Genomic DNA, 72,089 nt, shown 5'->3' on the forward strand with positions numbered 1-72,089 from the left:
GTTTAAAATAATCCCTGCCAAGTGGAACCCATTGCCAGGGCATTGACCAGAGCAGAGTGCAGGGCAGTTCGCTCTGCGGAGTCTTAAGGGGCTCTTAAAGGTCTGGTGGCCGGTGCTGCAGCTGGCTTGGTGGTGGGCGGGGGAAATCAAGACTTTATGAAAAGGAGGATGAAGATGTAGGCAATGAGCAGCTCTGTACTTGCCAGTGGCAAGGCGATTCTCCTCAGACTTTCACCTCACTCTACGGGAAGCATCAAGATGGGGTCCAGGCACTCTACACGTAGGCGCCCTCCTAGGACCGCTGTCCCAGAAAGCGGGGGCTGGGGCTGATCCCCTCCGCGGGAGGATGGCACCGAGGCTGGGTGATGGGGTGTGTGGCCGCCTTCGGAGCACGCGGTACGTGATCTCCGAGCCAGGAGAGGAAGAGCAAAGTCTGCAAGAAAAGCAGTTGCTGGGGTGCCTTCTCTGAGAAATCCTTTGGGCGGTCTCAGAAATCGAGCTGGGTTCTGGATAGTTTCTGGAAAAAGCTCTCCAAACGCTGTCTGTCCCCGCCCCTCAAATCCCGCACCCCAGTCTTTACCCCTCCTTACCATCCTGTTACCTCCCTTTGGGGGCTGTTAAAAGGGCCCTTGGGGGCTGTCCAAGTCTTCCCGATGGCCCGGGCGGGACGCGGGAGCAGGCACCCCGGCCGCGGGGCTTGGCTCCCACCTCTACCCAGGGGCTCCCCCTCCTCGCCTCCCCGCCCCTTGGACCCCTCCCAGCCACTGCAGGCGGGAGTGGAGGGGGATAGCGGAAGGGGAGGACGGAGTCACGAGGCGGGGAGCCCGAGGTCCAGGGCGAGGCGCCGGGGAATCCCAGCCGGAGCAAGCCCGGGAGGTGCGGGCGCGAGTGGGAAGAGGAGGGCGGCGCACGGAGGGAGGTGAGCCGAGCGGAGCCAGGAGCCGAGGAGGCCCCGCCCCTGCCTCTCCTAGCCCGCTCCTTGTCGCCTCCGAACCCGCTCACTTTGCCTGTCGCCTCTGGACGGCGGCGGGGCGGTTGCCAGAGCTGCGGCTGGAGGGAGCGCCGGGCACTGGGAGCCATCCCGCACCGGCCTCTCCTCTCGGCGACCGTGCTCCTCAGGGGGTCAGCGCCCCCGCCTTGAAAAGGGCACCCAGGCCTCGTTGGGGGCATCCCCCGGGCGCCAGAGGCAGCGGTGCTGATAGCTTCATTCTTAGCCAGTGGGGCGCAGAGCTGGTGCCGGAGGGGATCCCCCGACCACCTGCAGGTACCGCGGCGCGGAGGAATCGTCTCTAGGAGTGACGCTGGGCTGCGGAGGAAGCTAGAACCGAGGGATCCCCGCGCCAGCGAAGGGCAGGAGCGGAGCCCCGAGGCAGAGCCGGCCAGACATCCCGCGGGCCCCGACGGCGCGCTCCGGGGTCGGCCAACGTCAGGCAGATCCCGCGCGGCGGCCGGGGAACGGCGGCGGCGCCCTCGGTCTACGGGGCCTCGGGGCGGCCAGCCATGACCTTCGGGCGCAGTGGGGCGGCCTCGGTGGTGCTGAACGTGGGAGGCGCCCGGTACTCGCTGTCCCGGGAGCTGCTGAAGGACTTCCCACTGCGCCGGGTGAGCCGGCTGCACGGCTGCCGCTCGGAGCGCGACGTGCTCGAGGTGTGCGACGACTACGACCGCGAGCGCAACGAGTACTTCTTCGACAGGCACTCGGAGGCCTTTGGATTCATCCTGCTCTATGTGCGCGGCCACGGCAAGCTGCGCTTCGCGCCGCGGATGTGCGAGCTCTCCTTCTACAACGAGATGATCTACTGGGGCCTGGAGGGCGCACACCTCGAATACTGCTGCCAGCGGCGCCTCGACGACCGCATGTCCGACACCTACACCTTCTACTCTGCGGACGAGCCGGGCGCGCAGGGCCGCGACGAGGCGCGACCCGGCAGTGCCGAGGCGGCCCCTTCCAAGCGCTGGCTGGAGCGCATGCGGCGGACGTTCGAGGAGCCCACGTCCTCCCTGGCCGCGCAGATCCTGGCTAGCGTGTCGGTGGTGTTCGTGATCGTGTCCATGGTGGTGCTGTGCGCTAGCACACTGCCTGATTGGCGCGCCGCGGCAGCCGACAACCGCAGCCTGGATGACCGGAGCAGGTACTCTGACGGCCCTGGGAGGGAACCCTCCGGGTAGGACGCACTGCTTCTTTGCCCGTCGCGTCCGTCCTGTCCCGTCTATCCGTACCGTCCGTCGGTCCCGTCTATGTCAGCATGCCTCTGGGCGGCCGAGCCACCCTGGGTTTCGAGCCCAGCGAGGCCCCAGGAGCGGCCAGCTAAGGGGACGGGTTGGCGCTCACTCCCCACCCCTCTTTCCCAGGCACAAACTAGCTCTGGTCCATACAGTAGACGCCTTTCTTGTGGGCGAATCGCCGAGCAAGGGGAGGGGCAGATATAGACAAGCCTCCCTCCCATCGTTGTAGATTACTTTTGAGCAATTAGCAACTGGTTAATTAGATTTCTTTAAACTTTTTATTGTTAGTATTCAACAATTTAAAATTGAGCTAAGAGCTCAGTTATTTGAATTATTTGCCAATTTTTGGTGGTGGTTGAAAAGATGAAGTCTTGTTATCGTGAATGTGATCTGCTGCGTATACACTGCTATACAATCTATACACTTTACATAACAGGTACTTTAATGGAATCGTTATATTATAAAGGAGATTAACTTAACGATAAACTCTAAATAATGGATGTCTGTGCCCTTTGCTCTCCTCCTTTCCTACAATGTATGGAGTTAACAAAACACCTCTCCACCGTTTAGCACCAAAGAGTCACAGTGTGACATTCATAGGGATCTTCGGTATGTGGAGGAAAAAAACTTTTACTTTGGGAGAGGAGAAAAATCGAAACTGCCCTAAATGCAGAAATAGTATTTGAGTAGTTAATATTTTTTTCACTTTACTAGGCCGAATGGAAAATATTTGAATCTTTCCTTAGATCATTCTTACCTTTTACTAGTGATAATATACTTCTGTTTTTAGTACTAGTGAGTTTATTTTGCATGTTTGGTGAGAGGAATACGCAGAGGAAAGTTGGATTTTCAAGGGAGACAGCCTGTTTGGGCGCAAACGCAAAATGGCATATTTTGTTTCACTTTTGGTGCTGTTTTAAGATTCCCCTTTCATTCATTTTTTTAAATTAGGTTGTGCCTGGTAATCTTTTCCTGATAAGCATGTGCAAGTTTCTGATGGTGCTAGGTGACTTGATACTGCTGTGGATTATTTCCACATAATAGTCTTCCTTTGGAGACTAAAGATTTTTAAATAAATCTAAGTAAATGAAATTGTCTAGTACCACAGAGTCCATTACTGATATGCCATCTTGGCATGAAATCCAAAATACATTCTTTGAAAGGAAATTCATTAGGAAACTCATTTTGTTTAGTGTATTAGGTTCTAACTGAGTTTTCAATTTACAGATAAGAATTACTTATTTGGTACTCCAACAATACAATGAAATTAATTTATATACCTAAATATACAAATGCCCTTGATTATTTTAGAGGGGCATAGGAAAAGGAGCCATGAATGATTGGCCTTGAAGTGATTCACTAGTAATTGTAGCATGCTAAGATTACTGTAGGTTCAAAATACTCGTACATTAGCAAAGGAAACAGGAGAATTGAGTTGCTAGTACAAATACTGCGGGGACTGGCTAAATCAGTATATAAGCAAAAACAATAAACCTGAATAATAATTTTGGGGGGATGGAGGGAATTTGGGGAGAAAGGGGGCAGTCTGGAGATCATCAATATAAAACATTTGGAAGGAAATGAGAGACATGAATAATAATTTTAGGGAGAGAGAGAAATAAATGAAAAGGGAAGAGACAGATGCAAAAGAAGTGAAGGAAGAAGGTAAGAGTAATGCTTAATTTGTGTATGTGTAGTTTATGTATGTATGTAGTTATTCGAGTCAGAGCTGTTTCCTAGATACACAGATATTTCAGGCAAAAGCATCTTTTTCTTGGCTTAATGGCCCAGTTTTAAGCCTCACTCTGAGGGTAGGTATATGAGAACAGCATCTGCAGTCCCAAACAGATAAACTGAAGGATGACAATGATTGATGACAATGATGTCCATTACAAAGGAAGCCTCCCACAGACCTCCTGGAACCAAGAGGGCCCCTAAGCTGGCACTATGAGTATAAACTCGCAGTCTCTGCTTGCTTATAGTTTCTGAAATTAGTCTTTCTGAACATTTGACCATATTTAGCTTTTAAGATTCTTTCTACCACGATCTGCCTTTCTTGATTTAGTCCATTGCAATTTGCAAACATTTTTTGAATATCTGCTGTGTTCAAGGCACTGTTGGTGTTCCAACTATTGTAACTTTTATTTGTAAAGAAAAGGAGTCAAGCTGGTGATGGAGGAATCGGACACAATTGATCGACAATTGAGTTGCGTTGTTCTGGGAAGGCCTTCAACGTGGGGCAGGATGGAAACAAGCCATCTATGGAAACTTGTAGGGGTTGTACACTGCTCAACACAAAGAGGGGGTATCATTTATATGAACTACAGTGTTTGCAACATATACAACCATGTGTGCCCCATCTGGGAACAAAATAAGGAGAATTTTCCAGGTAAAAGAAACAGCATAGGCACAGGCTTGAAATTTGTATATTGTGTTTAGGGGATATGAGTCCAGTGACAGAGTGAGAGATGGACAGAGAGCAGATATTAGTACACCTGAATGAGTGGGAGAATCATTTTATTTTGCAAGGAATGGTTAGCTGTTGGTGGGTTTGAGGTGAGTGGGTTATAAATATAATGACGTGAGTTGTATATTGTGAATCGGAGGTGGGGGGATTGGAAACAAGAGGATGAGTTTGGAGATCTTTCCAGAGGGAGGAAATGAGAGTTTGGATTGCTTTGAGGTGGTGAGAATGGAGAAGTAATGACAACTTGGGGAAATGTTAGAAAGAATCAAAACAATCCAGGGCATTGGAAAGATACAGGCTCAGGGACTGAGTAAGTAGACTTCCAGGAGCTAAGAGCACTTCTACCACCTGCAAGCTCCATTTTTCCAGGCTGGCCTGCTGACTTGTTCGAAAACTACCTAGATGTCCCTTAGTGTGCATTCCCTTGCCTATGGAAACTGGATCATCCATCAAGCCCAACTCAGATTCTATTTCTCTTTTGAAGCCTTTCCTGATTACCCTAGTAAATGTGATTTTCTTCCTGAATTTCTTGAGGGATTGCTTACTTGTGCTACTTATTTGGCATCTATAATATCCTTCCTAGCACGGTAGTTATTTTTTCATATAAACATGTCTTAGCTTCTAAATTAGATGACTTGAAAAGCCCTAGAAGGCAGCTAAATTCTTATACTATTTATTATGATAGCTTTTAGAAAAAAAAAAATTAATCTGGCAAAATAAATATCTACTGTTTATATTACATTTCAAAATATAACCTTCCAGGAATATATCTTCTCTTGCAGAGATTGAAGAGCTGTGTGGGTTAAGGCGGTGGACTTAAGGTGGTGGAACTATTAATTGAGGATGGGATCCTGTGCTAGAATAAGGAAAAAGTCCATTAAATCAAGGAACAATTATTTATCACCTACTTACTGTGTAAAAGGAATAAAGATAAGAATATAATTTCTTTCATCTGAAATCTATGTAACTTTACTAACAATGGTCACCCCAATAAACTTTAATTGAAAACAAAACAAAAAACAAAAACAAACAAAATAATATAATTTCTTTTCATTAACTTCTGAAATTTTGGAATGGCACACAATCTGAACTTTGGAAGAAATCTTGAGAGGTTTTCCAAATCAATAATTTGAAAATATTTTGTGTGAATATGATCTTTTAAGTTAATTTGTTTTAGATGGGTAAACATCATGTAGGTAATACTTTAAAGTCCAAAAGCTATAAAAGCAAGCCTTCTCCATTCCCCAGTCATTCAGTTTTTTCCCGTAGGTGTAACCAAAGTTATAGTTTTCTGTGTCATTTCAGAGACTTTTTGTACATGTACAAGCATATCATATATATTTACAAAAAACAGTGTGATAACGCTATCCTGAAACTTGTTTTCTTAACTAACCAACATGTCATGGAGATTGTTCCATATGAGTCTTCAAGAGCTCCCAGAAATTAGGGGACATTTATACAATATTTCATTGTATGGATGCCCCCTAATTTCTGGACATTTACATTGTTTTTTGTCTGTAGAATATGCTTAGTATGCATTATTTTGCTATTATGAAAGTATATCCATAGGATAAATTCCTGAAAGTTAAGTCAAAGGGCAGACGTACTTTTAATTTTCGTAGATAATTCCAAATTACTCTCCAAAAAGATTATAACAGTTTATACTCCCACCAGCAATGTGTGAGAGAGCATGCTGATTCATAATCTGTGAATTATTCATAAAGTGTTAATTGTAATTTTGATCTTTACCATGCTGAAAGGTAAAAAATGATATCTAGTAGCTTTAATTTATTATTGCCTTATTTTGAGCAAAATTGTGCATCTTTACATATATATAGGAGTCATTTATCTTTCTCTTTGGTGAGCAATTTATACCTTTTGCTCAATTTGTCAATGACTTTCAGTTTGAAGATTTAAAAATATTAAGAAATTAGCCCTTTGTTTATGAAATGGATTAAAATATTTTGTACTCTAATTTAGGACGCCGCTGAAAGAAAACCACAATTACCTAGAACATAGTGTACTTTTAATATCTCCTTATTGAGAAAAAATACATAATGATTAAAAACTAATTGTGAATTCTGACCATTTATCAACCATTTTTTGATTCTTGTGACTGCCAGGCTCTATAGATACAGAGGTACATAAGACGGTTTCTGCTCTCATGGAGCTAGTGAACTAACTAATGGTGGTAGTAGGAGGAAGGGACAGACAGTAACGTCAGCAAATACATAGGAATTTCAAATAGTTCAAGAAAATCAAACAGGGTATAGAGGGCAGCAGGGGTGTTTCTTTGTATAGGATGTGAGAAGGTGATGTGTAAGTTGAGACCTGAATGATGAGACAGAGCCAGTCTTGGAAGAGGGAGGGAAGAAGGTTCTGGACAGAGGGGAATGGTTGATGCAGAGGCGCTGAGGTGGCCGAGCTTGGCTTATCTACAGAACAGAAGAAAGTCCGATGTGGGCTAGCGTTTAGTCCAAAGGTGAGAGATGGGCAGATGAGGTTCGAGGGAGGCAGGGCCTGCGTGCCCTGGGAATGAGTTTGGCTTTTATTCCGAGTGTGACAGTGAAGCCTTTGGAAGCAGAAGAAACATACTGGATGTGTTTTAAAAACACCACTGACTGTTGGGTAAAGAATGGACTGACGGGACCACAGTAGAGGTGTCAAGACCTGGCAGATGAGAGAATGTGGGGCTTCATCTAGGGGAGTAGCCATGGAGATAGTGAGAAGTGATTGGATTTGGGTAAAAATACGGATTTTTATTATGTTACTAATGATGATTCATCTGCCAGTACTAGGCCAGTGTGTGACGCACTATTTATTGAGTGAAGTGGTGCTAGGGCCCACAGACATTGGGGTCCCTCTTGTTTTCACTGCCTTGGCCCACATGTAGTGAGCTGGGAATCCAGTTTTTTTGCTGCAGGGTCTGCTTCTCATTTGGAGGTATTGTGAGGAGAAGGCTCTGAAAGAGGGATCTCTGAGGGGCAGTGGAAGAGGGATCATGTACCATTTTCCTTTCTGTACAACCCAAACCATCTCATTGAGAGGACTGCCCCTTCTGTTAAACATCTTTGGTGAAGACATTCATTCACAACCTTTCGTAATGAACAGTTCTGGTAACTAATCTTAGAATGATGATATGATGTTCTTAATGTTATATCTGATTGATTAGACAAACTAAAGATTTTTCCGGCAGTTTGCCTTCCAGTAACATCTGAGCATCATTTCAACACTGCCAAGGGGATTAGTGTTCTTTTGGTATTTTTAACATACCGATGTAGTCATCTTTTAAAATTACTAACCATTGCTGGCTGTTTCATAAAAACATGTTCTTTGCTAGTCAAAACTTGGAGAAAGAGGGTGAGGTATGAAATAGTTGTCCCTTAGACTTTTTGGTCCCTTTCGCCTCTGAATTTCTGTGCCCTCAGTCAGTCTCAGCAGCAGTGTTCTCTTTTGAGTTGTACATCTCGTTGGCATGCAAAGTCGTGCTGCAGTTTTAATCTGTTCTTTAGAAATTATTTCTAACAGTTGTTTCATGTTGGAACTTTGATCTTTAATTTGTATTGCTTTGTGTTGTGGTGAGAGTTCGAGGAGATGGAAAGATGTTTAAATTTCTTGAAGTGTTATTTTAAGCCCAAGTTTAAAAAAATGAAATAATCGCAATGAAACACCAGGTGATGGAAACTTAAAACTCAATTGTATTATTTCTATTGCCTTTTGGGTCAGTATTATATAAATCCAATAGGTTTTTAAGTAATTTAAAAAATAAAAGGCAATCTTTGAAAGTGAAGATGGAAGTCTCAGTGATTTTACTGAGCAGATAAGGTGGATATTTTCAGAAGCCAGTAATTAATAGATCTCTGATAGGACAGAACATAACCCAGAACCTCAGTTAAATTCTGTTCTTTCATAATGGACTGTTTCTTTTAGTATGTGCATAGGGTTTTTCTACCTGCTGCCAATTTTAGAATCCAGTGGAAACTTTCTTTTGTCAATACCTTTCCTTTAACCAAGTGCTTTTCCCCCCTCCCTTAAAGCAAGTCATCTTTAACATTTTTTAAAAATATATTTTTAAATGAAAACTTTGCTCATTGGAAAAAAGTATGGTTTTAAGTATTATGAAGTGAAGAGTAAACATGCCCCTTTCTCTTCAATCCCATTACCCAGTTTTTGAGTATTCTTCCAGAAATTTTCTGGTCTAAACATAAACACACTCACACATATATGCATAGATAATTACATATACACATTGTATAGATTTAAACAATTTATAAGTGAGATCATTCTCTAATCTTATTTAGCAATTTGCTTTTTTCAGTTAACATCTTGGCACTCTTTCTATATCAGTGTGTATAAATTTTCCTTATTTTAAAAGTCTGTGTAGTATTCCATTGTATGGATAGGCCTCAGTTCGTTCAACAAGTATCTGTTCAGTTAACATTAATAGATGTAATAGTCAATAATTAATGACTACTTAATATATGGTGGTCACTTGTTAAGTTTATACAGATATTTTGTCACCTAAGTCTCATAACAATCCTGTGAGGCAGTACTGTTATTATCCCCATTTTGTGATTGAGATTTAGATATTAGGTTAAATAGTAGGTCCAAACTCATGTAACTGGGTAAGTGGTGACACCTGGCATTTGATTCCCACATCCCTGCTCTACTCTGCTGTGGAATAGTTAGTTTGACTCTAGTTTTTTTTTTTTTTTTAAAGATTTGATTGCGGGGAGGGGAACAGGACTTTATTGGGGAACAGTGTGTACTTCCAGGCTTTTTTTTCCAAGTCAAGTTGTTGTCCTTTCAGTCTTAGTTGTGGAGGGTGCAGCTCAGCTCCAGGTCCAGTTGCCATTTTCAGTTGCAGGGAGCACAGTCCACCATCCCTTGCGGGAGTCGAACCGACAGCCTTGTGGTTGAGAGCCCACTGGCCCATGTGGGAATCGAACCGGCAGCCTTCGGAGTTAGGAGCATGGAGCTCTAACCACCTGAGCCACCGGGCCGGCCCTAGTTTTTGAAAAATGCAAGCAGGGGTGCAGAGCACAATCTTTTTCATATGTATTTGCAAATTGGTTTGAGTGTATATGTTGGATAAATTCCAAAGTGAAAATAGCTGGGTCAAAGGATTGTGTTTAAAAATTGTTTTTGCTAGATATTGCCAAATTTCTGTGTAAAATGCGAACGAAATTCAGCAGTACTCTTTATTAATAATAGCCATTATAATAATGCAAAAATAATGACTAAAATAGTATTACTAATATTTTAATAACAAACATTTGGAATTAACCTCTTTTTAAAAACTGTAACAGCTTTATTGAGGTATGATTCACATATCATAGAACTCACCTTTTAAAGTATACAATTCAGTGACTTTTAGTGTATTCACGGAGTTGTACAACCATCACCATCCAACTGTTTTAAGCATTATTGTTTGGTGGTATGTTTGAAGGAGTATAAAATGTGTTAGAAAACTGGAGTCCATCAGTGGTTAAGAAAGGGACCCAGGCGTTTTGGCTGAGCAAATGAATCAGACAAAGCATTTGTGGTTGAATTAATCCATTTGCGAACTGATGGATTCTGTTGGAGTGTTTGAAATAGATACGTATATTTTACATGATTTTCTTAGCCTGCAAATAGCAATGACTCCTCAGCTTTTGCCTGTACTGGCAGAGGGAAGTATGTAATTGAGATAGTCCTTGGACTTTCTCAGGCAAAAAATGTCAAAAGGAAAAGGCTATGGTGGAAAGGACTCAGGAAACTACCCTGGGCAGTTAATTCACTGCCCTCCTCTGGGCCTGTACGCGCATTTAAGTGGGATATCACACAGAAGGTGAATGAAAGAATGAAGACCAAGCCTTCAATAAGAAGCTAAACTGTTTCAGCTCTTTATCGTTCCCTGTCTTAGACCTCTTTTCACTTTATCTTTTCTTGAGGCTGCTTGTGAGCATGTCGTAACTCCCTTTGAGTGTAGAAGTGCTTTGAGAACAGAAATTCTGTGCTTCACAACATGTATCTGAACACCTTGCACATGGGTAGACACTCAATATATGATTTAGATGAATTATAAATGTGAAATAACCATACAACTACAGCAGCATTTTCATTTTTGATAGGAGACTGTGTATTTATAAATTGTCTTCAACCTATGAGCAGGTTATATATTTCAAGAAATCAGTTTGGTTATGGCTCCCCAGTCATTTATCCATTATATTCAACAAACATGTATTGAACAACTACTAAGTAGCTGGAACTGTTCTAGGTGCTGGGAATATGGCAGTACAAAACAGAGTCCCTGCCCTTAAGAACCATCCATTCTAATAAATAAATGTATAACACATGGTGATAAGTGCTATGAAGAAATAAAGGGTTTTACCGAGTAAGAATCAGCCATGGTCAGGAAAGCCCTCTCTGATAAGATGATGGACGTCTGAGCTAGGACTGGGAAGGATGCAGGAAGCGAGCCGTAAGATATCTGGGTGAGAGAGTTCCAAGCATAGAGGACAGTAAGTGCAACCCCTTGCGGTGGGTGTGCCCTTGGTCTGCTGGAGGAACAGCAAGGAAGCAGAGCATTAGGGAATTGGTGAAGGTGGGGGAATGTAGATCGTGTACAGCCTTGGAGATGCACCACCTAAAAGGATTTTTTTTTTTTAAAGATTTTTTATTGGGGAAGGGGAACAGGACTTTATTGGGAACAGTGTGTACTTCCAGGACTTTTTCCCAAGTCATTTGTCCTTTCAATCTTAGCTGTGGAGGGTACCATTCAGGAGTCGAGGCGTTGAACTGGCAACGTTGTGGTTGAGAGCCCACTGGCCCATGTGGGAACCGAACCGGCAGCCTTCGGAGTTCGGAGCACAGCGCTCCAACCACCTGAGCCACCAGGCCGGCCCCTAAAAGGATTTATTTTTGATAGTTGTTTTTTTGAAAAGAGAAAATGGTAAGGACTTTGTATTTGCATGTGGGTTTTTAGCAGAAGACATAATTTGACTTAATTTTAAAAGATCACTCTGGCCCCACTGCAGAGCGCAGGCTCTAGGGGGAAAAGGTGGAGCCAGTGAGGTCAGGTGGGACCACCATTTCACCTCGAAGCTCTCAGGGGCTGCCTTAGTCCTAGGTCCACGCCATGTTGGTTCAGGTTGTGATGACAGGGTTTCTTTTTTTCATTTCCTGGGTGAAGATATTATTGTAATCAGCCAAGTTTGCCTATGACATCGTTCTGTGGAAAGAGTCTCTCCTTGTCCCCCACTCTCTCTGTGGCCGGACTGGTGGTGGTCTGGAGAAGGGGTGGGGAAACTGCAGACAACTCAGACCCACTCCATGTTTTTGTGCAGCTCCTGAGCTATGAATGGTTTTCACATTTTTAAAAAGTGAAAAATAACCAAAAGAAGAATACTGGTTTATGACTCATGAAAATTATCTGACATTCAAATTTTAGTGTCCACAGTAGAGTTTTATTGGAGCATAGCCAGGCTCATTCATTTACATATTGTCTATGGCAGCTCTCCTGAGACTTCACCTGAGTTGAACAACGGGGGTGCCAAAAATACGTATACACATGACTTGTATTCATCTTTTGTTATTGGTATATATTGAGTATTACAATTTTAATACAGTTTTTTTCCTTTTTTAAAATGTGTATACATTTTTTTTGGCCCCCTCTGTAGTAGCAACAGAGACTATATGGCCTGCAAAGCTTAACACATTGACTGTTCGGCCCTTTACAGAATAAGTTTGCCAACCCCTGGTCTACAGTAGCCTGTCACAGGGCCTGGGCCTGCCCAGCTGTGCTTCTTCAGGCACATTCCTTCTCTAAGCCTGAGTTTCCCCATTTGTAAAGTAAGGATATGTTTGGAGAACTGGAGATGGAGGATACGATTGCTGATTCTTGTCTTCTGGACAAGACACCTGATACCAAATGCTGCCCTTGCATCTCAGTGAGGCCCACCCTGACTCATAGAGTGTTCTGTTTTCCCAAAGAACTTTCCCTCACCAGAGCTTATTATTCAATCATAGGCGTTCTGGTAGAGTGGGGGCTTTTATTGGTATTTATGGTTGGTGTGGGAAAACAAGTTAGGGACTGTCTGTATTGATTTCAGATTAGATTTAGATTTACCAGTTTACTCTTAATTGGTAAATGTGGGAGGTGGCTGGGGAAAGGATGGATGATCAAAACTGGGATTCACAAGATAGGTCTTATTAAGTCAGGGGCTGCAGTTTTGTAACATATTAAAAGTTTTATAAGAAATAAAATGGGAAGTACATTCCAATAAAGGATGTGAGTCATATTTATAAATATACGGAGTAACTCAGTCGGTCTTGAGGCATAACCAAGACAGCCCTTGCCCTGGTCCAGAAGCTTCCTGTGCACTGGGAGGAAGAGCCAGTCATTGATGATGAAGGAGGTAAGATGGTGCCACTGCAGAAAGGAGCACAGGTATGGGACAAAGCTAGGGAAGCCTGGGGTGTCATGGAATGGCTTTTGGGGTAGCCTCATTTTAAGTCTACACTGCATTCTCGGAATGCCAGGCACAAGAACACGGTGGAAGTGGCAGTGGTACCACATATTGTGTTAGTAGGAGTTGTATTCTCCACCACCACATACTCACAGTTAAAATAAAAAGGTGCACCTGAGAATGCCCTTGACAAAGCAGTCAGAATTATGAATTTTTATCACACCTTGATCCTTAAGTATATATTTTAAAATATTCTATGTGGTGAAATGGGGAGTTGCAGAAAGCGCTCTGCTGCACCCTGAAACTTTACTGGCTGCCTGGAGGGAAAGCACTGGTGCAATTGGATGAGTTGCAAGCTGACCTAGCGGCTTTTTTCATGAAACACCATTTTTATTTGAAAGAAGAATAATAAACTGTGGTTATTCAGACTTGATATAGCAGACATTTTCTTATAAATGAATTAGGTGAGTCTGTCACTTCAAGGAAAACACGGACAGTATTTGTTGCCAGTGATAAAATTAGAGCTTTCAAGTAACAATTAGACATTCAGAAAACTTGAATCTGCCAGTGCATGCTTGCCAGCTTCCCAATACTTAACAACTTTTCTGATGAGATTGGTGGTGATATTAATAAATGTGATTTGTAAAATATCATAGAATGAAATGTGTTAACATTAGAAGATCTGCATCATTCAGTAACTGAATAATACCTGATGTTACAAAACTATGGGTGGGCAAAAAGATCCACTCTAAGTGTCAGAGGGACCAGTGGGTTTTAATGTAACCAACTACCAAAAGTTCAGTGATACGATTTCAGTTTCCACATTGCAGCTCACCTTTAAGAAACTATCACTTTTTGAGTTTTGGTGTAATATCAAAGAAGTACATCCACATTTATCAGAAAAAAGGTATTAGAGTACTCTTCCCTTACCTATTTTGTGAGGCTAACTTCTCTTCATATACTTTAAAACAACAGCACGACACATTTTATGTGGAAACGGGATAATTCAGCTGTCCTATATGAAGCCAGACATTAATGAAATTTGCAGAAAGGTGAAAGAATGTCAGTTTGCTTGCTCTTTTTTTTTTTTTGGAAAATATGCATATTTTCCTAAAAATACGTCATTTATATGTAATAGATTTTTTGTTTTAAATTGAATGAATGAATGAATATTTTTTAAATTCCTAGTTTTAATATCTAATATGGTAAATATTGATAGAGATAACCTACATAAAACAAAAAGCTCTTTAGGGTCCTCAGTAGCATTTAAGTGTAAAGGAGTCCTGAGACCAAAAAGTTTGAGAATCACCATTTTAAAGGTGCCAGTTTCCAAGCCCTCAACTTCAGTATGTACACTTTCATAAACCCGGTCTAGTTGAGAACATGCCTGTGGTAAAGGCGTCGTTCTTCTTTCAAAATCCCTTCTTCCGTTTTACAAAGAGCACTCCTCTTACCTTCCTGAAGCCTATTAAGGTGCATTGTCTTAGGGTATAAAAACCTATGGATGCTAATGAGACAGATGACTCAAAATATTTTTCTTTTAATAATCTTGCCTCTGCCATGCTCTGAAAAAGAATCATTTGACAGCAAAACAAAGAGGACATTGGTAGGAAATACTGAGAGAATCAGTAAGATCCAGAAGTACCTTAGTTCATCCAGGCCGCAGACTCCTGGCAATGCTCAATCATCTTTTCATGCTTTTCTCAAAAAATTACAATCCAATACCACTTTATTATTTTTTTCTTTTTTAAAATACCAATCTTCTTTTTCTTTAAATTCTCTCTCTCTCTCCCTGTCTCTCTTTCTCCTCCCTCCCTCCTTCTTTTTCCCTGTATGTGGTAGAATTGAAAAGTGAGAAGGTTGTCATAGGGAAATGTACTGATACATCGTTTGAACTGAAAAAATAAATCAACCTATTCCTTAAGAAAGTACGTCTGCTTTGAATGATTAGTTTGACAGTGAGGATTGACTTTCCAAATTTAGTTACATGGTGGGCATTTCCCGTAAGCTGAATAAGCTAGGTGTACAATTCCAAGGTTTTGATGAAAACATATGTAAAGCACATGATAAGATACAAATATTTAATACAAATGTTGTATTGACAAAGATGTACTGAAATATTTTAATATTCCAACCCTCTAATAGTACCAGATTTAGAATTGGTGCTTCAAAATATAGAAGAGTAAGCACTGTGTTTAGCAGTCACTGGATAGGGATCTAAGTGTTTTCTTACTCACTACTTCCTAGGTAGTGAGAAAGTGAATGACTCTAGTGATGGGCAATTAATCCTACCGCAAGTTAGGTGATTATCACTTTTTGCTTGTAACAAATTTCAAGAACATAATTGATTTCACTGCAGATAAATCATTAGAAATAATATTTCCCAATTTTTAATTTTATAAATATCAAACCTTGATGAGAAGGTGTTCTTTTTGCAAGAAAAATACAACGAACAGAACTTTCACCCAGGTTCACCTGTTGTGAAGATTTTGCCTCATTTGTTCTACCGTCTATCTTTCATAATATCATTATTATAATATTATTAATTTGTTCTATTTATCTATCTGTGATTATTATTACCCTGCTGAAAAATCTGAGAGTTGCAAACATCTTGACCCTTCATCCCTATGTACTTAAACACTTAACCTTCTAAAACGAGGACATTTTCCCATCTAACGATAACAGTGATCACACTCGGTGTTGTTTACCATTAATGTTTTTGAAGACTATAGGCCAGTTGTTTTGTAGATGTCCCTTAATTTGAACTTGTCCAATGGTTTCATCATAATTATATTCGAGTCAGACCTTCTCTATAGAAGTACTACATGGGTATAAAAATAATTTTTTTTTTTTTGTCCATCTGGAGATTGTAATATATTTATTTGAAAACCAGTTTCTGTGAAAGAGTGCTCCAAATAGTCATACATCTTTTCTTCACCCAAAAACTTGACGACACGGTTCTTCAGGTCAGCGCCGATGCAGTGATACATGCAGTGAACAGCAGGTCTCAACAGGAATTTCCTCACAGCATTTGCAATATGAGCCTGGACAGTCTTCTTCAGATGAACGATGAGACCCTCTGGTTCTGAATCATCACTGTACTCAAATGGTTCTGGGGGTTCTCGCTCTTGTTCCTCCTCCTTGGTTTTCGGGCCGTGGGCTGCCACAGGTTCCACCAGCTCTTCCATGTCTTCACTGGTCTCCTTCGGAATGATGATGCCTCCCGTGGAGGGTTGTTTGAAAGGCTGGTATCTATACGTTTCTGGCATGGTCGGAACCTTAAACTGGGCAGACGTACCTCGGGCTGGGTTATGCAATAACTGGCTCAGATTCTTTTTTCTCCTCCTTTTCTTCCTTTTCCTCTGCCTTATCTACTTCCATTTTCTCCTCCTCTTTTTTCCTTTTCCTTTTTCTTTCTTTTTAGCCTTGGCAGCAATAGATAACACAGCTATGGAAATTTTTTCCTTCTCTTTTTCTTTTGGTACTTCCAGAGGGGTAGGGTATGCAAATACGGAGAGTTTACAGTTTTGTTCTCATTTTTGTTTCATTGTGTTCTTTTTATTATTATTTTTTAAATTGTCATTATTTTCTTGATTCTTCTATCTTTTCACCTCTCCCCACCAGTTCTGTTGCTAAATCAAGCAAAATTTTCTTTAATGAACACAACTTCAGGAAAATTTTTTAACTCATTGATTGTGTCATATGTTTTGGCACATCAAAAGTTCATCTGGGGCTTTGGAGTCACTGCCACACCTCTTCCCAGAGTGGTCGTACCATTCCGTACCCCACTCCCAATGTGTAAGGAGTTCAGTTGCTTCACATCCTTACCAATATTTGGTGTTACCGATCTTGTTATTCTGTTGGATGTGTAGTAATATCTTACTATGACTTTAATTTTCATTTCCCTGATGATGGGAGTGTTGATCATCTTTTTCATGTGCTTCTTGACCTTTTATGTATTTTATTATGTGAAGTGTTTGTCAAATACTTAGCCTATTTTTAAAATTGGGCTTTTTGTCTTTATTATTGAGTTTTAGGAGTTCTTTATACATCCCAGATGTCAGCCCTTTGTCCGATAAATGTCTTGTGACTATTTTCCTCTAAGTCTCGGCTTACCTATTTATTTTCGCTGTACTGAAGTTTTAAATTTTGATGATGTCTAATTTATCAATATTTTCTTTCATGATGACTGCTTTTTGTGTCCTGCATAAGAAAGTGTGCCCACTGCCAGGTCACAGCGATGATTCCTATGTTTTCTTCTAAAATCTTTATGGTTTTAGCTTTTACCTTTGGGACTATACTCCATCTCATTAACTTTTGTGTGGTATAAAGGCAGGAGTGGCCACATCTGGAGCCTTGTGTGACGTGATCATGAATTCAGCTTTTATCTGATGACAGTTGGGAGTCAGTAACTTATTACTGGGAGCGGAATATTGCTGCTTTTAGTGCTTTGACTGCTCTGTATTCTACAACTGTAGGAAAAACACTTACCTTGTTTGAAAAGACCTTACATCTGGATATTTTAGAATAGCCCTATAATTCATTAAATCCTTTGTTTTTATGTGTATTTTGGAAACATTATTTGGGAAGAAGTGTCATTTATGTTGTGATGTTTGCATGTGAGTATCTGGTACATGGTAATTAAGCAGAAATAACTCAAGTTGAGCCCTGGGCATTAGAAAAACAGCAAATAATGATATTCGCACGAAATACCTCATTTAAAAAAATATCGCTCTTTTAAAATTAATTTTCTGAGTGACTCTTTGGGTAAAAACTATTTTGACATCAAAATAAAAAAATGCTATTAAAGAAAAAAGAATTGGTATCGGTTTTTATAAGATGATCTTGTCTTAAAAGGAGAATGGTCTCTTGATATCCCTTCTATTTTCTAGTTCCTTAATTCTTTTACTAACAATATACCAATTAAATAAAAAGGGAGTAGAACCCATCTGGAGAATGGTCTCTTGATATCCCTTCTATTTTCTAGTTCCTTAATTCTTTTACTAACAATATACCAATTAAATAAAAAGGGAGTAGAACCCATCTGGTAGTTATATGTGGAATGGGAACAGATTAATTATCATGACGAGATCAATTTTCTAGTAGCATTATTTAGATGCAGTTGTGTCTATTTGGGGTGATTGTGAAGGTGCTGGGAGAGATTATTGCACCTGCAGGATGAAGGGGCCACCTGGAATGGAGAATACAGGCGGCCTGGGAGGACAGGTGCCGAGGGGTCTGAGTTTCTGTTGCTCTTATCTCTGGGAAGTTTTTTAGTAACAAGAACCAGAGCCACAGATTTTGGGACTCTCCACTCGTATGTGTATGTCCACCTAGTGCACGGTAGTCTTCTAAAAACACGTTCCTTAGCATCTGGTGAAGGGAAACTATCCTGGTGACCTGACTTTGAGAGCCTCAGGTGAATCACACACAGAAACAACGGATGGTTTCTTCACAGAGGCAGCCCAGAGCCGATTAGAGGGGAATGAAATGAACGCTGAAGCATGGTGCTGATGAAATTCTTTATATAATTTCGCTCTGAAAAGATGATTTCTGTCTTTTTAGCTATTAAGAAAAGAAAATGGTTCAGAGTGGCCATCTCTTGTAATAAGGTTTTTCTGGGTGGTTTTCCTTTCTTCACTTGCCTTTTGGTTTAGGGACAGCCTCGGGGGCTTTGCCCGGTTCCCTCGGACCCTTATATCTCTCTGGGAGGTCTGGGGTGGTGATGAATGTCTGCTAGGTGTCTGCTATGTCCTTGTAGCTATGACTCCCTGTACCCCTAATAGCCAGCCAGTGGCAGGGTCTTTTTGAAGCCTTCTGGCAACTATCCCCCATCATTTCATTTCCATCATCTCCCACCAGTTTGGGCCTTCCATTTCTCTTGCCTGCGTCCTAGTCTCCTGACTGTGTGCGCCCTCCGGTCATCCCATAAACTCCTGCCTGATGGCTATTCCCACAGTACACTTGGCTTCTTTCCAGCTTGTGGGCCTGGCAATATGCCTGGCACATAGTAACCTCTTAAGAAATGCTTATTGGAAAAAAAAGAAAAAGAAATGCTTATTGAATTAATGAATCCACCTGTTGCCAAATCTTTAGTGGTTCCCTTTCCCTTTAAAACTGAAAGTTGACTTTCAAGACGCATCAGCTTTGCCATAAGGCTTCAGTGTACATACACAGTCACACGGGGTGGCCTGCGGGGTCTCTGCTCCCACTCCCCACATAAGAACGCAGGATATGGTGAGGCCAAAAAGGAACACCCACGGAGCCATAGATGGGGGAGTTATACCACTATATTCTTGTTGGCGACTGGGTTGGAGACACAGGAAGCAGGAGCCACACTGTCCTCAACCCGCCGTCCTAGCTGCAATCTGCCCTTGCTAGCTCAGCCACCATCTTCTTGCTAGCCCCATTTGCTGCTAGCATAGCCACCGCAGTTATATTAGTGGCCGATGGCTCACTGGTTACAGCTGACGGCCAACTAGCCACAGCTGATGGCCATCCAATCACAGTTGATGGCCATTTACTACCTGAGCCAGCACCTTTGCAGGTGAGGCCGAGAGCCTGGAAACTGCACTCCTGGCTCTGTCCCCACACACACCCAACCCTGATTCTTGCAATCACCCCCTCACCCCACTGCACTCCTCATTTTATTTCCAAGCCAGGCTCCATGTTCTCTGAGCACCACGAGGCTTTGCTGCCTCCATGCCTTTTCTGACCTGGACCCTGTTCACCTTTTCCCCACTATCACTGCTTGATTTCTGGCCTTTATTTTGCTTTTTAGTGTTTTAGTAGTTCCTTAATCAGACATTCTGTTTTCAGTCTCTCCCCCCGCAGAAAGGTTCATGCTGCAGACCCAGGACCCCAGCTAGACTGCTGACTGAGCCTGGAGCTTGTTTCCTCATCTATAAAATAAGGATAATACAACAGTAATAATAAACCTGTGGGCCCTGAAAAGTAGTAATACTATATACTTAAAAGTTATTTTAAAAAATCACATAGTAAATACTTGACTACATTCTAATTATGAAAAAAAATCAACCACAGATGCTTATAGTAAGAAAAAAAAAAGGATTCCTACGTTTATAATCCTCTATCTGCCAATCTCCCTCTTTCTTCTGGGATAACCACTGAACAGTTTGATAACTTGGCTTCTTTTCTGGATACATATGTACCTATAAATAGGACATGGTATATATATTTAAAGTGCCAGCCTCATAGCAGTCATTTCAATAAATGGTACCCACGATCATCATCAAACTTCAGGCTCCAATTTACCTTTCCATCTTTATCACCTGCTACCTCCCGTAGATTTTCCTTTTTTTTTTTTTTTACTTTTTATAATATATATATATTTAAAGATTTTATTGGGGAAGGGGAACAGGACTTTATTGGGGAACAGTCTGTACTTCCAGGACTTTTTTTTCCAAGTCAAGTTGTTGTCCTTTCAATCTTAGTTGTGGAGGGTGCCGTTCAGCTTCATGTTGTTGTCCTTTCAATCTTAGTTGTGGAGGGCGCAGCTCAGCTCCAGGTCCAGTTGCCGTTGCTAGTTTCAAGGGGCATAGCCCACCATCCCTTGCGGGACTTGAGGAGTTGAACTGGCAACCTTGTGGTTGAGAGCCCACTGGCCCATGTGGGAATAGAACTGGCAGTTTTCGGAGTTAGGAGCATGGAGCTCCAACCGCCTAAGCCACCGGACGGGCCCCCTTTTTTTACTTTTTAAATGTAATTGCTTCACTTCTCCAAATTTCCCCAGCACTTTCCTGCCTTTGCTTTTGCTGGTCTTTCCATAATAATTAAATTGCCGCTTTCTCAAAGAAGCTTTCCATCATCCCCTGATGAAGGAAAACTTATCTTCTTCTGAACTTAATGTACATTGATTACAACATTTGTCACTGTCTACATTTTACAGTTCAGTTTATATGGATAGGGATGTGGTAGAAGAGGGGATATCTTTCACTAAGTTGTGAACTTTTAAAAGCTAAGTTGCAATTTTTGTTCTAAATTTTTTATTTTGAAATAACTCATGAAAAGTTGCAAAAAAGAATATAGTGAGTTCCAGTGTACCCTTCTTCCAGCTTCCCCCAATGATAACATCTTACATAACTATAGTTAAGTTCTATTTTTCGTTCATCTGTCTAGATCTCCTGGTTGCTCTGTAGAGCCTGGCACGCAGAAGGTCCTCATAAGCCTTATTGCTTGATGAATGAATGAATGTTCTCCGTGAGCTTAGGACCACATCCAAGTTAATAGATTGTCTTCGCATCCTTCCTCCAGTATTGGCTAGAACTGACCAGTCTCATGAGACCCAGACTGAAGCCAAGGACATTACCTGCCTCCGTTTGTGAACACTTGGTTGACCCATTGGGCAGGAAGGATGAGAAAGCGTTCTGGAATACATGCCCACATCCCTGAGATTTCAAAATAATACTTGAACAGGGAAGTGGAATTGGCTGTAGGCTGATGGTTGATGGGCCTGGGGACTTGCAGGTTTGTGATACCATTCTGTCTTCTTTGGTATGTTGAATGGTCTTAATTCTCCATCTCAGCAATTAAAAAAAAAATACTGCCACGTTGACAAAACATCATAACCACTTCTTTTTTAGGTTTTAGAACCCATCTCTACTCAGTCACATGAGCAGGGCAGATACCCAAAATATCTGTGAGGTATGCCTGTACTTTAGGTTCTACCCGAAATGCACTTAATTCATGTATTTGGGGGTGAAAATGGAATTGATTATGCCAGAAGGAATCAAAGAAGGTAAGGATTATTTGTAGTAATTGCTTGTGAGTTTTCGGGGAAACACACTCTGATCTTTGATGGAGATTGATATGCAGTGAGTAGCCCCCCTGTCTTAGCAGAGCAAATATTGTGGTCCTTCGATGTGTAAGTCAAGAACTTGGTTGTTTCTTTGTAGAGGGTCATTGCTCTCTGTTTATCTGTAAAGAAAGTATATGAGTCTGGTGCCTTTGTTGCCAAAACAGAGGCCAGAGGAATAACAGGAGAAACTGCTATGCAACTAGGAGGTAGAGCCCCAGTTTACTCAGACAAGGGAGAAAGCTGCATGTTTCTGTCTGCTATGGGGAAGGTGAAAAAAGCAAGGGCAGCCCAGTGGAGGTGGTTATAGGGAGAAGAGACCCTGCAGAATAATGGCAGCCCTTTAAAAACTCTGAGGGGGAGCTCAGTCCTCCGGAGCCAATCCCCAATGGTAGAAGAGTGGCATTTCCTATTCCTCAGTATTCTTATCCTGTTATGTATTCTAAGGAAATGGCCATCCAAATAGGGGCATTTGTAAACAAAACTTAAAATAACAAGTATACGTTGATTACCGCTACAAGAAGATACATAAATCCCAGCCAGGATTCAATGTATTACATAATCAATGAGTACGCCATTTATTAACTGTGTGGCATGAACAGGCCACTTCTATTTGCTTCATTTTCCTCATGTAAAAGTGGGAAAAGTAACAAAACCTATTGCATACAGTTGTTGTGAGAATTGAATTGTGTACATTTGTAGAAAGATGCTTGGTACTTGATTAACTGCTTAATGTGTGTTTTTATTTTCATTATTAATCTAGATTGGAAGATAAAAAGATATGAATGGTGTATATTTATGTTTCGGTGAGGTAATTAAAGTGCAAAAGAAAAAAATCAAGTTAAATACTCCTTGTTTTTTTTTTGCTTTTCTCCCTCTATTTAACTTAATTGTGGAGAAAACTCTTGCAAGAACAGGAAAGAGACTGTAGGTAATGTGGTAGACATTGGTATGCAGTTTGTTGAGAATTTTTATCACACCGTGTATTATTACACTGTATGTGCCTATTAGAAATGTGTTTGGAAATGCCTTGTGCGTCTAAGTCTGCAAGCTTGGGGTTGAAGGGTGTAACGTTCCCTGTGGTCATACTCCTGGAGTTGTGCCGGTTGATTCAAGCTGTTCACAACTCCATTGTGGCGATTACTCTTCTAGTTGGGAATGCTTTTTACTTTTTCTTAAAATATGTTTTAAATTGGAAAAATAATATGTGACATGGTAAAGCATTTAACAGTACAAAAGGGAATAAAGTAAATGATTTTTCCATCCTGCATCAGGCTCCTAGGCTCCCTCCATAGAGGCCACAACTGGTGTTAACAGTTTCTTGAGTGTCCTTCTAGCACACACGTGTGCATGCACACCACACACAGGCACACAATTATAGCATAATATATGTACTGTTCTGCACCTGTACGTCTTGAAGAATGTTCCACATCAAAGCACGTAACTCACCTCATCCCTTTTTATGCCTGTGTAGTAGTAGAAGGTAGAGTCATAAAATTGCCAGTATCGATTTCATATGATTCAACCTAATAACTTTGGCAAATACAATTTATATAATAAATCTCCTATGGATGGATGTTTAGATATTTTTTTTGTCCTTGGGTATTACAAATAGTGGGCCTCATTGTACACGTTCTTGTGTACATATGCGGGTGTGGATGGAGGGTAACTTTATAGAGTGGATGGCAGTATTAACCTTGATAGATCCTGCCAATTTCCCTTTTAAGTGGTTTTGCCAATTTATGCTGCAACCAGCAGTGGACGAGAATATAGGCAGAATTCTTGAGAAAGAAAGAATGAAAAGATGGGGCCTTCATGCTTGCCTTCTCTTTGTATTCAGGAAGGCACTGAACTGACCACCTTTTGAGTGTTGAAGGGAGGACTATGAGCCCAGAGATGGTTTATAATAATGATAATTATAGCCATAATTTATTGAGCATCTACCATGTCATATTACTTCATTTAATTCTTATGACAACTTGAGAGGTAGGTTCTATTATTATCACCATTTAACCAAGTGAGGAAAATTCAGGAAGAGAGACTAAATAGCTCATCCAAAGTTCCACAGTCCCTGGTAACCTCTGTTCTACTTTCTATTTCTATGAATTTGACTACTTTAGATACCTTATATAAGTGGAATCATGAAGTATTTTTTGTGTGTGTATGTGACTGGCTTCTTTCACTTAACATCAAATCCTAAAGGTTCATCCATTTCGTAGCATGTGACAGATTTGCTTCCTTTGTAAGGCAGAATAATATTCCATTCTATGTACATAACACATTTTGTTTTTTCATTCATCTTCTGATGGACATTTGGGTTGCTTCCATCTCGTGGCTATTGTGAATAATGCTGCCATGAACATGGTTGTGCAAATGTCTCTTCAAGACCCTGCTTTCAGTTCTTTTGGGTATATACCCAGAAGTGGGATTGCTGGATAATATGGTCCTTCTATTTTTACTCTTTTAGGAAACTTCCATACTGTTTTTTATAGTGGCTGCACCATTTTATTTATAATCCCACCAACAGTGCACAAAGGGTCCAATTTCACCACATTCTCACCAACATTTGTTATTTTCTGTTTTTTGTTCTTTTTTTTTTATAGTAGTCATTAATGGGTGTAAGGATACTTCATCATGGTTTTGATTTACATTTCTCAGATGATTAATGATGTTGGACATCTTTTCATTTGCTTGTTGGCCATTTGTATATCATCTTTGAGAAATGTCTATCAAGTCCTTTGGTCATTTTTTATCAGGTTATTTGATTTTTTGTTGTTGAGTTGTAGGAGTTCTTCATATAGCCTGCATATTAACCCTTCACCAGATATAAGATTTGCATATAGCTCCCCCCACTCTGTAGGTTGCTGTTTCAACTCTGTTGATTGTGTCCTTTGATGCACAAAAGTTTTTAAGTTCGATGTAGTCCCATTTGTCCATTTTGTTGTATGTGCTTTTGGGGTCACGTCCAAGAAATCATTGCCAAATCCAATGTCATGAAGCATTTTCTTTATGTTTTCTTCTAGGAGTTTTGTAGTTTCAGGGCTTACATTTAGGTCTTTAATACATTTTGAGTTCATTCTTGTATGTGGTATAACTGAATTCTGCATAATTTTTCATGATAGTCTTCATTTATCTCATAAAGGTCCCAAAAGAACCAAAAGGCTTCTTGTGGTGTGGAGTGGCCATCCCAGGTCTTTGAGTTCTAGCAAAGTCACTTATATTGAACTAAACAAACATCTGTTGATCACTTGCTGAGTGTCTGATGGGTTTGGGAAGTGAGGGCAGGAGATAGAATGATGAATAAGGAAGGAAACTCTCTGGAGTGATATGAATGCTCAATATCGTGATAGGAGTTTGGATTTTAGAGGTTATGCATTTGTCAAAGCTCAGAGAATGTACACTTAAGATTTGTCCATTTCATTGCATGTAAGGTTTACATCAAAAGAAAAAAAATGAAACCAATATTCAACTCTAGTTAATTTTAATATACTCTGAAGTTTTTAGAGGAAAGTACACTGATGTCTGCAACTTACTTTAAAATGCATCCAAAAAATTAGGTTCACAGATGGAGAGAGGGGTGAACAGGTGATAAGCATGTATATTTAAAATATGAATTAATTGGCTTGATGTTTGAAATTTTACATAATAAAATGTTGATGGAACAAGATGAGAAACTAGCACCCAGAGAGAGACTGATCCTTACCTCACACCGTATAGGCAATGGCCTCTTATGTCCTGTCCTAGTCTTTTTGGTGGGGTGGGAGGGCATGGAGGTAGAATCTGGTCAGCACTAAAAGCATTTACTTCCCTTTAGAGGCTGTTTTTAAACCACTAAGTCATGTGTCTTCTGTCACGAGGGGTCAGCAGAGTAATTTGAATGACTGATAACCATTGTTGAGGTCCTCCAGTACCAAGAGAAAGGAATACATTTTACATTGTAGCTTAGTATACAATTATATGTAACTGAAAAAGTTTCATGAAATTATGCTTCACTGTACTCTGATATTTTCTATTTAATTTCTGAAAAAAATGTCAGTTTTGATCCATTAATGGGTTAAGAACTGACAGTTTGAAAAATGGTACTCTAACACGTAAACCATGGAGACCAAAAGATTGATCGATTGATCTATCTAGATAGAGATAGCTATCTATCTATCTGTCTATCTATCTATCTATCTATCTATCTATCTATCTATCTATCTATCATTTAACAGTAACAGTGAACATTGTCATAAAAATCATTAGCATTTTCAAATGTTCTTTAGAGCTTCAAAACCAAATAGATCCAATTTTCATTACATGTGCCACTGTAATTTCTTAGTTGTGTAACCTTGGCAGAGATGTTTAACTTTGCAGCCTCAGCTTTGTCATCTGTAAAATGGAGATAGTAGGGAAAGTACACACTTTATAGAATTCTTGAAAAGGATTAAATGATGTCTGTGAAGTGCTTAACACAGTGGCCAAATAAAAGGCCTCAATAAATGGTACATATTTTTATTAGCCATGAATTCACGAACTTCTATATATTTGGGCCTCAAAAGAAATCAGAATGGGCTTCAGAAAAATATGTTGTCCCTCAGTATCTTCTTTAGTTCTTTTTCCCTATTTGTTTTTCATGGAAATAATCTTCGTGAGTACCCAATTGTTGGCTATAACGTTCGGTTAAAACAGTGCTCAGTTTTCCAGCAGTTGTTGGTGGTTTTGGCAAGAGTGCCATTTGGAAACATGGGGAATTTTGGCAGGCTTAGTGGTTTTTGCTGTTGGAGACTACTTTGGCATAATCCTAAGTGTGAGAGGCATGTCTGGGGTTTCTCACTGATTCATCCCTGTAGTGCAGAATTCTGGATAAACTGTATCTGACTTGGGGGGTGGGCAGGAAGAGCCCAGAGAGCCTCATTACAGAGGAGCTTACCTCTTTGAAATTCCCTTGCGGAGGGATAATTCTGCACCATTTGGATTTTCTCCTTTTTAATCTGAACAACTTTGGCTGCTGGTGGAAATAAACAGAAACTGTTCCGGTATTTTTGGCACAATTAAAATTTTTATTCTTCTTAATTTAATAGAATCTTAGGATTTTATTGCTGGGAGAACCCTTAGGAGATCTGTGCAGCTCTGCCACCTGACAGGTGAGGGTCCTCCTTCAGAGTGGGAGCAACAGCAGACCTTTGGCATCCATCAGGTGCAGCGCTCTTGCTCATGTCTGGCTAGAGAAGAGACAGTGCTTTCGCTGGAAAACTGGTACATGTTAACCACAGCCAATCTAAGAAAACTATTACTATTACTGCTGTATGCTCCTGCAATCTCTTTTGAGTGTGCATCTTACTGCTTGCTATAGTTATTGGTTTATTACCTAGGATAGCAACCCGCTTAGAAATCTCAGTGGCTTCATACAACACAGATTTATTTGTTGCTCACGTATCATGTCCAATCAGAGTCTGGGTAGGGAATGTCTGTTCTCCTCTACACAGACACTGAGAGACTTGGGCTATCAGGGACATCTTGTAGCCATTTAGGACACATACTTTCCAGGTTGCCATAGCAGGGAAGAGAATTAGCCCTCACTCGTCTGTGCTTCTGCCCAGAAGTGACAGGGTCATTTTGCTCACTGTTCATCTATGAGAACTGGTCATATGACCCTGTCTGACTGCAAAGGGGATGGAAATATGGGAGAACATATGGAATATTTGATGAGCATTACCAGGGAGGAGTCATACATGCTAACAGATATGTTTAAACTGTATATTGAAAAAAAATACAGCTTCCTATTCTGTAGATCTACCAAGTTTCATTACCCTCGCGGTTTTCTAAGCCGCCAGGTTGATAGAGGCTATCACGGCAGCAGCTTTTACTGATAGTCTGGTGGGGGCAGGGAAGCTGCTGCCAGCCCCAGGGTCATGGGGTCCATGAGCAGAGCAGCAGATAACACGGTAGAGAAATAGTGGGGGAAGCCGTGACCCCCGTCTACTGACTTTGTGTGGTTACTCTGTAGCAGGCTGAAAAATACTCACCCTTCCCCTGCAAAGACATCAGGTCCTAATCCCTGGAACCAGTGGATGTTGTCATACAGGGCAAAAGGGATGGTACAGATGTGCTTAAATTAAGGGTTTTGAGATGAAGGGATTATCCTGGATTGTCCCAGTGGGCCCTAAATACTGTCACATTTTTGTAAGAAGGCAGCAGAGGGAGATTTGACACAGTGACAGAAGAGGAGGAGGCAGTGGGACCATGGAGGCAGAGATTGGAATGACATGGCTATGAGCCAAGCAATGCCAACAGCCACCAGAAGATGTATGAGGCAAGGAGTGGCTGCTGTTCTAGAACCTTCTAAGGGCGTGCGGCCCTCCGAACACTTGATATTGGCCCGTTAGTACTGATTTTGCACTCTGGCCTCTGGAACTTGGAGAAAATAATTTTCTGTTGTTTTGAGCCACCAAGTTTGTGGTAATTTTTTATAACAGCCACTGGAAACTAATACGTACTTACGTTCCCAATTTCTTGGTGGGCAGCCACCCTTTTAACCAGTGCCCTGAGGATTGGTAACTGCAGTGAAGACTGGGAAACTGGGGGGCTGAGGAAGGGGGTGAGTGAGAATTTTCTTTATATCCCCCCTTTTTTACCTTTGAAATTTGAACCTTATGAATGTACTACCTATTCAAATAATAAATATAATTAATCTTTATAACCCTGCAACCCTATAGTAGGGGAACATGGTTAATTTTATGTATTCATTTCCCCGGGTAACATCCAGTACAACTTGTGTTCTGTGTAATGCACTTTGAGTAATTCTCTTCAAAATGTTGCCCCACGGGCCTTCCCATTTCATTTACTCCAATTTCTTCTCTTTCCTTTGTATTTCTGATGTTTGGGTGTCGCTCAGTGATGGGAAAGAATTATATGGAGAAAAATGAATGATGCTATAATAATTACAACTTTTAATTTGAATTTTAAAATGCAATTTAATTAAAACTTACCTCAGAATTACCTCTCACTCTGGGTCAAGGCTTTCTGACTGGAGTGCGGAGATTTCATCTTCTCTGCCTTGGGGAGTGCGGGCAAGGGCCAGGATAGCCAGAGCCCCCAGACTGGTGGCTTCCACCTCCAGAATTTAACCCCATGACACCGGTATGCTATGTAATTGTTATTTGCAATGTGTGTAGTGATGTGGAAAGGTTGGTAAATACTGCTCTAGCTAAAACGTGGCCATATATTTTTAAACTGTATGTTGCATACAAATAGCTATGGAACACAAAGTAGTTGGGTCTTTGGGAAAATGGTGGTGATTGTTTTGCTCCAGTGGAGGAGTCCTCAGCCTTTCTTCCACCGTGACACGCATGGGGATGGTGGCACTCTGCTGATGAAGACACTGGCACTTCTGCAAAGCCCCAAAAGCTGGCTCAGCATCAGTGGATCCCACACAAAACCTATAGGAAAAGAAGGCAGAATAACTAACACTGTAGGTAATGATCTTGAGTTCACTCTTACCAAGAAATACATCATTGAAAACTTGGGTATGTCCACTGTCTGGGGACCAAGTCCTCTGACCTATCTCGTAACTGACATCCCAGTTGAGAACCACTGTCCTCACCGAGTAAGTAACATTTCATATTCTGGCTACCTGAATGCAATTTAATTTCAAACCACCAAAAAAGATAATAGATTTTTGAAAAAAGTATTAGTGACAAGCGAAAACAATGTTAATGGTAGTCCATACATTATGTAAATAAGGACTTGATCGAGTTCAGTTTTCATTTGAACGGTAATATTTGTTGTTCCGTTGTGTCCTGGTGATGTTGGTAATGCTATCTGTTCTTTATGTTTTCTGGAATAAGTAACTGCATTAATATGTCAGTGTAGTACTATCTGAAGAACTCTAAGAGCTATTAAAATGCTTAAAAATGAAATGATCAATTCTTCTTTTGTTCTCTTGACAGGATAATTGAAGCTATCTGCATAGGTTGGTTCACGGCAGAGTGCATCGTGAGGTTCATCATCTCCAAAAACAAGTGTGAGTTTGTCAAGAGACCCCTGAACATCATTGATTTATTGGCAATCACGCCGTATTACATCTCCGTGTTAATGACAGTGTTTACAGGCGAGAACTCACAACTCCAGAGGGCTGGAGTCACCTTGCGGGTGCTTAGAATGATGAGGATTTTTTGGGTGATTAAGCTTGCCCGTCACTTCATTGGTCTTCAGACACTTGGTTTGACTCTCAAACGATGTTACCGAGAGATGGTTATGTTACTTGTCTTCATTTGTGTTGCCATGGCAATCTTTAGTGCACTTTCTCAGCTTCTTGAACATGGGTTGGACCTGGAAACCTCCAACAAGGACTTCGCCAGCATCCCGGCTGCCTGCTGGTGGGTGATTATCTCTATGACTACAGTTGGCTATGGAGATATGTATCCTATCACCATGCCTGGAAGAATTCTTGGAGGAGTTTGTGTTGTCAGTGGAATTGTTCTATTGGCGTTACCTATCACTTTTATCTACCATAGCTTTGTGCAGTGTTATCATGAGCTTAAGTTTAGATCAGCTAGATACAGTAGGAGCCTCTCTGCTGAGTTCCTAAATTAACGCACTGCAAATCAAGTCTTGCATACACTTTGCTCGATAGAAAGAGTTGATGCTGCTTCATATTCATGTATTTCTTGTTTGGTGAGCACTGCAGTGGTTCTGTTATTATCTTGGTAGGGTAAAAATTATCCTTCCCAGCTGAAGGGATAAAACAATTTACTTATTATGGAGTAAATAGGATTGAGACTGCAAAGGAAAATTAATGACTCTTAGAGTAAAGTTTAGGATCTTATTTTATTTAGACTTGTCTCTTGTTGCCTTGAACAATTACACGTTTTAAAGTATATTATTTGAACATTTTTAAAATGGAAACGCTGTATTTTCCAAATGTTTTCCCATCTTGTGAATTCAGAAGAAGCTTGGAAGTTAGTGTTGTTTTTTGTTGGAGAGCTACATTTTCATTTCTAAATGTTTTACAATCTCTCATATCAATGTCAGAAGTATCCTGGAAACATATGTCACATGCAAGAACTGTTTAACAAATACTTAAAAAATTTGGCTGAATTTAAACTGTGTAATGGAGCTTGATACAAGCAAGAATTGTATTTGGATACGTTTTCTAGTGTATTTCTCAGTTCTCTGATTTATTTTTGATTCTATTAATCACCTTATCATAGAGCTTCATGGAAGCTTGAGTATGTCCTCCCTTTTCCATTTTGAGTTTCTTTTATCTCTTTACTGAAATAACTGAAAAAAGCATTTTAGAATGAAGAGAGTGCATATTGTTTAGCATTTTATTAGAGTTCATTTTATTTGAATTCATTGCTGTTACTAGGTGACACTTGTCCTAACATTCAGATGTCCAAATGAGATTTCCATATAAAAATGATAATAGAAGCAGTTTGGTATTGCAACCCATATTTATCTTCTCCTCTCCGCCACCCCTGCCCAAACAACGTGGGTTTAAGTCTTACCAGTTGAAAGGATATTTAGCTATTTTATACCAAAGTCATACTTAGATGTTGTCACTGGATTATAATAAAAAAAGAAATGAAATATTTCCTTATTTTTGGTTGCTGTGTAGCTAAGCCAATTTTAAGCCTGGTAAAAGCAATGAATACATAATTATTTGATCTGATCTTCACCATCCTGAATTATGGCCACACCAAAACTTCTTGCTACAATAGTGAATAATATGCCACATTAATCTTGCTAGATTATTAGAACTAGATAATGTAAAACTGATAATTGTTTAGTGCTAAATTTTAGCAACATGAGTTAAGATTTTTGCTTTGTTAACCAGTTGCCATAAAGAAGTCAGTGTATAAACACAAAAAATTAAAATCATAGATTCATTAATAATTTAATGTTGATCACTGTAATTTAGTGGGGGGAGAGAGGTGGAGAGGGGTTGGGACCTTCATATATTTATCAAATAAGGGGTTATCAGAAGTGTTCATTAAAGGAATATTAGCCATTATCTAGTTCCAACCTCAACTAGTACAGGTAAAAAACTAGGGCAAAAGAGGGTACGATTGAGGCTAAAAACGGGATCTTTAGAAACCAAGCCTAGCCGCTGATTCTCAACAAACCTCTGGGTTTTGAGAAGCCACACTTCTTCGCCATTGCTGAAGTCATTGTAGCAAACCTGTTCCTTTTCCCTAATTCCTTTTCCTGAGTTTATGTTATGTTTTAGCCATTAAGAATCTTACCCTATCTTCTCTACAACTGCACACTGTGATGCTGCTTATTACATACTCAAAATAAATCATGTTATTTATTGTATATTTATTGTATTTTACTAAATTTCAAATAAATGGCATGGATTTATTTTTTCTTACCTATTTGGATTAAGGCTTTGTGATTCATGCAAATAATATGCAGATGACAGCATCTTCATATTACTAATTAAAATATCATAGCCATCCATTTTGCTGGCACTGGGACCTCTGCATGGGAATATGTCTTATCTCCCAAGTAAATTATATCTGTCTTGAGGGCTGGGACTCTTTCTTGTACACACCTTCATTTCCCCGCAATATCTACGGCAGACTTGGGCACAAACTATTAACTGATTTGTGGGGAGAGACTTCTGTGTGAAGAGGCAAGGAGAAGCAAACTCCTGTATGTGCACATGTATAGCCATACGTGTCAATACACACACAGACGCTGAGGCTGCCCTTCAATCAACATTGAAGGCGATGCCAGACTTCTCATGAAGGAGCATGTTGTATAAATTCTAATGACAATTCAGCTACCCACTTACTAAGAATGGTGATGAGACATGATAGGGTAGTTCAGTCATGAGTGAAAAAAAAAATCACGGATATTGTAGTTTTTTTAGAACAGAAGCATTTTAACTTTCCCTGAAAGTTACTGCCTTTTAAAGATCATTTCCTAGGACTTCTTTTCTTAGCTGTGCTTTTAGACATTTTTCATAACTCAATCTTCATGGCACAAATGCTTTCATTAGGATCCTATTACTTGGTAGCCATGAGTCCGATATTATCCTCATTAGAGCGCCCAGTGAAGAAAGAGGAAGTCCGAATGTTTTGTTCTGATTTTACCACACCTGAGATTTTGACTTCATCTTATGTAGACCTGCTTTTGTGTATCCGTTCACATGGGATTTTTCAGGATTAAAGATGCAAATTAGAGACTACATTTGAAAGTGAACATACTCTAACTCAAGGCCTTACTTGTCTTTCTCTTTTATGACAATTTTTATTCTGGTTTGCTCGTTGAAACGGTTGCGTTTCCTTTGCTCTTGGGTTTTGCAGTTACTTGTAACCACACCTTTGTAAGTTCTTACTTTCTTAAAAATGTAAAAATATATTCCTTCACAGCGGCTGTCAGTAAGTCAGAGTAGTATTTCCTGTTTTTAAACTTTTGTCCAGATGTCTTGCCTTGGTCTCCTATGATCTGGGAGTGAGGGAGATGGAGTTAAGTTGGATGTTGGTGTTGGAAGGATTTTCTTTGCTGGCTTGGTATTTTCTGGAAGCAGCTTATTTTCCCTCTTTGCTATTGAAATAAAAAACTGAAAACTCCTAGCTCTGTTTTATTGTTAAGCTTCTATGTCTCCAAGCTTAATGCATAGCTTCATAAAATATTTCTAGAGCCCCCTAGCCCTACATAAATGTACATTTAGGGCCGGCCCGGTGGCTCAGGTGGTTGGAGCGTCGTGCTCCTAACGCAGAGGTATCTGATCTGGTTCGATTCCCACATGGGCCAGTGAGCTGCGCCCTCTACAGCTAAGATTGTGAACAACAGCTCTCCCTGGAGCTGGGCTGCTGTGAGCCACTGGCAGCTAGCGAGAGCTGCTGGGGAGCGCAAGCTCATAATACCAGCATGGGCCAGGGAGCTGTGTCCTACACAACTAGACTGAGAAACAACAGCTTGAACCAGAGTGGGTCGGGGGGAGGCAGAAGAAGGGGGAAAAAAAAGTACATTTATTTGTGTTACATTACATACAATATAATCAAATATAGTGTAAATATTTCACAAGGACATCGGAAATTAGAACTAAAGGGCCCTGGAGACTTTCTAGTCCCCTTCCTATGCTCTTTATATCTCATCCAGATGTTAGCAACCAGGAAACTGTGTCCCCAGAAGGATGTGATTTAGCCATCGTCACCCTTAGGGAGACCAACTTGTCCCGATTAGCCTGAGACTTTCTTGGTTATAGCACTAAAAGACCCCCATCCTGGGAAATCCCTTAGTCTCAGGCACATTGGGAGAGTTGGCATCCCAGTGTCAGATCAGGCCCCAGAAACCTGGTTTCCAGACTTCTAGTTCAGTACTCTTTGGACATACCTTTTTTAATTTGTAACATCAGAAGGCGTGAATGATTTCTTTTCAAAATATTTTCTTTGGGACCCCTTTTAATAGGTCAAATAAAAGGCCAATGTCACTTTTAGACACCCTAGAAAGGAGGGCTTGGGACCCATGTGTAAAACACCTCAGATTTTCAATAGTTTTTAAATTGCAAAACTTCATAACTGTGCACCCATTCGGATATATACAGGTAAGTGCAGTTCACAGTTATTGCAGTATTTACAAGGAACAGGTTGAGACCTGTCATAGCTGAATAGGAAGTAACATGGGTTTGAGCCTTAACGGAATGTTCCGGAGAAGTTCCATTTTGGTCAGGGAAGGTTGCATACATTTCTCTGTTTGTTCAGCATGCTTTCATATGGTGTTTTGCTTCCTGCTTTTCCTGATCCATCTGCACTTAGAGGACTGGGCATATTAGTAAATTAATGATTTACTAGCCCAGGCTGTGGAGCCTTCTAAATACTTGTGAAGTATCTGTCATCTGCAAGGATGATTACACTGCCCAGTTCTCTGAGTAACTTTTTTTCCTCTAGCAATTCTCCACTTGTGCCTAAACGTTCAGGTTTTTCCAATTCTACCACACCTTCCCAATAAACACTTAAACTTTTGACTGTTAGTGTCAGCGCAAGCCAGTTTATTATTTGTTTAGGGTAGTCTGCAGTGGGTAATCTGCATTTATGCTGTAATTTAAACAAATTAATTTTAAGTTGCTTTGGTGAGAATCCTTTGATATATATTTAAAAAATATTAGCACTATATCATGTATAATGAAAGTATGATGACATTTAGTGGATGAAAGACAGAGGGAATAAATATTATTTAGATTATACCTACTAGGACTTAAGTACTGATATACTATTTATATCTGAAGTATGGCTCTTGCTTTATTTATGTAACTTTGTATTAAAACTAAAACTTCCCATAATTTTGTATTAGGTAGGTTCCCCCCATACATTTCAGTTATTTCAGTTGTTTTAAAATAATTCTATAGCTCTGCCTATGACAGAGTAGAGGCCATTTATAGGATGTATTGTTAAAGTGTTTTGTTTTTTAAAGAAAGGAAGCATAAGTAATGACAGGTGTTTTTGCTGTATTAATATACAATGATTTGTTCAACTTGCATATTACTTTGTTTTATTAGTTTCTTGTGTACAAAACAATGTACTAGTTAGACATTTACACCCCTCACAAAGTGATAAGCTCCTTCCCCCAATCTACTACCCCTCTGACATCGTATATAGCTGCTGCAATTCCACTGACTCTATTCCCTGTGCTGTACTCCACATCCTGTGACCATATATATATATATATAAAATTATAGTTGACATTCATTATTATTCAGCTTCAGGTGTACAATGCAGTGGTCAGGCATCTACACCATGAAGTGGTCTCCCTAATAAGACAAGTGCCCATCTGACACCCTACAAAATCTTTACAACATTATTGATTATATTCACCAAACTGTCTTTCGTATCCCCATGGCAATCTTGTGGTTACCAATTTGTTCTTTCTGATCCCCTCACCTTCTCCCACATCCCACCTCCTCCCATCTAGCAACCCTCAGTTTTTTCTCTATATCTTTGTGACTGTTTCTGACTAGTTTGCTCATTTATTCTACTTTTTAGATTCCACATATAAGTGAGATCATATAATATTTGTCTTTCTCTGTCTGACTTATTTCACTTAGCATAATGACATATTACTTTTTAATTGTATGTTACAAGCTTGATCTTGCAAGTTTAATGGAATTCTGTGCTTTCCTTTTCTACAATACAGAGGTCAGGAGAATTTTCCTTCCTTAGTGGAGAACAGCATTTGAGTTATAAATCCTGAACTCTGATATAAGAGAAGTGTGTGTGTGTGTGTGTGTGTGTGCGCGCGCGCGTGCTTGTGTGCATGTGTGCGCCTGCGTGCACTATTGTTATACATATATTCATTTTGTCTCATTTTTTTTTTTTTTAGTTACACCCACTCTTTCATACAAAACACTTGGAAGTAAAATGCAAAATCATGAAATTGACATAAGGCTTAGTTCTCGAGGCCATGTGAAAACTATTTAATTTTGTTCATAGGACAGAAATGGAGAGTTTAGGTTATTTTGCTTTTGAGGTAAATTGCCTAACTTCTTTGAATCTGTGTTTTTATTCAGCAATTCTTACAACTTGGGAGGTTTTTAAAAAATAAATAACATAAAACATACAATTATTATAGTTGTCAAATCAGAATAATGGCTCATGGTCCCCTTCTTGATAACATCTGGCTTATAATAATTTAAGGGAAATCACCTTTTATTACTTCGTCCAGTCAACACAGTTTAAAAAGGTCAGATAGAAATCGAGCAAAAATATGTTTGTGTCTTTTTCTTCAATACATTTTTAAATTTATGATCTTTCTGTGCTGTAGTGCAAAGCAGAGATAGGAACACTGTAGCATGCAGGAAATAATTAGGTGCATCCCACTTTTTGTAATAAATAGGTTTCCAAACGTTTGTGTGAAAAAAAAAGGTTTGTAAACATCATATTTCATATACACAATACGGGTGTGGATAGGAACTCAATTCGGTATTCCTTTTAACCTGTGAGTCATCCTTCTGTTGTGTTATTATCCCGTAAAGTATATGTTTTTTTAGATTTGATTTTTCATGTGTTATAAGGATGAGGTCTCTTGAGAAGGGCATAGCTGAATGGGGATGAAAATCAGGTCAAATTATTGGAAAGTTGCTATTTCTAAAAGCAGATTTGGGGAATTATGACATTTTACTTAATAATGAAGATTTTTATCAACTAATAAAAAGGTGTGATTTTCTGGTGCCCATAAAAGTTTTCTAAGGGATAGATGGGATACCTGCTTTTTTATTACCTGTTCTAAATTTTTTCTGCCTTTCTTTCAGATCAGTGACCCACATCCTATTCTGTCAAAAAACCACACAAGTGAGGTTAAGCATTTTTTTGGTTAGTGTTGTGGTTTTGTCGATAAGCTTTAGGCTATTTTGGAAGACTAGTTAGGGAAGTTAAAAAGTGGAACTAAAGAAATAAGAGGTGGTCATAATAATGCATTTTAAAAATTGAGATATAATTCATATACCATACGATTTATCATTTCCATGTGTGCAATTCTGTGGTTTTCAGTGTATTCATAGAGCCATGCAACTATCAGCACTGTCTAACTCCAGAAGATGTTCCTGTACCCCATTCTGATTAATAGTAGTCACTCCCCATTCCCCGTCAACCGTCCCCCAGTAAACACTGATCTACGTTGTGTCTCTATAGATTTGCCAGCAATAATGCATAGAAATGGAAATGTGGTCTTTTGTGTCTGGCTTTTTTCACTTACCATGTTTTCAAGGTTCATCCATTTTGTAGCATGTGTCAGTACTTCATTTTAGTGCTGAATAGTATTCTAGTGTATGGATATATCACGTTTGTTATTTCTCTGTTGATGGACATTTGGGTTATTTTCACTCGTTGGATGTTACGAACAATGCTGCTGTGAACATTCACGTACAAGTTTTTGTATGAACATATGTTTTCAGTTCTCTGTGTATATACCTGGGAATGAATTACTGGGTCATATGGTAATACTATATTCAATTTTTTTGAGGAACCGCCATATTGTTTCCTAAAGCACCTGAACCACTTACCATTCTCACTAGTGATGTATGAGGGTTTCAATTTCTTCATGTCCTCACCAGCGCTTATTTCCTCTTTTAAAAATAATAGCCATCCTAGTGTGTGTGAAGTAGTATGTCATTGTGATTTGGATTTGCATTTCCTTAATGACTGATGATATAACACATCTTTTCATGTGTTTATTGATTCTTCATGTGTCCTTTTGGGAGAAATGTCTATTCAAATCCTTTGCCCATTAAAAAAAAAAAGGGTTACTTATGTTTTCATTGTTGAATTGTAAGAGTTCTTTATATATTCTGGATATTAGACACATGATTTGCAACTATTTTCTCTGTTTGAGGATTGTCTTTTCACTTCCTTAATGATATCATTTGTAGCACACAAGTTTTAATTTTCGATGCAGTCTAATTTATTTTGTCTCTTGTCTTTTGTGCTTTTGGTGTTGTATCTAAGAAACTCAAGGTTATGAAGATTTATTCCTTCCTGTTCTCTTATAAAGTTTCTTATAGTTATTAGCTCTTTCAGGTCTGTGATCCATTTGGAGTTACTTTTTGTATATAGTGTGCAGTAGGGATCCAACTTCATTCTTTTTTTGGAGGTGGTGCCATTTGTTAAAAAGATTATTCTTTCCACCATTGAACAGTATTGGTATAATTGTCAAAAATCAAATGACCATAGATATGTGGGTTTATTTCTGCACTGTCAGTTCTTTTTTATTGATCTATATGTCTATTCTAATGCCAGAACCACAAGAAGACTATAGCTTTGTAGTAAGTTTGGAAATCATAAAGTGTGATTTCCTCTTCTTTTATGAGATTGTTTTGGCTATTCTGGGTCCCTTGCGTTACTACGGGTACATGACTTTTAGTATCAGCTTGTCCATTTCTACAAAAAGAAGCAGTTGGAATTTTGATAAGGATGGCATTGAATTTTGATAGGGATTCTAGATCAGTTGGGGAAGTATTGCCATCTTAACAATACTAAGCCTTCCACTTGTGGACACAGTATGTGTTTCTATTTACTTAAGTCATCTTTATTTTCTTTCAGTATTTTATAGTTTTCAGTGTCAATGGAATTGTTTTCTTAATTTTTTTTTTAGATTGTTCATTGATAATGTATAGAAGCACACTGATATTTGTATACTGATTTTTTTATCCTACAACCTTGTGGAACTTATTTATTAGCTCTAATAGTTTCTTGAAAATTTTTTTTATGGTTTTCTATGTATAAGGTGATGACATCTGCAAAGACAGATAGTTTTACTTCTTCCTTCTTTTTGTGTCTTTCTCTTGCGTAATTACCCCAGCTAGAACTTCCGTGTCAAATAGAAGTGGCGAGAGTGGACATCCTTGTCTTATTTCTGATCTTAGGGGTAAAACTTCCAGTCTTTCTCCATTAAGTGTGATGCTGGCTGTGGGTTTTTCATAGTTGCCTTTGATCAGGTTGAGGAAGTTTCCTTGTATTCCTAGTTTGTTGAATGTTTTTGTTATGAAGGGCTGTTGGATTCTAATGATGTGTTTTAATGAAGAGATGGACAGATTTTGCTGTGAGTTGAGTTGTTGTGCTGTCTGTGTCAGGAAATAAATTTTGTTTAAGTGAGTTTCTAAATCTATACAAGATACTGAGCAGATTAAATCCATAGAAGTGCTTGTTGATGGTTTTTACAGTTTGTCATTTGATATACATTTAATGGATTCTAAGACTATTTGACTGAATCTTTTCATTAACCTAAGTTAATTTGAGTTTGTGTTCACTTCCCTAAAGATGCAGACAGAAAAGAGATAATTTGTTTCTGTTGATTGCTTCATTTTAATTCCTCTTTATTACCTGACCTTGTGTTTCTCATACTCAGATATGCCAGGAGTACTAGGAGAATGCTCTCTCTCCCTGAACAGTCAGAGCTAGAGCTGCTGCAGTTCTCCTCCTGTCTTAGGAATACCATGGTAGAAAAGCTAGAGAAGCAGAGAGCCTGTCTGAGCTTTTTGGAATTGGGTTTCCTAGTGTTTTAAAGTCTGCATCTTTCCAGGAAGTGCAAGTATCACTGCATTACTGTGATGGGGAAGAAGTCATCTTACAAATAAGATAGTTAATTAACCTGCGGCATTGCTGTAGGAAAAGTTTTTTGCTTTTGTTTCTTTTAATCTTGTGTGTGCACATAGTAGGAGCATTTGCCTAATAAGTGTAACTGCTGTGCTGCACCCTGTGGGTATACCGAGATGACCATCAGCTGGTCTCACCTTGGCAGATGCCGTTTGAAAAACCTGTCCTGTTCTGTGCAAAAGATCCATTCTTTGGTTTAACCTGAGGGTCCTTTACACAAATACTGAGCCCAGATTTTTTTTTTTTAAAGATTTTTATTGGGGAACGGGAACAGGACTTTATTGGGGAACAGTGTGTACTTCCAGGATCTTTCCATGTCAAGTTGTTGTCCTTTCAGTCTTAGTTGTGGAGGGCGCAGCTCAGCTCCAGGTCCAGTTGCTGTTGCTAGTTGTAGGGGGCACAGCCCACCATCCCTTGCGGGAGTCAAACCGGCAACCTTATGGTTGAGAGGACGTGCCCCAACCAACTGAGCCATCCGGGAGCTCAGCGGGAGCTCAGCGGCAGCTCAGCTCAAGGTGCCTTGTTCAATCTTAGTTGCAGGGGGCGGAGCCCACCATCCCTTGTGGGATTCAGAGGAATTGAACTGGCAACCTTGTGGTTGAGAGCCCACTGGCCCATGTGGGAATCGAACCGGCAGCCTTCAGACTTAGGAGCTTGGAGCTCCAACCACCTGAGCCACTGGGCCGGCCTGAGCCCAGATTTTTTAATGTAATCTCTCACCATGAAAATAATCATTCCAAAATTCCTCTAGGAAATAATTTCAGTAAAATAATTGGAAAAGAGTTCAATGTTATCTGTAAACAACACTTCCCCAACTGGTTTAGAAGATCACCTGCAAGATGGAGTTTTCCAGTCTAACTTTTAATGGATAGAGCCCATTTTGTTTTTCATGAGTAATGTTGCTAATGTGGTATTTGACTAAATACTTACAGTTCTCTAATTTTGTACATATGCCCCAAAGGCCTTTGACTAATGGCTACATTTTAAATAAATCTCATGAACATGCTGGGTGAATGTTAATAATCTTCAAACCTAATGGAGTTATGATCCAAGATTTGGGGTACACTACATTTGTAATGTTACATTTTTACTAAAATATTTAGGAAAAAAGGTTTTAAAGAGACGTATACTTTGCTACAAATGTAAAATAAGTGTATGCAGTGTTATTCATCGCAAATATTCTTAGAAATAATAGGATTCCCAATTACTGGTCATTGAAAGCTCAAATAATGGCTACCATTCCTAAAATTTATAATGAAAAGTATGGCAACTTTTTCATAAAAAATAACGTACTGATGTTTTATAATTCTTTTGGTTTTGTTTAATACTTTCATTAAATATTCTGGAAATAAATCTGGTCCAAGTTGGTCAGCCTAAAAAAACAAAATCCAAGGAAAACAATGTATAACTAGCAGTAACTCAAACATGTACCATTTTTACTGTATTTGTAGGTTCCTTTGTTACAGGGAACATGTAGGGCATCAGAGACAATGGGTGTTTATTGTAAAGACACAGCAGCAGCTGCCAGACTGAGCCTGTGGATCTAATGTTTCTCTCCCTGGCATCACTCGGCAGCATGGCATCTCTGCACCTCTTCCGGTGTCTTCTCCACTTGGTCACTGCTTGTTGATTCTTCTTTCCTGTTCAAACTCCAGAGTAGCATTAAGTTAACTTTACCGACACCTGGGTTGGGTGCAGTCTTTTCAGGTGGGGAGATTGTTGTGGGCAGGGCGGTTTCCTTTAGAAGGAGATGCTAGAATTGCCATCATGTGGCCTGCAGAGATATTGCCCAGAACCACACCCGAGGCCGCCACGTTTGTGGCGTAGCAGGTTGCACATAATGAGCAATCAGTGGCAAGTACTTCGTGACTGGCGGTGTCTGGTGTACTCAAAGCAGAAAACTGATTTTACCCTGAGCTCTGATTGCTGTTGTGATTAGCCATAATTCCAACAAGGTGACTCACTTTGTGGGCAGAAGCGGTGGCTGATTTGTGGCCATCTCTAGCAGGGCGGGTGTTTGAAGTCAGTGGCCTGTTCGGTTAATGACCCAATAAGCAGATTTCTAGGTCCCTTGAAATGAAGCCGCACGTGACTTGGTATTGACCCGTACAGCGTCTCGTTTCTCACCCCCACTGTTAACCAATGTCAGGACATTTTTGCAAAGGAGCAACTGTCCGGGTTTGGTGCCGGGGAAAACTTGTGGGTGCTCCGTGCCTTTTCTGTAGGAGTCAGCAGGAGGCCCCACAACCAAACCACATGATGCTGACACTAGTGAGGATGTGGCATCTGGGTTGTGGATCTTTCTGGTTACTCTGTGTGGAGCTGTGTTAGTGGAAACTTCCATTGATCCACCCACAACCTGAAATTCCTTTTCATCATGTACAATTCAGAATGAGGTTACCAAAATGTTTGCTCTTGAATTTTCCAAATTTTGGATATCATTTGTCTCTATTGTTATAATTTATTCAGCTATCCAGTCTTAACTTTTTGAATCCCATTGTGTTTCCCTTATTTTGATCTAATTTGGAAATTTAATAGGCAACTCCTGTGTGAGTTCCCCTCAGAACAATATTTTTCTAGAGTACTTGATTAAATTATTAGGTGAACATAGTTAGAATTTTTATTCCCTCTTAATGTCACTGGGAGTTTAGCAGAGGAAACGAGTGCAGTAGTAGTCAAACTTTAAAAAGAAAATCTGTCTGTCAGTATTTTATCTTTGTCTTTAGGCATAATGAATGCTATTTTCATTTTAAGAAAAACATTTTTAATGTGAGTACAATTAGTAATCAGATTTTTTTCACTGAATGATATTGCATGAAACTATTCAATAATTAAAAATACATATTGACTATAAGTTTTTGGACCAGAGTAGAAATCTGGGGTATATTTTTTTCACTTTATGTAATATCAATCATTTTTCACTTTTAGGGCCCAAAACAGATGGCTTACATTTTAATGCACTGAATGGCCTATGACTGAGATTTGTATTGTCTTTGGTTCTATACACCCATTGACTGGACCCATCCAAAGATAAACTGTTAAACCATTTCTAACTTGAAAGTAAAGAATAGATCTACTTTTGTAAACGTCACAGAATGTAGATTTTTAAATATATTTTACATACCAAGTTATAGATTATATTCCGTTTAAATTATTTAGGTAAAGGTAAATGTATGTCTATTATACACTAAAAAGTACTTTACACATTCAACCATCTTTATGTCACAATAGATCAGTTTTATGGTGAAATATAGGAAAACTTTTTATTTGATGCATTTTAAACTTTGCTTATTTCCTAAGTTTAATTTTACTCAATAAACTTATCACCTCACTATCTCTCATGAGACCATTTCCTCTCTCTTTAGCTCAGAATAGCTTGAATTTTGGCACACATTTTTTGCTATTTTCAGGAACCAAGTTAAAGTAGCCTTATAGCAAAGGGTAGCCTTATGTGAAGAGCCTTATTGCAAAGAATTTTAGAATATTTAATTTCCTATATTTTTTTTCTAGAATTCAGAATCTTGGGTATTTCTGGACATATAAAACTTTGAGAAGAGTTCTCTATTTAGTTATGGGCAAATATATTAAGTACATTGAGAATGTCTTTACACTTTCTGACATTTGTATTTATGTGAAGTGAAGTTATACCTCAGTTTTTTGTTAATTTTGTACTGTCATGTGATAAAGTTCACCAATGGATAAATTGCTATGTATGTATATGATAAAGATACTTGCCTTAAAATAGAGCATCTCTGTTTTGTAAACAGTCTTTGGTCAAGTTGTCTATCCAGTTACTCATTTTTCAGCGTGCCCAGTGAATGCAGGCCTGCCAAAGTCCATAGAGGTAAGAAAGACAAGGAACGTTTTTTCATTGTTGATAATCTGAACCTGGATTAAAAAGTATTCAACATGTAAAGATTTTATGGAACAAATAATATGTATGTTGTGTGGCATTTACTGCTAAAGAGAGCAAGTGACTGAACAGGTAAAATGTGTATTGCTTTCAACCATTATTTTTGTTGACCCTATTCTCAATGGGAGTAGTGATTCAAATGTGTGTATGAACAGTTCTACTATTCCACTATGTACACGTAACGACTGGCAATTGTCATCATACATCGCCACTGCACATATCATGAAGGGATCAGATGTACTATATCAACCAACAGGGAAGATAATCTGAACAGTAAAGATTGTGTTCTAGTTTGGGACTTAAGGTAGTCATTTTATTGTTTGCTAGCTCTTTTAGGAGTGATGGTTTAAATGGACATAGCTTTTATCTTCTAATAAAAAGATTCTTAAAATCAGCTCAATTTATATGGCATAATTTTGTTTCCTACTTTAATATGGGATAGATCAAGTGTGCAATTATATGAGTCATAGCTTTTCTTTCTCAGCTGTGTGACTTATATATTTATGTCAGAGCTTTAATGGTACCTATAAATGCATATCAAATATTTAATTAATTGATGGTTGAAGCTTCTTAGCATCTTTAGTCCTTAAGGAAATGATATTTTATAAAAAATTAACTTTGTTCTGATACAAGTATGTTGTATGTACATCTGAAAAAAATCTGTACAGCTTGAATGTTTGAACAGTTAATAAATTTTGAGTTTGAGAACTACAGCTGATACTAAATACATGTCACTATCTGTTGAGTTGACTACATTAATTAGTGTAACTCATTCTTGATGGACTTATTTCTCCTTTCTTCTGCCAAAACTTCACTTTGCAATAAACTAATGGTGGATGAAGCACAACAGGTGTCTCTTGGCTGTGACAGTACCTCTGATGGTCATGTGGCTTTGAAGCAAGCATTTGATCTTCCTCCGCCCTGATTTCACATTCTCTTTTTTACCGTTTTAACTACTCCTGTTCTCTGTGGTAAGAACATAAATAATCTCCATGAGGTAAGTTTCTAGGCGATGAGGGACGGGTGCCTGTTGGTGCATGATGTGTGTTGAATTGAATCAAAAGCCTCGGACATGGTACCTTCGAAATGCTCCTGCCTGTTTACAGTATGTTCTGAGTGTCACACATGGTTGCCAGACGCTTTCAGTTCTCCTAGTGAAAAGGCCACACGACCCTCACATCCTTCACTTCATCCCTCATCTTTCTCCACACTCCACACCCCCGACTTCCTGGAGGAAGTGAGTTCAGATTGGACATTATTGTACTCCCGTGGCCCTTTTATAATTAGGATGGTGTTTTAGCCTCACTGCCTGAAGCGCCTTGCTCTGGCACTGCCGACAGCATGGTGGAGTTGTCCCAGGATGGAGGCCAGCAGGGCCTCAGACAGGGATTTCCGGAGGGCAGAGGCCTACTTATCCTGACTGTCTCAGCAGGCTCTGCCAATGGGCTTCATTGTGGAAAACATCCCTCCAGGAGTAGATGCAAGGACTTCTGAGGACAGACAAGTACATACCTTCCTGGACAGCTGTTGAGCCAGGGTCCAACCCTTTCATTCCAGGGTTTCTGCTGAGTGGAAAATAGCCTAGTGCTAAGGCACGGTTTCCTTTGATTGATTGCTATTAAAGTTATTGCTTCAAGAGTTGGACCTAAATTCTAAAAACAGTGGGGATCACAAGAGATTTGTGATAATTGCGTTTAAGATAGGAATCCATTCGTCAGGTAACACTTATGTGCTGTTAATCAGAGTGATGACTTCTGAGCCACACAGTTTGCTTCTCAACGGAGTTTTTCTTTGTTTTATTTTTGGAACTAATCAGGTTTTTGGTTACCTTTAAGGAAAAATAATAATTGTCAGACTGAACATTATATGGTTAGATTATCTTCCACAAATTTAAAAGAATTACAAGCCAATGTACCTAATTGAAAAATTTTGATATCCAAAGATAACTAATATTTTGGTAAAAGAAAAGGGGAGGGGGGAGAATTTTGAGAATTCTCCCCCCCCCCCCCAGGTTTCATTGATGACTCAAGTTGACAAGGTGGTCGATATGTCACTCAGAAGTTCCATCATCTCTATCCTCTAAAATGTTACGCAGGTTCTGTGAAAGTACCTCTTCATTTGGGGTAGGCTGTGAATACAATGAGGTTCTGATGAATGTTTGGCCAAAAATGGGTTTTGGCACTCAGCTACTAGAGCAGTGTAACCTTTTCAAGGCCAAGGAGTTTTTGTGTGTGTGGGTGGTCCTTCTGTCTGCTAAAAGTGTTGAAGTAAGTGTTTCTAATTTGCTAAGTTCTGCAGAATTTGTGAGGTCTTGAGGAGTCAGAGAGGTCTGGGGAGAGAGGAACTGGACTTTACTTAGGCAGTGAGTTCTTCTCTTAGAGCTATGTAGAAGAGATTGGACACATCTTTAAAATGAATTGATTTTTAAAAATGCATAAAAAAATAGTATAATCCACAGACCAGAGAATATACAAAACAGGAAGAGAAAAAAATAAGCACATACTTCCCTATCAGGGTAACAAGTTACTGTCATCATTTGGCATTATTTTCTTCCTCTCGCGTCATTTCTCTCTAGTTCTGGGCTCTAGACACACATGTGGAAGACACACTCTCCATCCTTAAAGGGTTCCTGGTGGGGAAAGAGATCAGTAATAATACATTAAAGAGGTCTAGGGGGAGGGTAAATGTTATGAGATGGCTGCTGTGGATTCCAGAACACAGCTCACTCAGCTCAGGAGTCAAGGAAGGCTTCCTGGAGGAGTGATTCCTAAATTTAGTTTAGGGAGACAGGCCCTGAAGGATCTGGGACACTCCCAAAGCAAGCAAGCGTGGCTTGTTCTGGCAAATGCACTTGGTCAGGCAGGTGCCCAGAGAAGAATGTGTGAGGGGTGCTACTGCGGGAGCAGAAGCCAGATTAAGAAAAGCCCCCTCGTGTGTCGGTCAAGGAGGTGGGCTTTACACTGGAGGTAGAGAGCCATTGAAGGACCTAAGTCAGGGGAATGACCTTGGCAGGGGTTTGTTCCTAAGGAGGGTCACTCTTTCAGCTAAGTCAAGGGTGCAGCCTGGAGACAGTGGGACCATTTAGGAAACTATTGTGGTTGGCATCTAGGTAGGAGGAAAAGATGAGAGAGGAGCCTGTGGTGAAGACGAGAGACATAGGGAGAGAGTGAGCAGCTTTTGGTGGAAAAGAGTGAGTTCTGTTTGAGACTTACTAAATTGGAAGAGCCTGAGCAGCCTCCAAGTGGAAATATCCAACAGGTTAGTGACTGTGCCTTGTGCCCGAGGGACAGGTTTGACTTAGAGTTATCCAAATGGTCAGGATGTGGGGCTCCTTGACACGTCAATGGAAATAGAAGCTGGAATAGAAGTCTGTAATAGGATATGAAAGAAATTCCTCTAAAAGCGAGTGTCGAGGGAGTAGGTGAAGTAACTTGGGCTCAGCTGCAGGAGACAATCAAATGGGGCAAGAGGAGGAAAGGAGAGGAAGGAGACGGAGGGGTCCAGCAGGGAGAAGGGATTTTCAATGCCTCCCAACAGGTGAGTGGAAGAGTGAAATGCAGTCACTGGAGTCAGTAACGAGGCGCTCTAGGGACTTTGGAGAAAGCCATGCTGGTGGCTTAAGGCACAGATGCAATATTAGTTTGTAAACTTTCCCCTGTTAGTATCCAATCTCCATAGTCATTGCTTTTAATGTCTCTTTATGGATGTATCAGAACTTACTGTTTCCTTAGGATAAGATTGCCAGAGATGGAATAACTGGACCAAAGAGTCCTATTTGTATGGCTTTTGAAATACACTGCCATGCTGATTTTCGGTTGGGGTGTACTGATTTGCAGTGTTATCAACAATGAACTGATGGTGTCAGTTTCACCACACCCTCATTAGCACTGGATTTTACCTCGTTAAATAATTTTCCTAATGTAATAGATGAGCAATGGCTTCTTACTGTGTCGGATGCAATAATACCTTGGTTACCAATTGCCATGTCTCATAGTCACTTTTAGTCTCTAGTCAACCAAATCAAACACTACGTATCGGAGCATTGCAGATTTTAAAATGAAACAGAAAACAAATTTGTCAAATCATTCTGACTGGTATTGTGGGGCTGGCTACGCTTTGTGTGGTTCTGGTTAAAATGCTTAATCTTGCTGAGTCTGTTTCTGGACTAGGAGAATCTGTTGCTGTTTTCCAAGGTTTTTTCCAATTTTAAGATTCTGGACTATTTAGCTCTGTTCTCCTTTTGCCTCTTCCAGTGCCTCAGAGTGTGGGGCCTATAGCTGGCCCCAAATTAACACCAGGAAATTAAATGACTAAAACTTTGGGTATGATCAGAAAACATATTCTGCCTTGGAGTATGAAGACATTACCAACAGAACAGTAAGGACTCTATTATGTTCACTGAGAAAAATGATAACTTATAGAAAATCAGAAAGAAGAAAATAAAAATCATCTATATTGTTGTTACTGTACTTCTACCCTGCTCTCCAGCTCACTCCTACTTATCTTTCAGGTCTTAGTGTAGATGTTCCTTGCTCAGAGGGCCTTGTTGACCCCTGTAATAGATTACTGTTATTCCATTGGCCCTCTGTCGTGTGGAGCGGCCTGCGGGGTCTCTGCTCCCGCTCCCCACATAAGAACGCAGGATATGGTGAGGCCAAAAAGGAACACCCACGGGGCCATAGGTAGGGGAGTCACACCTCTATACTCTCACTGGCAGCTGGGTTGGAGAAACAGGAAACAGGAGCCACACTGTTCGCAACCCTCACTGCGCCGCTCGCAGACTCAGCCACCATCTTCTTGCTAGCCCCCCCTTTTTCTGCTAGCTTAGCCACGGCAGTTATATTAGTGCCCAATGGCTCACTGGTTACAGCTGACGGCCAACTAGCCACAGCTGATGGCCATTTGATCACAGTCGACGGCCATTTACTACCTGAGCCAGCACCTTTCTATGTGAGGCCGAGAGCCTGGAAACTGCTTTTTGGGGCTCTGTCCCCACACTCCACCCCTACAGGCTCTCGCCTCACAATCTACGCGACAAGCGTCTTCCGCGAGGGGCCCTGTGCGAGGAGCCTGGAGGTGAATGCTATTTCCTGGACACAGCCAAGCTCTCTGTTCACAGCCAGGGTTTCTCAGGGCACCACCAGTACTTCTGGGCACAGCCAGACTTCCTGGACTTCTTAGGGTACCACTAGTCTCTCTGGACACAGCCAGGGCTCTCAGGGCACTGCCACCCTCTCTGGGCACAGCCAGACTTCCTGGGCTCAGCCAGGGCCTCTCAGGGCACTGCCACTCTCTCTGGGCACAGCCAGACTTCCTGGACTCAGCCAGGGCTCTCAGGGCACTGCCACTCTCTCTGGGCCTCTCAGGGTACCGTGCTGGAACAACAGCGGCTCACAGTCAAGGTGCTTACATATTCTCAATGGGGGCCGGTCAAGACACAAAAGCAAACATCCGCCAGTTCCACTACACGGTGGTATGTTCCCAAACAGTCAAGTGGTCCATTAAATTAGGGATGGAAGGCAATTCCCCATAGTCCAGAGTCATTCGCCAGGGCTGTCCTGGGGGTGAGGGATGACCTTGACCTCACACTCAGCTCCCATGGAGGACTCAGCAAGTGTTCCCTCCTGGGACTACAAGTCCTGCATCCGGGCTGCCTCAGCAAGCACTTCCCAGCTCACAGGTCCACAAGGACCTTCGCTTTCTCCAGCCTCTGCTGGTTGGGGAACCGTCCATGTCTTTCCACCCCTCCACAGGGTTCCAGCTCTCCAGCAGCTGCTCCTCCTGGTCTTCCTGAGACTGAGTGTTCATACACACAAACTGCTCCATGCCTTTCGGAGAGATTTGGCCGGCACCGTACCCTGCTCGCTGCGCCATTTGTCGTGCAGGGTGGCCTGCGGGGTCTCTGGTCCCACTCCCCACATAAGAACGCAGGACATGGTGAGGCCAAAAAGGAACACCCATGGAGCCATAGGCAGGGGAGTCACACCACTATACTCTCGCTGGCGGCTAGATTGGAGACACAGGAAACAGGAGCAACACAATTCTCAACCCTCACTGTGCCGCTTGCAGACTCAGCCACCATCTTCTTGCTAGCTCCCCCTTTTTTGCTAGCCTAGCCACGGCAGTTATATTAGTGCCCAATGGCTCACTGGTTACAGCTGACGGCCAACTAGCCACAGCTGATGGCCATTTGATCACAGTCGACGGCCATTTACTACCTGTGCCAGCACCTTTCTATGTGAGGCCGAGAGCCTGGAAACTGCTTTTTGGGGCTCTGTCCCCACACTCCACCCCTACAGGCTCTCGCCTCACAATCTACGCGACACGCATCTTCCGCGAGGGGCCCTGTGCGAGGAGCCTGGAGGTGAATGCTATTTCCTGGACACAGCCAAGCTCTCTGGTCACAGCCAGGGTTTCTCAGGGCACCACCAGTACTTCTGGGCACAGCCAGACTTCCTGGACTTCTTAGGGTACCACCAGTCTCCCCGGACACAGCCAGGGTTTCTCAGGGCACCACCAGTACTTCTGGGCACAGCCAGACTTCCTGGGCTTCTTAGGGTACCACTAGTCTCTCTGGACACAGCCAGGGCTCTCAGGGCACTGCCACCCTCTCTGGGCACAGCCAGACTTCCTGGACTCAGCCAGGGCTCTCAGGGCACTGTCACTCTCTCTGGGCCTCTCAGGGTACCGTGCTGGAACAACAGCGGCTCACAGTCAAGGTGGTTACATATTCTCAGTGGTGGCCGGTCAAGACACAAAAGCAAACATCCGCCAGTTCCACTACACAGTGGTATGTTCCCAAACAGTCAAGTGGTCCATTAAATTAGGGATGGAAGGCAATTCCCCATAGTCCATAGTCATTCGCCAGGGCTGTCCTGGGGGTGAGGGATGACCTTGACCTCACACTCAGCTCCCACGGAGGACTCAGCAAGCCATTCCTCCTGGGACTACAAGTCCTGCATCCGGGCTGCCTCAGCAAGCACTTCCCAGCCCACAGGGCCGCAACGACCTTCGCTTTCTCTGGCCTCTGCTGGTTGGGGAACCGTCCACGTCTTCCCACCCCTCCATGGGGGTCCAGGTGTCAGGCAGCTGCTCCTCCTGGTCTTCCTGCAGCGAAGTGTTCATACGCACAAACTGCTCCACCGCCCTCCCGAGAGCTTTGGCCGGCACCGTACCCTGCTCGCTGCGCCATGTGTCGTTCGGAGCGGCCTGCGGGGTCTCTGCTCACGCTCCCCACACAAGAACGCAGGACATGGTGAGGCCAAAAAGGAACACCCACGGAGCCATAGGTAGGGGAGTCACACCACTATACTCTCACTGGCGGCTGGATTGGAGACACAGGAAGCAGGAGCCACACAATTCTCAACCCTCACTGTGCCGCTTGCAGGCTCAGCCACCATCTTCTTGCTAGCCCCCATTGGCTGCTAGCTTAGCCACGACAGTTATATTAGTGCCCAATGGCTCACTGGTTATAGCTGACGGCCAACTAGCCACAGCTGATGGCCATTTGATCACAGTCGACGGCCATTTACTACCTGAGCCAGCACCTTTCTATGTGAGGCCGAGAGCCTGGAAACTGCTTTTTGGGGCTCTGTCCCCACACCCTCCTTTATTATAATCACTGTCTGAGCTACATGCGTTTCACCAGAACAGCGACCTTATGTGGATAATTAGTTACTGTATCTCCAATACATAGCATAGAGGCCAGCACATAACTGGTGCTCAATAGTTGTTCAATGCATGGATTCAGATAATCCTTCTTCAAAACTATCGTGGCATATTTGCTTTTGTGCTTATTCTCTGTGTATATGTCTATTACCAAGATGTTTTTTCCTTCCAAAAATGAGATCAGTTTATACCACTGTTTTGTTACTTGTTTTTTCACTCCCATCGAATCATTTTTGCCTGGAAACCTATAGATTTGTCATGATCCACCCTCATTCATAAAACAGTCCTCTTTGTTTCTAATAACATACATTTAAGCAATGGCTGGTCTGGGTTAAAAATACAAGCTGGGATTTAAATAATTGGTCATTCAGTTTTTTTAAAAAGGTCACACCGTCTATACTGATTAGTTGCTGGAAAGGTCAGAATGATCTGTCACTGTGGATGGTGGCCCCATGGAGACCCATATCAAGTGACCAAGGAGGAAGGACAGTGACGACCAGCCTTTCCAGTGCCCTTTCACACACATGATATTGCTTAGCCTTTGCAGTGATCCTCCTGAAAGGTGGGCATTATTAGCCCCTTTTTACAGATACAGAAACTGTCTCAGGGTAGTTAGATATCTTGTTCAGAAGCACACTAGCTCTTTGTGGCTGAGCTGAAATTCAACACTAGGTCTTCTAACACTGAATCCTCGTTTTATACACACTGCCCCATCGCAGTGTGGAAATCTCTGGTTACCATGACTGGCAGCCACTGCTCTTGTGACTCGTGCCGGCCTGAAAATCAGTGCTGGGATGTAGACCTGAAGCTCAGGACTGCTATCTCCTCAGGGCTACCGTTGGTTGGTCATGAATAGTTATTTATACTGTTGCAGCTATGTCCAACAAGCCCAGAACATGAGATAAATGGGCGATCCTTTTAATCAAAGGGCTGAAAGTTCAAGTTGTATTGAATGAAAGATGAAAGTAGCTGAGTGCTAAGGCCAGGCTTTCCAACTCTGATATAGCAAATCTTGGCTCATAGTTTCCACTTCCTTGAGTCTAACTTTTTGCCAAGGCCCATTGAAAAGCATCATTTGAACTTTATTCTAATCACCTGGAAAATCGCAGCATGTGAGAACTTCCCCTGGGCCTGTTAGGAACGGTGTTACATAGTTTGAACAGCTAAAATCACAGTTGTGTTTTCAGTTAAAAATCAATGGCAGTTACACAAGGGTAACATTTTACTACAAATGATGACGCTGAAACTGAGTGTATTGTTAATCACATGTAGACTCAGGAATGTGGTACTGTAATAAGGTTAAGCTTTGTTCAAAAGCACTGTTAATTACTAATAATCAATAATTATGAGCCATAATAATCTGATACAGAAGAATAGGAGAATTAAAGGAGAAAAAAGTATTGTATTATGTGCAAGTCTTCATTTAGTCATACACAGCTTCCAGCAGTGTGATTTTAATTTTTAATAAATGCTCTTCATTTATGAAGGTTCTGTGGCTGATGATTAGGGGAACCACCCAAAGCTTTTACTAATAATTTTTAAAAAACACATTTGCAGGGATTCATCATGTCTCTTGTTCATACCCCTTCTTACAAAAGGAAGCATTTATTTTTAAAACTCTTTATTAGCTTAAAAAATTGCATAAAAGTTGTTATAACAAATTTAAATATTAATAATACAGGAATATATAAAATGAAGAGTAAAAGTTTTCTCCGTTTTAAATTGAACCCAACAGGCAGCCACCGACAGTGGTTTATTGTGTAATATTTCAGGCCTTTTTCTATAATAGTGTGTATGTGGCTACTACTTGATCAAGAAAGCACAGTGACAAAAGCCAGAAAGGTGGAAACCAGATGTCTATCAACAGATGAATAGATAAACAAAATGGGGTACATACAATGGAATACCGTGTTTCCCCGAAAATAAGACCAGGTGTTATATTAAGGTTTGTTACAAAAGACGCATTAGGGCTTATGTTCAGGGGATGTCATCCTGAAAAATCATGCTAGGGCTTATTTTTGGGGAAACACGGTATCACTCATCCCTGAAAAGGAATGAAATTCTAATACTTGCTACTGCATGGATGAAACTTGAAAACATTATACTAAGTGAAATAAGCCAGACACAAAGGGACAGATATTGTATAGTTCTGCTTGTATGAGGTGTACCTAGAATAGTCAAATGTGTAGAGACAGAAAGTAGAATAGTGGTCACCAGGGTTTGGGAATGGGGGGAGAGAAGGAATGAGGAATTAATGTTTAATGGATATAGGGTTTCTATTTGGAATGATGAAAACGTTTTGGAAATGGATAGTGGTCATGGTTGCACAACATTTTGAATGTACTTTATGCTACTGAAGTATATACTTAAAAATGGCTAAAATGGTAAATTTTATGTATATTTTGCCATGATAAAGAAAGGAAAGCACAGTGAATATGTAACTTTCACATCTTCTATACACTTAGAAATAATATAAAATACATGCTAAAGGTATTTTTTAAATGTAGTTATATTTGACAGCTTGAAGTTTATATTAGTCACCTTGGATTAAGTTATGCAGTGATAAGCAACAGCCCTAAATTCTGGGATGTTGCTATTCTTGTGTCAGAGGAAAAAGAGAAGGTGGTGGAAGCATGCAGATTCTTAAATTTTCTACTTGGAAGTGTCACACTTTTTATTTATATTTAATGACAAAGCTAGTTATGTGACCCAGGCTGACGTTATCGGGTGAGGAAATATAATTCTCCTATAAGGAGAGGCAGTGAATATTTGGGAGCAATATTACAATTACTATAGAGTTGTAACCAGGAATTTGGCACTTGTCTGTGACTATGGGAGGAAGGCAAGGCACCTATACATGTGTGACCTCACTGAGCTGGTGCAGGCTCTGGAATTCCACTACCCGAATGGGGCAAGAGCCCTGAGTCCTAATGTGAGTTCTAGCTCAGATCCCTGCATCAGCTTGGGCTGGATCATAGCACCAGAAAACTACTTGACAGAAAGGGGCACAAGCAGGATCAAACTCCCTTTAATATAAGTTCTCAAACATAAATTACGAGGCACTTGAGAAGGTCCAGCCCTATGGAAAAGAATCAAGAAATCTAACAAATGAGAGAATTTCTATCAGGCAATAGAAATAATAGACCAAACCAAAAGACTTTAAAATAAAAAGATATTTAAAATGCTTAGATATAATAGAGAGACTAGTATCAGTGAAGTAAGATCAAGAGGCTATGACATAAGAATGGGCATATATGGAAAAGATAGCCTTTGGAATGAAAAACTACTAGTCTAGACACATTTAAAAACAGTATTAGTAAATTGGAAGGTGGAACTGTCTTAGAGGACAGAAAAGAAAGGCAATAGTTGATGACATGGAGGAAAGATTGAGAAGCTTCCGCTTATGTGAACTAGGAGTTCCAGAAGGAAAGAATAGAAAGAGTGAAGAAGAGGCAATATTTGAAGACAAAATACGTATAAGTTATAAGCTTGAAAATGCTTACTGAACGCTGAGGCAGACTACAAAAAGAATAACAGAGGGGGAAAAAAATAGAAATTACACTTAGAACACTGTAATTAAACTACAAAATATTAGGAAAAAAGAGAACCATCTTAAAAGCTACCAGAGGGAAAAGACAGGTTGTCTAGAAAGGAATAAATAATAACAGTATGCTTCTTATTAGCACAAATAGTTGCCAAAAGACAATGAAATAACACCTTCAAACTACTGAGGGAAAATAATTTGGACATAGAATTCTATACCCAGCTAACCTATCAATAGTATGTGTAAAACAGAGATATTTTAAGACATGAAAAGACTATGAGAACTTATTTCCAAAACAGAGAATTTACAGACTCTAACTATAAGAACAACTAAAAACTATGCTTCAGCAGTAGTAAAAATGAATCCAAAGGAAAAGAGCACGATCTTGAAAGGAAAAGAGAGAAAAAGAAATCGGTAAACCATGTTGCCAAGCCTTGAATGCAATGATTACTATTTTGCAACATTTTTTGTATGTATGTGTTTAAGGGCAAGCTGGTAATTCTTCACTAGAAGAGGAGAAATAGAATATATAACTTCTTAATCACTAGAAGAAGAAAAGGAATAAAGATGTTATCAGTTCAATAGAAGGTGAAAAAGAAAAAGAAAAACATGACATGGAAAGGTTAAAAATAAAAGAACGGAAAGTTTCCAAATGCCACGAGCAGGGAGAATTAGGTGGCTGAGGTCAGGGATGGAAGACATCACTGAGTACCCTTTTAAATTTTGAACTGTATGAATGTTTTGCTTTTTTTTTTTTTTTTTTAAAAAAAGGCAAAAAACAACCCTCAGTTGCTAGCCTAAAGAAGCTTGGTATAACAATATAATATTTTATGTAACAACATAATAATGATAGACCAAATATCATTTAAAGAGAAAGGAATTAATATGCACAAAGGTTATTTTATACTACTGAAAGAAAGTATGAAGAAGTTATAACAACGATGTACTTTATGCCCCCACAAAAGAGTGTTAAAATACAAATATGCAAAGCAAACCTAATAGAGTTTGACAAATTTACAATCATACCAGGAGGTTTTTAACACAGCTATGCAAATAATTGATAGATCTTTGTGTTTACAAACACAAACAGAAGACAAAATGACAGAAGGACATCCTATTATTCACTAGTCACACAAAAGGCAAAATATGGAATCAGTCAGTGTTCTGTTCAAGAAACAAAAACCACTCCCATGTATTTCATACACAAAGGAACACAAGCAATTAGGGGCTTCCAAAGTCATTGCCAGCTACAGAAGTAGTGTAAGTAATTACAGATACCTTTTAAAAAATTTGCATATACCAGTTTCTGGCAGACAGTAAGTATTATATGAGTATTAAATAAAAATTTAAAAGGTATATAAAGTTGAGGGCTGTCACGAGATTAATAATTTCAAAATCAAATCATCATAGCCATAACTCAGAGGTCAGGAAGCTGTCACTGCTGCTGCCATCACAATTTTCTCATGTCCATATAGTTGGTGATTAAATACCAGAATATTGAGTCCAGGGGCTGTGAACACTTGTGTCAGTCCAAGCTCACCCGCCAGCCACCACAGCAACAACAGCAGGGTTTCCCCTGGGCTTCCACCTTTCTGCTCTTGTATACATGCATGTAATTGGTCAAAGCTAAGTCACATCCAGAATTCTGTCACAATCTGGGAAATGCAAATTTTCCTTTTTGCCTTTCAGCCCTTGTAATTCAGAGGGGAACAAAGAAGTAGATGAGAATGAATGTCAAGTGCCAATTGATTCGTATTAAGCACATATACCTAAGAATCAACTCAATAAGAGTGTATAAGATCCTCATGGAGAAAATTTTAAAATATTGCTGAAGGACATCATAGGAAACCTGAACAAATGAAAAACATTCCATGTTCTTGGATGAGAAGACTCAGCACCATAAAGAGGTCAATTCTGTAAGTTAATTTATAAAAGTAATGCAGAAGCAATAAAAATGCTAACTCTTATTTAGAACTAAAAGTGCCGATGCTATGATTCACATGGAAAACTAAACAAATAAGAAGAGGGTGGAAAACTGAAAAAGCAGGTCAGTGAGTGGAATCTAGCCCTGCCAGATCTTAAAACACACGCACTCTCAAAAATGAAAATAATAGAGTATTGATGAATGAATAGACACAAAGCAATGAAATCGAATAAAAAAATTAAAAGATTTAAAATAAAGAAAATACTTATATATGTTACAAGAACTGTGTCAAATCAGTGAGAAAAAAAAAGATTACTCAATAAATTGTATTGAGACAATCAGGGAGCTATCTAGAAAAATAAAAGTTGAGTCCCTACCAGAAAGCATACACCAGAAAAGCTCCAAATGGTTAAAAGATTAAAGATAAATGTACAACGTAAAACCATAAAAGTACTAAAAGGAAACAGGAAAATTCCATCTCAACTATGGAGTGAAGACGCTCTTCATAACTTTGCCAAGTTCTGCATAGCAGAGAGAGACAGAAAGCGAGAGAGGCCACCATAATAAGCAAATCAAAGTCAAAAGACAAATGAGAAACTAAGAAAAAGCATGGAATGACAACAGAATCCTATAAAACACACAAACAATATATCAAACATTGAGGCATGCAGTTAAAGCAGTGCCTTTATCAGGAAACAAGAAAGGCTGAAAACGTTATTTAGTGTTCAGCTTAAGGCTAGAGAATGAAAAGGCTAGAGACTGAACCCAACAAATGCAAACAGATGAAAGGATACAGATAAAAGCACAAATTGAAACAAAATAAACCAGAGAGGATCAATAAAACTGAAAGCAGCGTTTTTGAAAAGATAAAATAGGCAGATATCTAGCAACCCGATTGAGAAAGAAAAGAGAGGAGGCAGAGATAAACAACATCAGGATAACAGAGTACACATAGCTGCGTGAATAGTGGAGATTTTTAAAAATCATGAGGAGATTCACTGATTTAGTTGATTGGCAGTCAGCAGTTATTTCCACTTTCTTCTGGTGTGTCTCTCTGAGTACAGAGGCTAGACATATGAAAACTGCATTTAAACTAGATTCTGTATGAGAATTAGGATTTGCAATAGCTGCACTTGTGTGAGATGTTTGGTTGGCAGAAGGGAAGCATAATCCCGCAGCTTTTGATTCACTTTCCCTTCCCCCACAAACAAGGTGGAGATTCCAAGTCCAGGATCCAGCTTTGAAGGTGTCAGAGTTCGTTGTAGCTGTGGAAGAAGCTGGAGTCTGCTGTCTCAAGCTAGTCTCACCTTGAGGGTTGGGAGGCAGTTTTAGTCATGGCTTCCTGACCCTGGATTGCTTCTATTTTGATGTGTCTTGAATTCCATTGTCCCTATGGCAGTATCTGGCTCCCCACCTTCCTGATGGTGGTATAGTTGGCAGTTCCTCTGCAGGGTCAGTTCTAGACTGTTCTGGGAGTCTTTTCTTGGGGCCCCACCCAGAGCTTATTCCTCCAGCCCTTTCAACAATTTGGTAAACACCCGGTTCCCTGTATTAAAATCAGTGGTTCCTATTCCTAGCACTCAGACATGACTGATGAAAAGAGTATTATCAACAATTCTATGCCAAGAAATTAGAAAACTTGTGTGAATGGATAATTTCTTAGAAAACATAAATTACATAAATGGACCCCAGAAACAATGAAAACCTGAATAGACAATAATAAACTGGATAGGTAGTCAAAACTGCCAGCTCCCCTCCCAACTCATACAAAGGCTACTAGACCTAAACAGTTTTATGGGCCAGTTTTCTAAGAAAAAGATAACGCTTGTGTCATACAAATTGTTCTAGAGAGAAGAAAAATAGGGAAAGTAACTTCAACTCATTTTGTGAAGATAGTATAACCTTAGTACCAAAACTGAATAAGGAGAGGACAAGAAAAGAAAATTAAAGTCCAATTTCAAGAACATAGATGCAAAAATTCAAATTAAATTATTAGCGCGTTAAATCCAGTATTGTATTAAAAAAAAAATTCATGACCATGCAAGGTTTATTTCAGGCTAATATTAGAAAACATGTTAAACTAATTAATATGTTAAATAAATTAATGGAAAATATATTAAAATTAACAGATTTTTTGGGTGCCAATTTTATTTTTTATTTTTTAATTTTTATTAAAAAATTTTTTTGCCAATTTTAAATACAGTTTTATTTAAGACATTGCATTTTTTCTCCTGACAATACAGTGCTTATAAAGTGCAATGTTCTTTGCTTTCCCTGTGCACATATTCCATATTCAAGTATCAGGAATGCCCAATTATTTACTAGAGCAGCTCATCTTTAAAACAGCCACGGATTTGCTACAAAATTAGGGCCTTCAGTGTTTTATTGAGTGGAGCAATGCTACCTCTATGCTCAGGTTGGCTGAATCAACCTCTTCAATGGTGGCCCCAGAAGAGGCACCACCAGATGGGAGGCTCCACCCCCAGGAAGGCCCCCAGGCGTCCCTCCTGGCATGCCTCCTGCACTCTGATACAGCTTGGTAATGACGGCTTGCAGACTTTCTCCAGCTCTTTCTGCTGATGTTCAAATTCTTCCTTCTTTGCAGTCTGCTTCTTATCAAGCCAGTTGATGATTTCATTACACTTGTCAAGAATTTTCTGTTTGTCCTCATTTTTGATCTTGCTTGAAGTGTTTCATCTTTAACAGTTGCTTTCATGTTGAATATATAGGATTAAGTGAATTCTTGGAAGACACTTTGTCCCGCTGCTTCTGATCTTCAGCTTTGTACTCTTCAGCTTCCAGGACCATGCGCTCAATGTCTTCCTTATGGGGAAACACCATATGCTTTAAATAGATTCAGAAGAGGCATTTAGCAAATTTCAACACCCATTCATGATAACATTTCTTGGCCATCTAGGAATCAAAGGGGCCTACTTAACTTGATAAAGGGTATTTACCAAAAGCTCATAGCAAACTTTCTCTGTGGTTAGACTTCAGAAGCCTTTTTGCTCGTTGGCTGAATTCAAGCTCAACATAAAAAAAGCAATAACATTTTTTTGCATGAGAAATGACCAATTAGAACATATGTAAAAAAAAAAATACGTAAGAGAGAGACACCATTAACATTAGCAAGATAAATAAGATAGTTAGACATGAAATGCAAACTCCTATTAAAAACTATATAAATGCATTTAAAACACATATAAGAAAAACTGAATAAATAATTTTTATGGCAGGGAAGACTCAGTAATATCAAAACGGAAATTCTGCCCAAATTAATCTATAAATTCAACGTGACCCTAACAAAAATTCCCAATAGATTTTTTTGTGTGGTCCTTTGACAGGTTTTTCTTAAATTCATATGGAAAATGAATAGTGATGACACTCCAAACTCAATTCTGAAAAAGAAGAATATATACTAAAAGAATAAATACCAGAACATATGTCTAATGTAATTTAAATGGTGGATATGAATGTAGGAATAAGCAAACAGATGAGTGGAACAAAACGCAGAGCCCATAAGCAGAGAGCTCGAGTATTGTGATATCTTGGTATATAATAGGTGTGATCTTACTAACCAGAGGCAAAGCATGGCTGTTTAATAAATGGCAGTAGAAAAATTGATTTTCTGTAAAAAGATAAAAACAAATCCCTATTCCATACTATACACAAAAAGTAAATTCCAGATGAATTAAAGAGCTGAGCATGAAAGACAAAACTTTAAAACTATTAAAAGGAAAATATTTCTTTGAAAAAACACAAAAAAAGAAAAACAATACATTTAACATCAAATTGTAAAACTTGTAAAGAAAAAGTTCCTGCCCAGACAGAACTCCCAATGGAGAGCCTTTGTCTCTTCTCTTTGGACAAGTATTGTTCATAGTGCCATGTGTCAGAAATGCCTTCCCCATTTTTCTGAGAAGCTCTGGGATCCTAGTGCAAGCAGGATTCCTGAGGCTCTGTCCTGTTGGCCCTGTATCCCCAAAATGAGGCCCCTCTCCTGCCCCCAGGACACATGGGCGCCTTTATCCCTCTATATCCCACCTTTTAGGCACTTCTGCAGCTTGTGGGCATCTTGTAAGTCACTCATTTGCAGAGCAGAGGGGATAAACCTACTGTTGCAAATTGTATTGTTCCAAGGCCATTTCAGAATTAATAATCAGATTACATGTGTCAAAAATACCCAGTGCTTTAAATTGTAACGGGGTTTCCTGTGGAAACAGCTGCTACATTGCTCTTTTTCTGTGTTCTTTGTCTCTAAAGGATTGACTTCTGCTGGAAGATTGTTTGTTTAATTTCGAAGGTTATACTAATTATCGAAACCTGTCTGAGTCTTCCATAATGTTGTGTGTCTCAGAAACTCATGATAGAACCTAAATTTGTCATGGGTGGCGGAACCAAATCTCAGTTCGTTCCCAGGGCTTCTCCTGGGGGCTGTCGTCTCACCTCTGGCCAGAGATGGAGATGGACCGTCAAGACTAGATGAGCAAAACAAAGGTCACCAGCATGGTGGAGGCAGCCATGGCAAAGAACACGGATCTCAGAGTCCAACTCCAAGGGCTATTTTCTTACCTTGATTTTAAAGACAGTATCTGCCTGTTAGAGTTGTCCTGGGAAGTATTAATAAATGATGGAATATGCATGCGAATGAACTGCAGGAGCCAAAAAGGCCGTACAAATGCAAGGTTTTCCAATACATAGCATAGTTGGCCATGTCTTCTTAAAAACAGATTCTCTTTCTTTTCCCCATTATTAAATGAATTCACAGTCATGGGAGAGAGTTTTGAAAATACAAGCAAGTAGAAAGAGGAGTCCCGCGGTTCAGAGCAGCCACGTAACACTGTAATGTATGTCCTTCGATTGTTCCTCTAAGGCTTGGGATTACTTTTCATATTGTTGTAAGCAGATGGAACATAAGATGTTGTATGTCACCATTACACCTACATCACAATACATTCTCACATTATTTCATTCTCTGTAAACCCATTTTTTCCTTTTCAATTTAATTTTTTGATTATGCAAACCATGACTCCGAAGTTGGAAATACATAATAGGGGTGTGTGTGTGTGTGTGTGTGTGTGTGTGTGTGTGTGTGTGTGTCTCTTTCTTCTCCCACCCTGTTCCCTCCTTCTCCCTATAGGTAGTCATTTTTATTTGTCTATGATTTGTCTTTCCAAGTGGTTATATATATTAGTCCTTACCCCTCCTTCCCACGTGAAAAGTAACATATATACAGTACTGTACCTTGCTTTTTTCCATGTAACAGTGTATCTGGAGACCATTCCCCACCAGCCGTTAGAGTTGTGCGGTACCACCCATGAATCTGCCACCTACCACAGTCACGTGTTAGCGGTGGATTCCAGGACTTCTGGTGAATGATTTACAGGACACAAGACAGTAAGCACAATCCCACCCCCCTCCCTAACCTCCCTAGTCACCTGGCCCCTGACTCTGGCCGACGTGAAGGAAAGAGATCCTGGAGTTGCAGGTTATGACTCGTGTGGTGTGAGCAAAGGCCCAAGGAGAAGCAGAGACTGCAGGAAGGAACCAGGTGACCTGGAAGGGCAGGGAGATGTGGGCTGCAGCAGATTTCCCCAAATACATTAGAGGAAGGCGGCAGAGAGACACTAACACTCGTGCCTATAAAGCATTTCCAACATTTAGCATAATTTCCTCAGGACTGATTCCCAGGTGTGAGCTTCGGTACAGCTTGACTTCATTTGAATTGAATTGATGAAAGAATTCTTTAGCCAATTTCAGATGCTGTACTCATTATGAACGCAGAGATCCCCACAGATGCTGCTATATTAGCCCTGGTAGGTAAAACTTCAACATAGTAATAAGAGCGCTTGGCCTCACAGAGCCATCTTTATTGACTGAATTAATCAAAGACAAGCGATGTGAAGTGTTAAACAGAGACATTCACTCCTTTGATTAACGAGGAGGCACAGAGGTACAGCTTTCTTAGGAAGATGTAGTGAGAAATTTGGGCTGTTCGCATGGCTGCCTTATTTCTGAAGTTTCCAATACTCAGGGGCATAAGTTCCAGTCCTAGGTCCCCAAGCTGATTGTAAGGAGGCCAACTTTAAGGACACCTTTGCAATCTAGAGGGTACTGGGGGCTGAGGTGAGCTCAGCCTGATTAGCTGTGAGTTGAGGGGTCTGAGTTAGGTGAGTCAGTTTTTCCTGGGTCCTTAGGCAGCTCTCAGATCATATATCCTGGTCACAGAAAGGAGAAGAGCGGAAGAGAGTGGGCTTCCTATGTGTGTGGGGGGGTGGGGGTGGAGGGGCGCCATGAGGAGGGTAGAGGGTCAATAACTTGATCTTAGAGATGCTCTTCTACTCTGATTTCTCCCTCATTCTTAATAAAGGCACAAAATATAGTGGAGTGAATAGGCCCTGCATTTGGAATGCAAATCTGGCCTGCAGAGCCATGTCTGATAGAGCTGCCCTGGGAGAAAAGAGTGGTAGCAGCTCTCACCAGAAGTGTCATTCTCAAAGATTCCCCAGGAGAATGGGGTATGAGCTCAGCCCACAATATTTTCCCTTTGAATGAGGGGGATGGCACCAGCCTGGGGGAAATCCTAACCCAGAGCTGGACTGCCCAGAGAAACAAATAGGTGTCCCCAAGGAACCTTGCCGAAGAGAATCCAATTGGAGTCTCAGAGAAAATGAAAATATAGGTGAATCAATCATGGTTTCAGACAGATTTGGTGCTTAGAAGATAGCTAGGCCTACAAATGCTGGTCCGAGAGTAGCTCTAATAGCTCACTAAATATTTGTTTAGTTTTTGAATCACCTGTGAGAAACAGGCCTTCCTAAGGGAAGAACAAACATTTTCAAATAGGCAGTTCTGAGAAAGGCATGCCAGCTGCTCCACTAGATCAAAACGGCCTTGTTCTGGGGAATATGATAAACAACCCAGCAGCCTTTTCTTCTCAGCTTTTATTTTCTCCCTCCTGATCATTCTGTATTTTGTGATTTCTCATTCCTTCATTCACTTTTACCCTAGGGGATAGGGTCATGGAGCAATGAGGGATACATCTAGAAACAGATTCTTGTTCCACATTAAGGAGAGGACATTGTAGAGCCACGGAAAATGAAGCAGATCATTCACCGAGGACGGCTCAGAACAGATCATTCCCTGAGCTCTGCACCCACCACTCATACAGGAATCCAGAGCCTTTCCACAGGAGCTTAAAAGATTTTATTCCTAATCCATTTTTTTCCCCTAGAGCTTTGTAAATATGGCTTTATAATTTAATGATTACAGGAGATGAGCAAAAGAATGAACTAAATAAGATAGCATCAGCCTGCTTTGTAATGAAGGGCCAAATTTTCCAAATATAGAGCAAAATCCAATTGTGGGGCTGTTTATGTTCCTGCATAACCCTGGCACGAGAGACCCTGTGGAAACACACGTGTGCCCTTTGTCACATCAAGAGCCTTCCCCTTGGCTCTTTGCAAAGTTTGGGAGAATAAACCACAATGGCCAGTTTCTCTAAATCACCCTCACTGCCTTGTACAACAGTAACTTCACTGATGGAACAAGCATAGCCTGGAACATGTCATACCCTGAAGCAATGAGCAATAACTGCTGGTTAGCATCAGAGATGGCAAGTCCCCGCAAACACCAGGGACTTTTTGTGGTGGATAAAAAGTAAGAATTAAAAGTGATGCCACACAAAACACAACGTGGTGTCCTAGATTGAATCCTGGAAGAGTAAGAGGACCTTAGTGGAAAAACTGGTGAAATGCGAGTAAAGCCTGAAGTTTAGTTAACAGTAACGTGCCACTGTTAATTTCTTAGTTTTGATGAATGCACCACTGTCGGGTAATATGTTAACATTAGGAGAAATTGGGTGAGGGCTGTATAGACACTCTCTGTATTTGATATTATATTGCAACTTTTCTGTAGATATAAATTTATTCCAAAGAAAGTATATTTTTAAAAAAGTGAGGCCACATTTTCATTTGCTATTTGTGGGATTATAAATGGGTACAAATGTTCGACACTTTTCGTGAAAGGCTTTAGGAGTGTGCATGCTCACTGACCTGTAATTTCACTCACAGGAATTTGTCCTAAGGAAATAGTCAACGGTGCTCATCCCAGCTCCTTCTATAATTGGGAAAGTTGGCTACGAAGTACAAAGCCAAAATTAGGCACCGTAGGAAGCATGATGTAGCCACAATGAGGAATTGGTGAAGTTACTAAAAGCAATGTCGGAGAAGTAAATTTTATGATGTGGAAAGACTGTCACCATATATTGTTGAGTGAAAACATCAGGTTGCAAAGTATTCCTCATGGTATGATCTCTTTTTTTTTTCTCTCTCTCTCTTTCTGAACTCTGTGTGCTTAGAAGAATGGGAGAAGATATACCAAAGTATAAAGAGTAGCTTTCTCTAGGTGGGTGAGATTGTGGGTGCTATGGACTGAATTGTGTCCCCCTCAAATCATAGGTTGAGGCTCTAACTCCCACTGTGACTATATTTGGAGACAGGGCCTTTAGGGAGTCATTAAGGTTAAATGAGATCCTAAAGATGGGATCTTAATCCTATAGGATTGGTGGCCTTATAAGAAGAGGAAGAAAGAGAGAGGTCTCTCTCTTCATGCATGTGCATCAAGGAAAGGTCGCGTGTGCACACAGCTAGAAGACAGCCATCTGCAAGCCAAGAAGAGGGCTCCCACCAGAACCCAACTGTGCCCTGATCTCAGACCTTTGGCTTCCAGAACTGTGAGAAATAAATTTCTGTTCTTTATAAGCCACCAGTCTGGGGTATTTTGTTGTGACAGCCTGAGCTGACTAAGGCAGTGGGTATTCTAAAATTTCTCGGTGTTGCTGTCTTGCTTTTCTGTGGTGAATATGAATTGCTTCATTATGTGGAGAACAATAAATGTGAAAATTTTATTCTTAGAGTTTCACTTTACTATAGACAGAAAGAAACACAACCCCCTAGGTCTCCTTCGGGCACAGCCTTTGAGAAGGGAGAGTAAAATCCCCCAGAGATCATTTCCCTCATGGAGTCAGCCTGCTGTCAGGCTCCGTGTGCCCCAGGTCCTCAGAGAGGGGATGGGGCCCTATATTCCTGTCATGGTGGTAATTTACAGTTCAGTTTGTGCATGACTTATCATCTAAAATGCACATCTGTGTATACTAACGTAGCTGACTGCCATAAGCAGTCAACAAGGCAGGTCATGTCGCTCCTCATGAGCACGGTTAGAGGAGGTTATGAGACTTGCCCAAGGTCACATGCCTCGTGATGATGGAGCCAGGACCAGGAACCAGATGTCATGACTCCATGAACAGTGCTGGTCTCTGCTATCAGTTACTGCTTGTCTAGCTTTTTCTTTGGCAGCAGTCCTGGCCTATCTCATGAGTAGGATTCAGGGAGCTGGCTCAGTTCTCCAGAATCCCATCCCAGGCCAATTCTGGTCCTCATACATTTCATATTGGAAATAGACGGATGTTACATCTTCCCACTTCCATGTGAGCCATGAGCTATTTCTGGGTCATGTGTTTTCCAGAACCTCGAGGGCGGTGCAGACTTTGAAAGAGTCTTGAGCAGCCAGCCTTGACTTATCCTGGGCATCCATCTGGCTGCAAGGTGAAGCCTGGACCCTGGGCCCTAGAAGAAAGTGTCACTTTCTGAAGATGGCTCTGCTGCATCTGGAAAAGCCAGAATCTATCGGTGTTGGGATCTAGCTTGAGATCTATCTGTTTATATATTGGCTCAGTATTGGCAAGTGTGAGCTTGGATAAACATTTTCAAATTCTCTTAGGGATTTTGCAGTCTCTGCATTAGTGAATGACAGCAGTTGGAGACATCAGCACTATTTGCTAGATTTCTTAATGTTCAGAGAGTTAAGTAAAAATGGAAGTGACTAAACAGAAGGCCCAGGAAGAGTTTGTATTGGCATGGGGATTGCTACTTCTCTCTTTGACTATGGAACTTAAAAAATCAGTTTACTTATGAAGTAGGAAAATAAAAAGAACAATGTACTGTTTGTGGATTCAACAGACATATCGGCCCGTGAAATGTGCAGGGCATTGTGCTAAGCTCATAGGAGACGCAAAGCTGAGCACAAAAATAATACTGCTGTCTGCATACAGTCCACTGATAGACACACTCACACATAATTGTTGCCCAGGTCAGTCAGGTTTTCAATCCCAAAAGATGATTGGAAAAGTGAGGGGAATGATTTATTTATTGTTTAAATGAGATTTTACAAAATTGAGGTGTAATTGACATGTGACATTATATTCATTTCAGATATACAGCATAATGATTCATTTGTATATATTATGAAATGGTCGCCACAGTAAGTCTAGTTAACATCAGTCACTATTTGTAGTTATAAATACTTTTTCTTGTGATAACTTTGATTACTCTCTTAACAACTTTCAAATGTGCAATAGAGTATCGTTGGCTATAGTCACCATGCTGTACATCACTTCTCCAGGACTTATTTTATTGTCTATCTAGAAGTTTGTACCCTTTGACCACCTTCACCCATTTTGCCAACCCTCCACCCCCTGCCTCTGTTCTCTGTATCTATGAGCCTGGGTGCTTTGTTTTGTTAAATTTCACATATAAGTGAGGTCATGTGGTATTTGTCCTTGTCTTTCTGACTTACCTAGCAGTGTTCTCACATTACATCCATTTTGTCCCAAATGGCAAAATTTCATTCTTTTTATGCCTGAGTAATATTCCATTGTGTGTGTGGGTACACACACACACACACACACACACACACACATAACATAATATAACACACACATATATTTGCCACATAGACAAATATCCATTTGCCCATCGATGGAAGAAGGTTATTTTCACATTTGGCTATTGTAAATAATGCTGCAATGGACATGGGGGTGCATATATCTTTTAAAGTTTTTTTAAATTTTCTTTAGATAAATACCCAGAAGTGGAACTGTCCTATTTTTATTTTTTTTTTTTGAGGAAATGCCATACCATTTTTCATAGTGACTATACCAATTGTCGTTCCCATAAACAATGCACTTCAAAGATTCCCTTTTCTCCACATCCTCAGAAACACTTGTAAATTTTTGATATTAGCTCTTCTAATAGGTGTGAGGTGATATCTCATTGTGGTTTTAATTTGCATTTCTCTGATGATTACTGATGTTGAAAACGTTTTTCACGTACCTGTTGGCCATCTGTATGCCCTCTTTGGAAAATGTCTATTCAGATCCTCTGACCACTTTTTAATTGGATTGTTTGTTGTTTTGTTTTGTTTTTGTTATTGAGTTGTATAAGTTCTGTATATATTTTGGATATTAATCCCTTGTCAGATATATGATTTGCAATTACTTTCTCCCAGTCAGTAGGTTGCCTTTTCATTTTGTTGATTATTTCCTTTGCTGTGTAGAAGCTTTTTAGTTTGATGTGGCCTCACTTGTTTATTTTTGCTTTCGTTGCCTTGCTTTTGGTGTCAAATCCAAAAAATCATTGCCAAGGCTGATTAAAGTAGCTTACTGACTATGTTTTCATCTAGGAGTTTTATGGTTTCAGGGGAGGGGAGTTGTTTGAATTGGCATAGTCACTGGGGGTCATCTCTGGCATTTGGGCAGGTCCAGGGATGCTGAACGTTCTACAGTCTTGGAAACAGTTCCACGTGACAAAACTTGTTTGGCTCAAAATGCTGCGAGTGTCTCGAGTAAGGATCCAGAGAAAGGAGAAGCATAGGGCCGGGTGGAGAGGCTGAAGCTTCTGGGGAGAGGATACTGAGCTGATGCCCCTAGGTGGGTGGGGTCCTGACAGGCACAGATGGGCACACACAGATATTGTATGTGGACGGGCAAGGTGAGCCAAAGCCAGATGGGAAAACACACAGGACATAGTCTTAGAATGACAGGTAGCTCAAGGTTTGGGAAGTGGAAGTAAGATTGGGGACATATAATAAGTCTTGACGTGCCAGGCTATTAATAAGAAGTTTGGATTTTATTTCCTGGGGGAGTGGGTGGGCTCTAGAAGAAAGTTCATGAATAAGAGAAGGAACAGGAGCAAAATTGTGCTTAGGAAGGATGACTCCAGGCGCAGTGTGTGTGGGACCAGGCGGAGAAGTCTGCTCCACCACTTCTGGGGGCTGTGACTTTGGGCAGCTTTATTTCACCTCTCTTGGCCTTGGTTGTCTCATCTGCATGCAAATTGTTGTAAGGTTTAAAGGAGACATACTGTATGTAAAATGCCCAGCACACATTGCACAAGCCCAGTAAACGGTGGTGGTTATTGTTTGTGGCTTTGGGTTTATCAGTTCCTGTAGCTACATCTACCAGCTGCTGGCCAATAAAACTAACCATAGATGTGCACATTGGCGTGTCTTGGCACACAGGTGTGTTAGTGGCTGCGAGAGGACCCTTCTGGTCTTTCCCCCTTGACCTTCCTTCCCACTGGGGAATTAGAAGAGGCAGAGCTGGAGCCCATACCTCATCCCTGTCCCCAAATGGGCTGTCCTTAAATCATGAGGAGTCCTTGGAGTGCGACAAACCTCAGAGGTCAACCTGCTCTGTACTCTTGTCTCCAGAGGAGGAAATTCAGATCAGAGTGGGGCTGGCCTAGTGTTACACAGTGGGGCGATGTGATCAGAGTCCCGACTGAGCCAGATGTCCGAACCTGTGCCTCTGTCTCTCCTGCACGCTCCCACAGGGGAGGAGAGAGCTGGAGGCTGGGCTGTGACCCCCTCCCTACTTTACTTCTCAGGCCTGGAAGGCAGGAGGGCCCTCAGGCAGGACGGGGAGAGAGAGTTCAGTCAGGAAGCAAGAATGATCTGCTGAAGGCCGCCCCCACCCCCCCCACCCCCGCCTCAAAACGCCCCATGGCTGCCCAATATGGCAGAATCAGGTTCAGCGTGGTCTCCTTGGCCCTCCCTGAGTAGCCTGACCTGCAGACACAGTGCTTCTCTCCCTGCTCCTCTCCACACTCCCTGCCGGCCTTCTTTAAAACCCTCCTGTCCTGCATGCTGCTGACGTGGCCTTTCTGCATCCCGTTCCCGTGTCACCTCTTTTCCCCTGCTGAAACACTGTGCATCTTTCTCAGTCCAGTTCAGATGCCTCAGCCTCCATGAAGCTTTCCTAGTCCCTGCCTTGGGAAGGGCTCCTCTGCTGCGTCTCAGCACTTGGCCATGGCCTGGCCGGTTCCACCTTGTTGTCACAGAGGGTTGACTAGCACCTACCATTTGTCCCTTGGGCTGTACGTTCCTTGAGGGTAAGGACTGTGTCTTTTGTCAGCATCGCAAAGGCAGCTGGTATGACGTTCATTATGGCATCCGCAGGGCCAGCGTCCGTGCTTTGCATATTCTCAGTAAAGATAAATACTTCTTCACTGGGATTAAATTTTTCTTTCCTCCACTGTGTGTGACACTTAGTAACTGGCTGACAAATCTTTGTGGAATTGATTTGAGGAAGGAATGAGGAAAGACAAGCATGAGGGAGGCGTTTGTTCCCTCAATTATTTACAAGAAATAGCAGAGGCCTGAAGTTATAAATGACAGCTGGCAGCCCAGCTGATGGCCCGTGTGTCCCAGCTTTCTGGAACAGCAGCAGCAGCCTTGCTAAGGACCACACTCCAGAAGCTCCTGACACAGGCAAGGCTGGCACCCTACAGAGATGGGGGGGGCAGGTGGGCAGGTGGGGGACGGAAGGCCTGGAGAAGCACCCAGCTGCTGTATTTTGGGAAGGGGAGCTTTTCAGCTTAAGCTTTACAACACACTCCGCCGACATTTCTTCTCATAAAACCAGTAATAGAATCATTAGCGATAGATTTTAATTTGGACAGTCCCTTTCACCTGAGCAGTTCTGAGGTTTAATGACCAGGGAGCTGATGGCTTGGAAGGTTGTTCCAATCACTTTATTTTTGCAAAACGAAAGAAAATGCCCCCCACCCCCCAGAACTAGGTGGTGTTTAGACAAACGGCACAGGAGGTTCAGATTCAAACCAGAATTGGAGATCCAACAGCAAGGCTATTACAGGAAACTCTCAAGGCTGCTGTGGTCTGGAGGTCTAAAAGCTATTGGTATATATTTAAGAACTAAAAAGCATTGCGGTGTTCCTCATACTGAATTCTCCGGCCTTTGCCCTTCCCTGGGACTGTCTCCAGGGAATCCCTGAGGAGGAAAGTGCATGAGGACAGCTTATTGACCTGCAGTGGAACTCCAGGTGTGGTCCGTACCCCAAGGTATCAGGCCTGCAAACTCTTTGGGTGGCACTTCCATTGGTGTGGAAGCGCAAGTCCATTCCAAGCCCTTTACTGGGGACCAGGATTCTGGGTTTATGAAACTAAGGGGAGTCTATTCATCTGGCTGAAAAACGTATGTTAGTTGTTTTCTGAGTAATGATCGTTTTAAGTAATGTGTGTGCTTTTCCCCTTTGGATAATTGTGAATATTTAGTCTCCTTTGGAAAAATGGTAATGGCCCCTAGAAACTCAAAGAACAACACACTTTCATTTCCGCCCAGTCAGATCGCTTATTATAATCATCTTGCACCATCTGAGGACTGGTACCGGGCCATCACTGCTGAGAAAGCAATTAGGAGATAATGTCAGTGGCAGAGAAAGTTGTCAGAGCCCAGTGGTTTCCTGCCGCTCTCAGAGTGCCGGGTGTGGATGCCGTGAGGGCGAGCGGGAGAGAAATCCTCAGTGGAAGTAAATGTGGAGGAAGAGCCAACTATCCCTCTGCCTCTGAGAGAATGATCATCTAGCAGCAACATTCTGCCAGTGGAGAGTCCTACCAAATGGCCATCTCGCCCTCCCTTGAACTCCCTCACATAGATATGGGCGGGGAGTGGGGGCCTTCACTGATTATTACAATGCACAGCTAAATAAGGAGGCAGCGAATTGAGCTTAATTCACTGAGGAGGCAACCAGTATTGTGCCGAAGCTTAACTTCTGGATGGTAAATATTTTGCATTTGGTGCCCATCCCCTGAAAACTGAATGCCAGTTGTTTTTGCACAGACAGATGGCGCAGTTGAAGGGCAGA

The 72,089-nt window shown here is 40.9% G+C and overlaps 1 protein-coding gene across 2 annotated transcripts; it reads left to right on the plus strand.

The window, feature by feature from the left end:
• Window positions 1-907: 907 nt before the first annotated feature.
• KCNG3 (potassium voltage-gated channel modifier subfamily G member 3) lies at window positions 908-33,595 on the plus strand. 2 transcript variants are annotated; one of them, XM_033124831.1, is made up of 2 exons: window positions 908-2,165; window positions 29,890-33,595. In XM_033124831.1, the coding sequence occupies exons 1-2, from the start codon at window positions 1,501-1,503 to the stop codon at window positions 30,533-30,535; spliced, it is 1,311 nt and encodes a 436-aa protein (XP_032980722.1). In that variant the 5' UTR covers window positions 908-1,500; the 3' UTR covers window positions 30,536-33,595. The 2 variants fall into 2 exon arrangements, with proteins under 2 accessions (XP_032980722.1, XP_032980723.1); XM_033124832.1 differs by having other exon boundaries at window positions 1,358-2,132.
• The last annotated feature ends 38,494 nt before the right edge of the window (window positions 33,596-72,089 follow it).

The sequence above is a fragment of the Rhinolophus ferrumequinum genome, chromosome 13 (assembly GCF_004115265.2).
Source record: "Rhinolophus ferrumequinum isolate MPI-CBG mRhiFer1 chromosome 13, mRhiFer1_v1.p, whole genome shotgun sequence".
Taxonomy (NCBI): domain Eukaryota; kingdom Metazoa; phylum Chordata; class Mammalia; order Chiroptera; family Rhinolophidae; genus Rhinolophus; species Rhinolophus ferrumequinum.

Coding starts and splice junctions, on each gene's coding strand:
- KCNG3 (XM_033124831.1), top strand. CDS start 1,501: ATGACCTTCGGGCGCAGTGGGGCGGCCTCGGTGGTGCTGAACGTGGGA. Junction 2,166..29,889: donor CCTGGGAGGGAACCCTCCGG/GTAGGACGCACT, acceptor TTCTCTTGACAG/GATAATTGAAGCTATCTGCA.